This window comes from Harpegnathos saltator, unplaced genomic scaffold, assembly GCF_003227715.2.
Source record: "Harpegnathos saltator strain DR-91 unplaced genomic scaffold, Hsal_v8.6 scaffold79, whole genome shotgun sequence".
Classification (NCBI taxonomy): domain Eukaryota; kingdom Metazoa; phylum Arthropoda; class Insecta; order Hymenoptera; family Formicidae; genus Harpegnathos; species Harpegnathos saltator.
The window spans coordinates 4575-70473 of record NW_020230637.1 but is presented as its reverse complement, the minus strand read 5'-3'; the positions used below and the strand labels follow the sequence as shown (position 1 = coordinate 70473).

Here is a 65899-nt window from a genome sequence, read left to right as displayed (position 1 = left end):
ATTAGAGCGGCCGCGTCGCGCGCTGTGTGCAAAGGGAGAAAAAAGTTTCCTAAAATATGGGCGTAAGCGTCACACGCAGCTGCAGGTGCATCGGACTGCGTCGTGCCGCGTCGTGCCCCGCCGCATCGCGTCGCGCCGCGCCGCGCCGCGCCGCGCCGCGCCGCGCGCAGCGCAGCCGCGGAACCGAGCGGAGCCGGGCGGGTGCTCGTGGTGGCTCGCTGAAATTCCTTTCGATCTCGCGAGTGTACTTGCGTTATTGATAACGCTGTCGACACGCCGCCGCTGCTAACGGCGTTTCTGCATGTCTCTCTCTTCCCGCGGCTCTCTCTCCCGCTCCCCCGCCCCTCTCTCGATCTGTCTATCTCGGAGCGCTCGATAACTGTTGCGAGCGATTTCGCGCGCATCGTAGGTGCACCGAAAACATTATATTGACAAACGCGTCGCGGCGGGCGGAAATATCGCGAGGACTGTAGCGACTGCACTCGGACGCGAGAGATTTTCTAATTTGCGAGGGAGGTCGTTTCACGCGTTCCTCCCGCAGCCCTCCTTCCCTGCTCGTCCCCGGGAACAAGAGTCGTGACGGCCGGCCGGCTGTTGCCTCGTTGTCGCGTTACACGCGGAAAACGCAATCGCTCGCGGACGAGCGACGTGTTTGCTCGATTCCGCCCCAGCGATGAAAATCGGGGCGGGGGAGGGGTCGCTTTTTGCGGATGAACATCCCTCCGAGCATCCTCGCCGGTTTGTTACCGCGCCGGTCCGTGTTGAAGTTTCGCCCATCGAGACTGAGGATGAGCTTGAGGTTTTATCCTACGCCGAGCTCGGGGATAATTGAGAGCGTTACGAGGCGTACGTGATTCCGGGGTAATTGGATAACGCGTGGCGGGACACGAAACTTTTGATGCGCTTTGCGCGTCCCCCTCTCCCCCCCCCCACCCGACCGACGTGTCGTTGGCCCCTGCTCCCGCCAACTTTTCCTCCTCCTCCTGTCCATTCCTTCTCTTTCGTCTTCTTTGTCTTCCTTCTTCTTCTTCTTCTTTCATTTCCGCGGAAAGTTAATTTGCAGAAACCTCGTGAAACACATAGAATAAATATATTCTTCCGTTTTAACGGCGCGACTCGTGCAGGCACGCCATATCGGTGTCGTTTGTCATGCACGAAGCACGAAGCAACGACATTATCGCGTTCGCGATTAATATCCCTGACAAATCGAGGCGCAAAAAGGGAAAGAAACGGCGGAAGTGCAACGGACTCGGAGACATGGCGGTGAAGAGGGTGGAAACGGCAGTGAGAGAGAGAGAGAGAGAGAGAGAGACTGCGCTCGTTCCCGTTTCGCGAGAAATTATCGACGCGCGACCCGCGCCTTGAAATTACGGCGCGTTTATAGGGCGGCCGCACACTACGTGCTCCTTCTACAATTTTATCTGTACGACCGAACTCGCGCGGACGAAATTGTATGTAGGGTACGTGCGCGAGAAAGAGCGAAGAGAGCGGGCGGGGGGGGGGGAGTGGTGGAGGGAGAGGGCGCCGGCGGGTAAAACCGGACGACGGCCGCCAGCTATTTCCCGCGCCGAGCGACAGAAGCGGACGACATCTGAGAAAAATCGCGGGTGAAACGGACCGGCAGGGTGGCAGGCAAGAGGGCGGTCGGAGAGTGGAAAGAGGCAGCGAGGGAGCGAAGAAGGAGCTGACGTTCGATGAGTCCTCGGACAAGATGTTGCGCGCTCGTAATGCCGTCCTCCGGCAATTCATCGTCGTCGACGACTTTCGTCTTCCGCGAGGGCGGCGGAGACGCGTTAACCCCTCCACCTCCCTCCGCGTCCCTGTCCCTAGCTTTATCCTACTTTCACCCCCTATTGCCCGGCACGTCCCCGAAATGTCGCGTCCCTTTTCCGCAATTTTGCCCGAAACGCGCGCGCGTCGTCGCCCAGGTAAATTGTGTCGTATCACGGAAACCGGGTCACTGTTACGCGCTCGTTTATTCACAAGGAAACAAGTAGCAGGAAGAAGCCGCCCCCGCCCCCGCCCCCGCCCCGCCCCAGACGCCACTGCCGCCGTCGCTGCTGTCGTCGCCGCGAGCGCGATAAGACCGACGGAAGGACCGGCGGAAAGCGAGACGAGCGGTGCACGCATAAAGCTGCGCAGAGAGAGAGAGAGAGAGAGAGAGAGAGAGAGAGAGAGAGAGAGAGAGAGAGAGAGAGAGAGAGAGAGAGAGAGAGAGAGGACTTGACAAGGTAAATAGAAAATTTCAGAATCGAAATAAAGTAAAATATGTACGAGTCAAATACGACAAGGCAAAATTGCCTTTTGCCAAGAGAATGATTTTGCGTATACTCAACGTATCACGAATAAATAAAATGTTCAAGATTGACGAGATATACAATTGCGGGGATCGGGCAACGTCAACGGCATCCATCCGAATTACCGCGATAGGATTTCCTCCGACTTTCAGGAGCGGAGTTTAACGGACCATTTATTTCCATTTCCTTTCATCACCCCAAACACGCTCTTCTTCTTGCGTAATGGCAATTCGCCATTCCGTTCGAACTCCGCTTTCTGGTGAACATTGGGCCACTTTTCAGAAGCAGTCATGAGAAGTCATAGTTGCATAAATCAATACATGCATATGGAGACTGTGACTATTTCGAGGTGCGCTCTTCTCCAATGCCGACGATACATGCCGATAGCTTTAAAAAGTTATGTTTTTCTTCATTCTTTGCGAATGAATATTTAGAGCTTTAAATAAACGATGAGACGCCAATGTCGGAATGCAGTTCCAGAATAGATGCGTCACGGAGAAGACACACACACACACACACACATATATATATATAGAGCATTGAATATTATCAAATGATTTAATTTTCTCAATCTCTTGGCAATTTTCAAAAATACGTTCAAATCCTGCCCCAATTATTTCAGACAGGAATAAAATTACGAGTTTGCACAATTGTCAAGTAAGATATATCCCACCTTCACAAGTTTTCCAAGAGAAGCAAAGAAAACGAAGGAACGGAGAAGCGAAAGACAGGCGCGACTATCCTGCGACGAGGCTGTTATCTCATGATCGTCTTATGGAACAGAACCTCGCGCGGTCATCGGATCCTATTCTCATCGGAGTCGAGACGACGAGTCGGTAACGCCGCGATAGTAGCGTTGAAACAGGAATATGCAGCCGTCGCGAGTAGTATTATATCGGCTAAATGACCGGCGGACTCGTCGATCCATTCTCTTCTTCGTTAAGCGAGCGCGAAGTGCGCTCGCGACGCTCGCTTTTGAGACGCTCGTTCTTTTTTGCTTTTTCGCCGGCGGCCGGCCGCGCGAACGATACGATACGCTCGATAATAGGACAGTCGCGCGCGCTGTTCGCCGGGCGATAATCCTGGCGCATGAATAATTCAGGCGCAAAGTGCAGGAGTAAATTCGCCGTCTGTCTTCGTTTCGGCGCGCGAGCCGAGACAGCGACGCCGAGGCCGCGCGACCGTTCTTCTCGTCTCGCGCTCATTCGTTCCCTCGCTCGCTCGCTCGACCGCTCGGACACCGCGCGGCTCGCTGTGACCTCGCCTTACACGCGGATTCAGTTTTCCACCACCACGGTAGACCAACACCGGCGACGATGAATTATTCATTCGGGGGTCCACCGCGAAGATCCCGCCACCGTCACCGCCACCGCCGCCGCGAGTCGTTAGCCGGCCTCGGCCTGCCCGAAATCTCTGTAGCCGTTTCGCTGATAGCCGACGAGCCGTATCGATACCATGCGCAGGCCACACACGGCAAAGGCTACAAGGAAAAAGCAAAAAAAATTTACGAATGAAGAGGACGACGAGGAATAATTTTAATTGAACGCGAAAGATTAGCGCGGAAACTCGGGCGCGGTGGCTTGTTCGTTCGTTTCTCAACGCTGAATGTATCATTGCTCGTCGTTGCATTCGACCATCAGGACGGATGAGGCGGATAGTGCGGAAACGTCATACCTTTGTCAGTCTTTGTCGGATTTATTATTGGTCCAAGTCGACTTTTGCATGACGAAGACGATGAATAATTTCCCGCCTCGTAAGTTGGGAGAGTGATGAAGCGAGCATCCGGTCCGGTTGGAGGTGTATTGACTTTTGTCACCAATTTTGCGTTGTTGATCAGTGGTAACACGATCGTCCGGCCAAGTTAAAAATTCCAGTCTAATAGAATTATTGAAGAGAACGATGTGAGAGTAGTTTTTTTTCTCTCGGCTTTTCTCGCTTGTTTCATCCGTGAGAAATTGCAAAAGGTCAACGATACATTCGAGATTTCGTTTCATCTCTCGCTCTCAATTCTTGTCTAACGACAGCGTCAAGACAACATACACGCCAAATCTGCTAGTTTGCCACTGCACCGGAAAATATGATTTTCCGCGCGATACTTGTGCCCGATATTTAAACACGAGAAAATCGATATCCTTGAAAATTTGTGGATTCCACATCGCACACCCACATACTACGCACACACACACATCCTTGTCTAGATAAAAGAGGACAATCATAATTAGAAACAGATGATGCGTATATCGCGAGAAAAATTTCTAGATTTTAAATTACTAGATATCTATCTCTCCTTTGCCCTCCTCCCCTCCCTCTCTCTCTCTCCCTCCCTCCCTCCCTCTCTCTCTCTCTCTCTCTCTCTCTCTCTCTCTCTCTGTAAGAGTTATTTATTCATTATTCGTACGCGATGGAAATGTCATCGTGCTTAACATGGTCACATCGACGCGCTGTCCCTCTGACCTAAGTAATACATCCAGCACTCCATTAGAAGGATACTTAATTAGTATCCGAGAAAGATATTTTCAAGCAGGCTTCGAGGAGGGTGAACTCTCTCGCCGCTGTCCGTCTTCATTAAGTTTTCCACGTTGCGCTCTTAATCGAGTCACCAGCGTTTAATTCCTCGCCTGGTTTGACTCGTCGATCTTTCTAACCGAAAATCCGATCTGCGGCGGTTAGTTAGTTAACTCACGTGGAGTATCTCACGGAATTGATCCACAGTTAACGAATCGCTGATAAATTGACCGATCACGAAGCCACGTTTATTATTAAAGAATGCGGCACCCGATGCCACTTTCGTGAGCAGTCTCTCACGCTGGAAATCGAAATATATATCAGCGTTCTCGAGAGAGACGAATCTATTTCTAATTATGATGGACACCGCGGCTTCTGATGAAACGTGAATATACACGGACTCGTTAGGTATTACAGGAAATAGAATTTCCTGAATTAGATCCGACTTTTGCGGCGAGAAACGATGCGAGGCGTTTTAAATGTCGGTCCAACGCTGGTCGCCTATTCCAAGATAATCTATCCCATACGATGACGCCGTTCCATCTATTTCCAGTCCATTGTGTGAACGTAAACGTCGAGCATTAATTCAATTTTAATATAGTCGCTCTATAGTCAGTTATTGAACGTTGTCTTTTTTTGTGTGTAATCTGTAAATTAAAGTTATATCTCATACAGCGAGTTATATTTCATACAGCAAATGAGCAGCTCATCTCACTGCCAAACGATCATTTCAGTCGCGTGGTTACTTCTCTAAGGAATAAGATGCCTCAAACTCTTCTCAAACCCGGCGAAAGCTGCCTGTCAGTCTTTACACTCTCTCTCTCTCTCTCTCTCTCTCTCTCTCTCTCTCTCTCTCTCTCTCTCTCTCTCTCTCTCTCTTTGTTTGTCTGTCTACACTGTTTATCAAATTTCCTATTTCGACAAATGTACTGTCCGTACACGCATCATCGCCGACTGCATCATGATCATTGCGCGATCGGAAGATGCTTTCTCTTCGTTTTCGTCTTACAAACTCCTTCGGATACATTCAACGTTTTTTTTCCAGCGATCACCTAAAGATCCACATGAAGACGCACGACACGCAGAAGCCTTACCAATGCACAGCTTGCTCGAGGGGTTACAACACAGCTGCGGCACTAACATCGCACATGCAGTCCCACAAGAAGCATCATCAATCGTCCTCTCAGTCAACTGGCGGCAAGCTTCACGACGTCGACTACGGCAGACGGAGCGTCTCGTCGCACAGCACGTCGTCGCCACCGGTGCCGAGTTCGCCGTCGCCGTCCCTGAATCTGGGCCTGAATCCAAGGCCGAATGCTCTGAAAACTTCTCAGAGCACCTGCAGCGCTTCCACCACGCCCGTTCTGAGCTCCCCCTTGAAGCTGACCTGCATGTACTGCACCAAAGACTCGTTCAGTTGTATGCAGCAATTGCAGATGCACGTGCATTCGATGCATCAGGCGATACTAAGCGGCGAGAGTCTGGTTGTACCACCGTCACCCAGCGGGACGAATGAGCAGATTACCCCAGGTTCGCGCGACAAGTCGTTGGCGGACCGGCAGGTGGACGGCTTGTCGTCAAAGGACTCGCGCGATCGGAAATATCCGGAGGATCGCGAGAGACCCGGTGAAAGGGACCACTACGAGAACGCGTTCACGTGCAATCAGTGCACCATGAAGTTCTCCACGCTGGGCTGCCTGCGCGATCACTTGCTGTCGATACACCGACTCGGTGCGTTCGGCGCGGCGATGATGATGTGCCCATTGTGCGGCATCCCGTGCTCGTCCGCAGCCTCCTATGCCGAGCACTACGTTCTCCAGCACTGCGAGAATCGTCGGATCGCGCCGACAGCCGCGATCGAGTACGGCGAGCCGAAGGTGAATGGCGTCTACGACGGCGTCACGAGAGACACGAGATTGCAAAGGAGCACGGACGTGCAGCCGGAAGCAGCGGATCTTACAAACAAACACTCCGTCAGACCCACCACCACCACTACCACCATCACTACCACCACCACCACCACCACCACCACCACTACCACCACAAACGACGCCGGGGGCGGCGGCGGCTACACCGCCGGTACCCTTCTGTGCGGTCAATGCGGCGCCGCTTTGAAGGACTTCGAGTCGTTCCGGGAACATCTGGCACGACACCTGCAAGCTGATCATCGTAACGAAGTGTCCAGGCACCCATGCTCCAAGTGCGAGGCGACCTTCCCGGACCGCGAGGATATGCTGAATCATCTGATTAAGCATTACCTGGGCCAAGTCAGCAAGGAGTACGCCTGCGGCGCCTGCAAGAAGCTCTACCCGCATCCCGACCTCCTTCAGAGGCACCTGCTGGATAGTCACGCGCACCATTTGTACCGATGCGCTCTGTGCCGGGACACGTTCGACTCCCGGGTGGCGATCCAGTTGCACTTTGCTGTGAAACACAGCCAGGAATGCCGGGTCTATCGGTGCAGCGCGTGCTGCACCTTGTCCAATAATGAGAACTCGCCGGGGAACGCGCCCGGCGAGGGCAGGAGCTTCTTCAGGAGCGAGGCCGAGATGGCGGCGCACGTCCGTAACGTGCACGCGCCGCCCGCCGCCCTGATCAACAGTAGTCCAGGCTTGGCGAGGAGTCCCGCCTCGACGCCGGGTATCACCAGCGGCGGCGCCGCGGCACGTTGCGTCTTTTGCGGCGTCTGCTGCAACTCGGAGCTCGAGCTGCAACTTCACCTGGCCAGCCACTCCGCCAGTCTCTACAGGTGTCCTGTCTGCAAGGAGGGATTCGCGGTGGAGTTTCTGCTGGACAGGCACGTCGCTCAGGCGCACGCGGGGGATCATCGTCCGGCTTCATCGTCCGTCAGGAACAGGGAGAGGGAGAGGGAGAGGGAGAGGGAGAACGGCCGGGTTCATCGACCGGTCAGAAATCAGGAGGAGGTGAGTTGCTCGGGCGACGGCTGGGGGGAGGGGAGGGATGGCTGATCGAGGGTTGTGTAATTCGGGTGTAGTCGAAACGAGGGAGGACCAATTGGCACGATCGCAGCGATATGCAGCGAGAAACGAGAACGACCTGGGTCTCTCGGTCGGGTTTGCGCAAATTTTGTCGTACGAATTGCAACGGAGTTGCACACACAAGGTGAGTGACGTGAGGAATCACGTCAGTTTGACAATATCCGGAATATAAAAGAAAAGTTTGAGCTTGAGTGCAAAGCTTGGCTGCTTGGTAAGGGTCTAACTCGCTGAACACTGAAACACTGTGTCGGTGATGTTAGGTGTGTATGTATGACGAAACACCTACCAACTACTACTACTACTACTACTACTACCTTCCTTCAACTACCAACAAGTTGATTCATCTCGTGTACGAGTAATTTAAATATCTCGGATCGATGCGATTGACTCGAGTCGAACTTTTCTCATGCAAACGAGAGATTGATGCGAGAAGATACGACATGATTTGCCGAAAGAAAATCACGAGAAGACGAGAGTCACAGAGAGAGAGAGAGAGAGAGAGAGAGAGAGAGAGAGAGAGAGAGAGAGAGAGAGAGAGAGAGAGAGAGAGAGAGAGAGAGAGAGAGAGAGAGAGAGAGAGAGAGAGAGAGAGAGAGAGAGAGAGAGAGAGAGAGAGAGAGAGAGAGAGAGAGAGTTCGTCGAGTTCGTTGTGTAGGGCGGTTTCGTTTCCGCGTTTCTTTCTAGTCACAGGTGGTACATATAATGTGTGTAAATATAGTCGCTTCGCAGGTCGATTTCGCAGAATCGCGCAGTTCAAGCAAATTCAAACAATGAGAATCGAAATTACACGCGTGTAACGTGCCGTTTCTAAAGTAAAAATATTTGCACGGAGCAACCCACCTGTCCAAATCTTCCAGCCGAAATCTCTCAAGCGAGGCCGCTCGCCAGCGTCTAGCAACAACAACTCCCTGAACCAACGCGACAACAACAACAAGCGACCGAACTTTGGCACTTCCGGCGGTCAACAGTGCGAGCTCTGCGAGCGCGGTGAGTTCGCGAACGAGGCCGAGCTGCAGGCGCACAAGAAACTAGTTCACACGCCCTCCAAGTTGCCCAGCAGCAAGAGCGTATCCGCCCTGAGCATGACCTGCGCGTACTGCGGCGAGGTTTGCCGTTCCCGTAGCGAACTGGAGTCGCACACCAGGATCCAGCACGCGTCCAACGAACCGGGTGGACGTCACAAGTGCAACATCTGCGACGAGGTGTGCCCGTCCGGGGCGACCTTAGCCGAACACAAACTCCAGAAGCACTGCAAGATCCAGTTGAGCGACATCTGCGTGGTGTGTCGCGGTCGCCTCGCCTCGGAGAGCCAGTTCCTGGAACACGTGCAGAGGCACAGCCTAGAGAACGTGGATCCGCAGCAACGGCTGGACAATTCGCTGCCTCATTTGCCGGCGCCGTGCGTGATCTGCCGGCAGACGCTGATCAGCGACCTGGAGTGCCGTCTGCACGCCAGGCATCACCTGAGGACGTCGTCAGGATCGCACAGCGACGGATCCAGCCCGGCGAGTCCCGCCGCTAAGGCCGCTCAGAGCCCAGGTTGCTGCTTCTGCTTGCGGGATTTCGCGGCGGACGACTTTGTCAGCTTGCCGCCCAATCATGCCAGCGCGGGTGGACAGCCGCTCAGAGTCTGCAAATCCTGTTACGTGCGACACTCTCAAGGACTTCCTATCCTGAATTCCACGTACGAGCAGCGAGCCAAGTACGAAGCGGCATGGCTCGCTCAGAACAAGGACGCTCAGTGGGACAGTTCCCACAAGGACAAGTGGGAGAACGGAAGGGGCCTCAAGGCGGAGGATCGACCGAGGAAGGAAAGAAATGCGGATAACAACAAGCGCTGCGAAGAGTGCGGGGTCAAATTTGAGGATCCTGAGGAGGCGGAGAAGCACAGGATAGCCGAGCACCGCGAGAAGGCAAGTGGCAAATGGTGCTTAAAACTTAAGAAACTTGTCCTTCTTCCTTTTTTCTGCACGGTCAAGCTTTCGAGTTTATTCGAGTATCTTCCCGCCAGACATTTCGTGCCATTTCTTTCTTTTCCAATGATAGGAAATATCAAATGATATAACACGCTGTAAAATTCGAGGCATTGCTCGGAGGGGCGGGGGAGGGAGGCATAAGCGTTCCGATCCTTACTTTGCTCGAGTGTGAAAGAATGGACGTGGAATAATACACGACGAATTTTGTGTATCTTTCTTCTTTCTTTCTTCTTTTCCTCTTCTAATCTTCTATGTCGAGGATAACATTGAGGTTGAGAAAATTTTCGCGTTTTCGTGATAGGATATATGATAAGATGAATGAACATTCCTAGGTGCCCTTTGCGACCGAAGCCAAGGTTCAACAACATGTAAGGAAGGAGCACCTCTGCGACACTTCTGCGAAATCCTCGTTGGAAGCTTTGCGGTGTCATTTGTGTTTATTCGAGGCCGCGAGCCCTTTGCAGTTGCAAAGTCACCTGATAGAACACACGTTTGCCGGATGCCCTGCCTTTAACTGCTACATCTGCCAGGCGCTTTTTACAGCTCCTGTTGGCCTTCAGGTAACGGGGAACCATTTTAAAGCCTCACTCCATTCACTCCGCCCCCGGCCGAGTGCCATCGCCGAGTCGAGAAAGACGAGTCTTCTTTTTTTTTTTACTTTTTTTCGAAAAAAGCAAAACACACCAAAGGACAAAAGATTCGTCTCAGACAGTCGTCATTGGGAAAATTCCTTTCCCCGGATACCGGACTTGACTTGACTTGTCCGGGCGTGAGATTTGACCGACCGAAATGCGCATTTCGCATGAAAGAGTCTCGTCGCGGCATAAATTTCGATTGTTTCGATGAATGACGCGCATCTTATTGCCGAACTGTCGCGTTTTTCCTATTTGCGTCCCTGTCCCTGTGACGAACACGCTTGCTGAGCTGTCCGTAATAATTTCGCGAGCATTAACGCGAACCGTTTCGCAGAATCACATGGTGCAAGAGCACGGCCTCGGTGCGCGACCGTACGATTGTTCCAAATGCACGCTCAAATTCTTCTTCACGACGGAGCTGGACCATCACGTCCTGACCTTTCATCGTCCAGGGGAGAACCCTTCGCCGTCCGAGAACGCACGCGACACGAAGGATGCTGAGGCTGAGACGCGCAACTGCGACGGCAATGTAGCGGTGAAGGAGGAAGTGGTGCAGGTTGACGAGGAAGAGGAGGAAGAGGAAGAGGAGGAGGAAGAAGTGAACGTGGACGTGGATCGGGTAGGACAGGAGAAACGCGAAAAGGGTGCCTCCGGACAAAATGAACAGAAACTGAAGACGGAAGTCGACAGCGAGACGACCAAAACAGAGTCGTGACTTGCTTCAACGATCGAGTTATCGACAGTTATCGATATTATATTTCGTTCTGACCTAGGCTTAATACATTCTTGGGAATTTGTTGGATAAATTATTAGATTTGTTATCGCGCGCGCTTCTTCTCCGATCTCCCCTTTCTTCCCTCTCCCTCCCCCCCCCTCTCTCTCTCTCTCTCTCTCTCTCTCGCAGTACAACGCCGCGCTACGTTCACGCACACGGGGATACGGATATTGTATATAGATATTTTTCCTTTTCTTTTATTTTTTTTACGGCGGCTTACAGAGAGCACGACCACACTCTCACTCTCTCTCTCTCTCTCACTCTCTCTCTCTCTCTCACTCTCTCTCTCTCTCTCTCTCTCTCTCTCTCTCTCTCTCTCTCTCTCTCTCTCTCTCTCTCTCTCTCTCTCTCTCTTTGTGTAAAACTCCAAACTGCCGCCGGAATATAACAGTAGTAGCCAATGCACTACGGAGTGCAATAATTTACGGGGCGGCACCGGCACCGAGGTGCCGTCTTCTCCCGTAATGAAGCCGACCTCGGCGCATTGCACATCGATGCACAATCGCTGTGTTATACTGCTGTAGCATCACAATTATAATATCTCCGTTCTAATACTCTGTCGCTCTACCGCTCTACTAAACGCGGAATCGTTCGCAGAACGATAGACAATACCGAAACACAAAAAGAAAAAAGAAAACGACCGAATCGCCCTGAGTAACCTGGTCTATTACGCGCAAAGTCATTAACCGCGAATCTTATTGCACCGACTGGCATCAACTAATATCGATAATTGCGAACCTTGCGAGGTGTTACGCGAAACGGTTAGCCGAAATTCCGATGGACGTCTATATGACGTCTGAGAGATTAGGACGTCTTTTAGACGTCGGTATTATCGTTCGGATAGATGATAGCTTCGTCCCGAGAACACGTTGCTCAAGGTTCATCGACGATCTCGCCGATCGACGAACGGCGCCGACAAAGTTCGATACAGTGTTAAGTAGACGGGAAAATCAGTCGCTCATGTTACTCACTCGAGATGGTTAGTTTTTTACGCATTGATAATAGAGACTTTGATACAAGACCGCGCGACACGCGCGGCCGAAAAGGTGGGCATCTCGTTTATCGTCGACAACCTGTTGTACCGAGGTTCCGTTTTCCTTGTCTTCTTTCTTTCTTTCTTTTCTTTTATACGGCACATAGATCCATTTGCGTTAAATTTGACGAGAGTGTGCGGTATTTATTTATCGCTTCTCGAATAAATAGTTTTATGACCATACCGGATGTTTTATGATTGTATAAGAGTAAGTCAGATCCTATATCCCTTCGTTTTTGCGTTTCGTTTTCTCTTGTCTTTTTCTCTCCTTTTTTATTTCTCCAACTTCCTTTTGTGACGATGTGATTGAAAGCGAACGTCAACTAGCTACTCCACCAAAATTTGTCTGAACTCTGCCAAAATTAAAGCAATGTACGTGAGAGACGTTTTAAATGTATATGCACCTGTGCGCATACGAGTGTGTACATGTGCAATATATACGAGTCTCTTACAACGCTGTTAAATTTCTGTTATACATACATGTTAATGTCCAAGTTTCAGAAATTTGATCTGAAGAGAAATCAATTTCTTCCACTTATATACATACAACAGATGTGGCATGAAAGGAATTGCGTTTGCAATGTTGTACAATTATTGTCGTCTTCGCTGAAGGGAAAGAGATCTCTCTGAATGTCGCGATAATTCTGCTAGTTTCTTCTGAGAGAATTCTTAAAAAGAGATCTTCCCGTTGGATACGGAATGCGTTGCGAAACTCATCGAGAGCTTAAAATGTTACAGCTCTTGAACTTCTGACACACTGACTGTTACAACGGTAACAGCGGTAATTGCGCAAGAGCGCAATTTTAACAACACCGGTATTTAACATATTTCCATTATCGATTACTATCGTATTATCGAATATCGAGATATGCGTATTATGCGAATCGATCAGTTTTATAGCGCATTCATATATCTTGCATTATATCTTGCGGAAAACGTCGCAAGAAAAGAAAAATGACATCACAGAGCTCGGAATTTTACCATTTATTACGATCGTTCAGCGTTCCCTCTCCCCTTTATAGTACCGCCGGAGTAGTCCCGTTAATTGTTCACAAACGTTGACTTTGTCCGCATGATCGGCCAAATGCCGGGAGGATCGTTGCGTTATGCATGAAATTTTGCCCTTTTCAAGCGTTCCTTCGTACGAAAAAGCTTGGGGTGAAAGAGAAAGTTACACGGAGCCCCTCCAATTCCAAATGAACTGAAGAGCGACGTGTGCAACGATGGGTGAAAAAGTGGGAGTACATCTCCTTGTCGGCATATCGCCAAACGTCCAATCATATCAATTCTTCCGTTAAAATGTGAAGAAAGGGGAGTTTATTGTAAATCTCAGAGCAATCAGAAATTCATCAATTTGTCATTTGTTGTGTGGGGCGCAACATTTATTTTCACGACAATTCTGTTCCCGAGATTATAAGGGGGATTATGTGATTTTATCACCTAAAGTCTCTTGTGCGCGGCGCACAATTTTAGTTTGAACAACCTGAATTTTAACAAATCTAGATTTCAATCGTCTCTCTTTATTCGATGAGGTTTTGATTGTATTGAGATGCGCGTTAAGTTCCTCCACGTTAAGTTGTCCGCGTTTAAAATGAGAGGATTTGTAGACAAACGTCACACCGCGAGAAATCACATGGCGCGCACATCTGCACCCTCTTTCATCCGTTCCGATGTCACTTTCGGGAAAAAATTAGGGACTCCCTCCCCCCCTCCCCCCACCCTCCTTATACACTCACTTCTACATTAGACACATAGACGACTAGTGTGTGTGCAAAAAACTTGTCGAGTTAATTAAATTGTCGAGTCAGAGTTCATCTCTCTCTTTCTGCGAAAATCTTTCCATCGACACGTTCCGTGCAATTTTATGTAACCTGTCATTCGCTCGCATTAATCGCGTGTTACCATTTGTCAAATAATCTGTATCTCATAATACACACTTGTATCACGATGATACCACGTTCCAGAGCCGAAATGTATGAGTAACGAAAACGGCCTGGACGGAAAACTTCGTCCCGATTCATGTCCCGTGGCACGGGACATGAGTTAAAATTGAGAAATTTAGCGAACGAATTTGTGGATTTTAACTCCACGAGTCTCAAAGAGAATGACACACATCTGTCAAATGGAGAGATGCTTGCTGATCAAAATTTAAATTCACTTCACTGAAATTTAACTTCTTTAAAATCTGACTCGGCCTCGGGCTTCCTCGGGTGTGAAGAAATGCTTAATCTAGCTTTCAGACTGTGCTGCAGCACAGTGTGTCCCATGTCGTGGATTCGCATTCGACACTTTGTTTACGACTCTCCTTATTTCAGGTAATTTCTATTCCGGAAGAAGCAAATTGAAATGTTCATGTTCATGTCATGAAACGTTAGTGGCAAGTACACGAAACGAGGACTGCCCGTGAACCCGCAGAGAGCAGAACCGCGAGAGAGCTCTCTGAAATCAAGCATCACTTGGCACTTGACGAGTTAAAATTGCGTCGTAAAATTAATTAATTCGATAATGTCGACGTACAATAACACAGAATGCCGAACCGAGCATTACCGAGAGGTGAGACGAACGTGTATTGAGATGTATGTACACATCGCTCGATGACATCACACCGATATATTCATATAGAGATATTTTATTTCGACTTATTATACAGTAGCAGGGAATAACAAACGTTATACAGACGTTGATCCTTTTCCGTATCGGTCTTAGCCGAGTGTAGCGACCTAATGACAGAACACATCCGATATATCCACACGGCTCTTTCCGTCATTGACACACAGCATTGTCCTAGTGTGAGGAGGCTTCTCCTCAGAAAGATCGTAAATATTTTTTATCTCTTTTTCCTAAGCCCGTAATGTGTAAACAGTTTTTAGCTTGGAAGCATTTGATTGGAAGCAATTTCACGTACTCTGTTGATAAAGTACTACGACGAAGGGGAGTGATTGATTTATGATCAACCATGCAAGAAAAACTGCATATCGCGGAAGCGCAGATAAAAGGTGAAACGGACAAACGAGTGAATTCCAATTAGGACGCAAGAAAATACAAAATACTACAGACCGCCTGCATACAGATCCGCTTCCATAGTTCCGTTAACCGTTTTCGCATAACGAATGAGTGAGAGAATACACGTTGTGTATTTACGGTATTTTATCTCTTTATATATTCCGTTGTAATGGGAGAGATACAACGGGGAACGGGGCCGAAATTGTCCCGTTAATTGTTTACAGACACCAATTTATCGCGAGCGAAGTATGTAAGTACAATAGCGAGGAGTGCGTTCCATCCTCCGAGTGAATGTCCTATCGATTTACTACTAAATGACGTGTAAACGGCAAAGTTGCCGGTATCTAACGAGGAGACGCAATAACTTGTCCATTAGACCATAGCCCATAAGAAACAGATTCTGTGCGAAATAAATTATTGTTTCAAATCGAGTCGGTCGCACGTGCTGTTTATAATAACCCTGTCCATTAGGCGTATAGCCATCCACAATAAGATAATATTGTATACAAATAAATTATTGTTTTAAATCGACACATGTATGCGCGCGCGCGCACACACTGTTGCACAGTCTCGTCTGTTTGTTCTCGGATGTTGTCCCACCCCGCCAAACGTTTTCATTCATCCTATAGCGCGTACATCGCGCGCAATCGATTATCCATCCGATATAAATTACTCTTGATATTTTAGTTTACTACGAGTAATAACTGCAAGAAAAAAGAGAAGGAAATCGATGTTTTTGCATAAGTAATTTCCCACCACGTTGCGGTCAATATTGAATTTAATACTTTATGCAGTCTCTCTCTCTCTCTCTCTCTCTCTCTCTCTCTCTCTCTCTCTCTCTCTCTCTCTCTCTCTCAAGAGATTCTTGATCTAACTTCCAGATTGGTGACACTTCTTCGTGAATTCATTTTCCACGTTTCGTGAAGTTTCCGATTCATCTCTTCGGGGGAGGAAGAAGCGATTGAAACGTGTTCGCAAAACGTCGAAAGCGAATCCACGAAGGAAACGAGGAATGGCAAGTTTCTACTAGCAAGTCGTTAAAGTCTAAACTATTCTCTATGTGAAAAATTTATTCTCTGAGAGATATTTAATTATTAATAATTAAAACTCATCTCGCGATGTCGTGCACCATATTGGGTACAAGTGACACTCTCGTTCTGCTCTTTGACGTTTTTGTGAAGAAAGTCTTAGATGAAGTATTCGAGAACCGTGAGAATGAAGAAATGTGCAATTCTTATTAAGGTTGCACCTTCAATGTTAAAAAATGTCATCCTATCTCAGAAATCATACAATCTCACCGTAAATTTGTTTTGATTTTGGAATTTCAAAGATAAATACTCTTCCGTTCCGTTCCGTTCTGTATAAGCTGTACGAAAGGGTTCCAAGCACCAAAAGGACAGACCTTAGGCCTGTTCGTTTTGTCTGCACTGCTGAACTGGTGCATTAAGTTAAAGTGAGACAAACTTAGGTTTTCTCACTTCAACTTGTTGCACCAGTTCAACAGTGCAGACAAAACGAACAGACCTCTTGGTTCTGCATTAACGTTGTCGGAAACCGCCAGAGGCGCTGACTATCTTACCTTGGAGCTTCAGCTGTTGGCTCGGCGCGTCACTCCGAGTCGTTCTTATGCGAGGGTAACATCGGCAGTGTGGATATATACGGTACGGGAAAGGCAGAGAGAGAGAGAGAGAGAGAGAGAGAGAGAGAGAGAGAGAGAGAGAGAGAGAGAGAGAGAGAGAGAGAGAGAGAGAGAGAAAGAAAAGAGCACGTATAGACGTGTGGAAGACGTGTATACGAAAAGTTGGTCTTGTTCTGGCAAAGTTGTGCAAAGATCAACGGGGTGCGATGACGGGGTTCACGGAGAGCGCATTGGTGAAACGGTTGACGGATCTAAACACGTCGCAGCAGAGTATTCAGACCTTGTCGCTCTGGCTCATTCATCATAGAAAACATCACCCCACGATCGTGAAGGTGTGGTTCAGGGAGATGTGCAAAGGTATCTATGTAGCGAGTTATTCGCGTCTCGACTTGGTGTCAATTTGCCATGCTGTCGACGCGCAATGCTCTGTTGACGAGTTGATCAAATCAAGACGATTCATTCGTCTCGACTTCGATTCAGATCGAAAATCGTCCGAGCTTTTAGGTTAGTTTATACGGCTGCGCTGCGCTGCATCGGTCGTCCGTTGACGAACGTTCCTATCTCCTCTGTGTGAAATCACGTCGCGTTGACTGATCGCGTTGTCTCGTCGGCCGTGTAGCTTTCGAGAAGTTGCGGATCGCGTTGTCTCGACCAACATTCGCGTAAAAATCATATGGTTGCTTCGGCAGGCGGTGACTCGAAGACGAGTCAACGAGACTCGTCTCATCTCATCTCGTCCTGTGTTGTGTTGTGTTGTGTTGTGCTGTTAATATTGTTCAAGTCATTAATGAGACGGGGATATACTGAGAGGAAACACATTTTACAATTTACATTTTTTATCGGATTGATTTCTCAAAGATTAAACGATATATTTTTGCAAACGTTTCGCAGTGTCACTATCTTTTTCGCCGTCTAAGATGACGATAACATGGTGACATGTTGACATAACAACACTTACCATGGAAGTTGGGATAATTTTAATCGTGTATTTAAATTTATTATACAACTTATAAACAAGTGTAACATACTTAGTACACGCGTACATATGCGCGCGCGTACGCATACGCGTACATATGACTTATATCTTTAAAAGCAGAATGTGAGTTTATAACAATACAATAGCATGTAGTTGGAGGCATATATTGCAAAAAAAATTAAATGAACATGTCAAAAGTATGATTAGTTTATTTATTTATTTATCTCATTGTCTCGATATAATAATCTTGGTTGCGTTAAATTCTTGTGTGAGAATCATTGTTAGCGCATCGCTACAACTGTGTGTATTTTTACAGCAAAGGAACATCGAAAGTTGATGTTTATGTATCTGGCAAATGACGTCATCCAGAACAGTAAAAAAAAGGGACCAGAATTTGGAAAAGAATTCGGAACAGTTCTGCCAAAAGCCTTTGAGCATTTGAAAGGTTTTGATGATAAAACAAGGCGACAATTGAGTAGGTTATTGCATATCTGGGAGGACCGAGGAGTTTACGACAAGACTCAAATAGCAGAATTAAAAGCGGCTTTCACAGATTTAATAAAGGACTCAGGAACACCGCCACCACGGAAGAGAGCAAGGCTCGACACCGAGAAGATAAAGGTGCGTATATTATCTAATTACGCCTCTTTCCCTCTCTCTCTCTCTCTCTCTCTCTCTCTCTCTCTCTCTCTCTCTCTCTCTATATATATATATATATATATATATATATATATACATATATACATACATACACACACAATCATATTTCTTATCTAGGAGACAATACATACATATCCCAAGAGCATTGTCTATGCAAAAACAATAAACTTGCGTGACATTCGTAGTGCAAGATATTTCGGAAGCATTTGCAATTTTTACTTGATAATTTCAATTTTTGAATTTATAATAGCCTCGAGCAAATCGATACGATTACAATGTGTACAAAATGGTGTAACAGAGCTATAGAATGTTCTCATTGTGCTTACAGAAGGAGAGAAAAGAGAGGAAGAAGTCTGAGACTGAAGTGGAAGTAGATGGTACCAAAGAGCTTCACGTAACGTTGAGTCCCCGTACACCGGCTGGCGATCCACCGGAAACTGAGGAGCTCATAAAAGCCCTAATGGTTAATTTTCGATTATATAAACGAGCATCTTGCCGAACCTGTATCGTCGACAATAAAATACTTTATTCGTACCAAAATAAATGTTGAATCCACACATGGGGCGTGTAACGGCAAACGCTTCTAACGCGTTCACCCTCATCGATTATTTGTCTGTTTTGTTTGGCTGTATCGTCGCTTACCTTATTTCGCTCTAGAATGGAGCGTGCATTGAAACTTGTTTCCATTCGCCTTTGATTTCTGGAAAAATCTCATTCTTCGAAGCGTACTTACCGAATAAATGCCGTTAACGTTTGGTCAATGTTTTATTTCGGTATTGTGTGTGTGTATATATATATATATATAGTTATATATATATATATTATATATATTGTTATATATATATATATACATACACATACACACACACACACGCACACATATATAACACGCGCACATATACACACATACTCTTCATTCCTTCTTCGGTGATATATTTAGTTTGTGCTTGGGTTTCCTCAATTATAACAACATCATATAGAGAAGATGCGCCTCGTTATTTGTTTACAAATCGAATATGTTGTACCGAATCCGGAGATGCAGGTTCTCCGGGCACGCATAAGACACACACGACGCTGCTAAAGATGAGAACTAACGAATCCTTTCGCTTTTCAGGATCTGGAAAATACCGCGTCGTCGGACGCTGGCGTTAGGGAGCGTATCGCGTCCTTGCCACCGGAAGTATCGGAGGTTTCGTTGCTCGCAAATCTCGCCGACCGAGCGGCCGCGGATCAATTGAGCGTCGCGGTGAACGAAGCTGCCGCTCTTCTTGCAGACTACAATGGACGATTGCAGGCCGAGATGGAGGACAGGAGAAGACTGTTAACGATGCTCCGAGATTATACCTTGGCACAGAGACAGCTGCTGCAGCAGGCACAAAGCACTTTAGAGGTAAGATTCCATTTCCACTCCGTAATATCCTCAACATCCTAATCCGGTATACGCCGCGGACAAAAGAGTAATGATGAAATATTTATCCAAAATATGGGACAGGTTTTCTAAGATCACACAATAAGATAGCACTTTTTAAGTTAGACGTAAACGACTCAAGACTAAAAATTATCGGAGTCTATATCATACTCTCTGACAGTTGGAGAGGATATATGTAAGATATAAGGCCATATTTTATTAAAAAAAAAAAAAAAAAAAAAACACAACTCTAGTGATAGTTTTTTCAAGGTGATAAAATATGCGATTGTTAGGGGTGATATAGATTTAAATTTACATTAAACTAGTTACATTAAATTGCGTTACATCACATTGTTACATCTTTTTTTTTTGCAAAGTTTAATTTGCGCGTATTTTCGTTCGGTAATATCACGGGTCTATTATACGTATGTTACTAGGACTATAAGGAAAAACTAAAGAAAGTGTGTGCGGTGCGAACGGAGGTGAAGTCTCACATTTCAAATCTTCCTGACTTGACGCAGTTGCCGGACGTCACGGGCGGTCTAGCGCCTCTTCCCTCCGCTGGAGATTTGTTTTCCATGCACTAGTGTAAGCTTGCTTTCGTGCGCGACAGTTGCGTTTATAGTTTTTATCGCTTTAATGTCGCGGATAGAAAAGGACATACAAATCGTGGAAAAGTAGGCCTTCCTCTTTTCTTTTTACATCAATGAAAGGAGAGTCATCCACGATAACTTCGAAAATAAAGGTTTGATAAAAATTCGAATAGTACGAATTTGATAAATTTATTGAATTGGAGGTAATAACCGTGTAAAGTATGAGTACAGTATGAGAGAGAGAGAAATTTTGAGGGGTGAGACGAGTCATTGTGACTAAATTGACAATGATTACTGATATGCGAACGATGAATATACAATCGCGCTAATTGCTCGTGTAACGTAATTCTCGGTATTGTACTTTACATGATATCTTCAAAATACTTTCTCCGCAAGAAAGTATACCGAATAGATCAACGAGAGAATTCGCTCTTCCGAGATAAAGAGTGTGAGGATGGAATTCCAAGTGATTTGACATGAGAAGCGTCAAAAAGAAAAAGAAAAAATAATGTTCCTGCGACACGACGAATCAAGAGACTTGGAATACTGCTCGAAATATAAAACTCATTCAATCCACCCACACACATACACACACACATGCGCACACAATCACTAATTTTATAAAAATTATTTTGTACTAATCAATATAAACGGATCTAGCTCGCGGATCGGTCGGATGTTATATACAATACCCAAAACAACTTGGCTATGTATTATCGAATGATGCTTAGTTAAATAGAACTACAAGGAAGCAAAATAATATTACACTTATTTAAATACGTTATTTTAAGTATGTTTATTGAGGGCAAAAATTTGACATTGACAATATTTCAGTGATTTATGCTGAATGTTGCCTTCATTTAAAGAAATGATCATTTAATGATCGTTTTGAGCATTGTATAATATGATTACACATACACAATTAAGTCATTCCAAATATTACATATATCATTCGATCGATCCGCGAGCCAAATTCTTTTATATTGATTAGTATAAAATAATTTTAATAATTGATATAAAAAATTATGTATATATATATGGGTGTGTTAAAAAATTATATGTGTGTGTGTGTGTGTGTGTGTGTGTGTGTGTGTGTGTGTGTACATGTGTGTGTATGTGTATACATGTGTGTATGTGTGTGTGTGTGCGCGCGCGCGCGTGTGTGTGTATACATATATGTATGTATATGTATATATATATGTGTGTGTATGTATATATATGTATGTATATGTATATACACATACATGTGCGCGCGCGCGCGCGTGTACTATATACGACAGTTACGCAAGCCATAAAGTGCATACCGACGGAATGATGATGATCATAGAAATACCTCAGAATAATAAACTGCGCTTCGTAAAAATCATATAACTGACGGGTCCAGGTAACCACCTGGAGCTCTCTGCTAAGTTAACTACGAGGTATCCGTACGCATATCTCTGTAACGAAGTTTATGGTTATTTACGCACTGACTTTATACAATTGTTGTCAAAAAGTCTTACCGCGTGTTTCCCTATCGCGTCATCATTGTTCATTGGCGATTGTCAAGAGATTGCTCTTATCGATTAAATAAGCATTACTTATGTATGTGTATGTGTGTGTATATACATACATACATACATACATACATACATACACACACATACACACACACACACACACACACACACACACACACACACACACACATATACATACCAATGCAGTACGTACAGTATCGAGACTGACGACGAGAAAACAGGTCTCCGCGTAAAAATGCAACATTGTACACGTACTATTTTAAGAAAACACGCGCAAATCGTGTCGACTGCGCTGCAAATAAGATTGTAATAAGTAACAAATTACAAATAAATGTTTTGATCGTTATATATACCGTGCCTCCCTATAATTTTCCTTTTTACAAAAATTACATGAGTTTTTATGCACAGTTTCGATTGGATAAACTACATAAAACTATTTTTGCTTTACAAAAATAGCGAAGAAATTACATTCTTACGCGATAAGAACACTCATTAAAAATATCGAGAAAAAAGAGAGAGTGAGATGTGGTTTGTAAAGAAAAATTATATTATATATAACCATTCTAATAAATACAATAAATCTGCCACAGTATCGTATCATCGGCATAATATGTTTTAATGTTTTAATGTAGATATTATATTGATAGTCCTAATTGACTATTTTATTATGCCTTCCCTAATGACGGATCTATTTTTGTATACTGGAATCATTAGAACAATCTATTTCTTGAACTTCAATGGATATCACGTGTTTCCTTAACTCTATTGGAAAACAATATATTTTACATTGAGCGCTTATGAATAAGCATTTATATACAGATGGTGATGCATAATCCATTTGATTGATCTATCTTAACTATTAATTTGAACACAGGACTTACATAGATTGTAATTATTTTTGTAAACTCATTCGATTCAAGTAAGAAGACCCTTGACAAGTGGTTTGATTACAGTTTGACTACTATCTTATTGCTAAAATAAGGATTTCTTCGTAATTTCCTAAAGTAAACTGTACAAATATTGACTTGTTCTATATGTACACTGTATCAAAAAATATTAACACATCTAACATATGTCAATTTTGTTATATATACATTATATGATTTATACAGAGTGTCAAACATCAATTTCACGATTTATCCAAATAATTCTAATTCAGCACTGGTCAAATTTCTTTTCTTTTTTAATACATTAACTGATTCGTTATACTTTTAAAAAGTATTGAACATTATAAATTTTTGCGATATATACATATATATATATACACATATATGTGTATGTATTATATAAATCAATACACACACACACACACACACACACACACACACATACGTGTATGTATAAGTATTGCATTAATGAAAGATTTCAAATAATCTATAGAATTTGCACACACAATTTGACAAAATTCAAGTCTAAAACAGATAAACTTCCCATTTTTCATAGTGATCTTATAGTGAATTTCACACAATACACATAAACAGCCGGTAAAAAGACCAACATTCCATATTCACATTTAGTATAGTAACAGGCATTCCAAATTAATACTTGGATTATGTATATTACTCTTAAGTCTCATGTGGATGCGAAGGTCTTGTGGGCTTCAGAATCAACTTTCCAGTATCATCACAGCTCATATTGAAATCACCAAGAACACTTCTGGCACGTTGAGTTATAATACTGGGCGCTATTACACGTCTATGTACTCCCATCATAAACAATATCACTGTAAAACGATTCATTGGTACTTGGAAAAATATGTACGTACATATATCCATATGTATGTACGTACATACATACATATACACACACACACACACACACACACACACACACACACACATACATATCGCAATTATATAAAATACAGATTATTTTTACACTTACCTAATATTATACTAGCCATAGTAAAGAATGGATGATTGCATAGACTCTGTGTAAAAGATACTGCCGATGTATTGGGATCTGTCAGCCAGTGCCAAGCACCCACAGCGGTACAAACTGAGATAAAACCCAACAGCACTGCAAGTATATCCAAACCGGTTGACAGATGCAAAATTTTTGAAGAAAATTAAAAGTAAGAAACAAGAATATTTACTTCTCCATCTTAGTGTTGCAGGTTGCAAGCTAGCTATAACCTCAGTCAATCGTCTCTCAAAAGCCTTCAGGTCTGAAAGTGTAGAAACAGGTACTGAAGGAGGAAAAAGGTAAATTTAAAATCAATGAATCACATTTATTTATTCAAAGATAAAGTAAACATTTGAACAATATCAATTGACTATAAAGGTTTATTTCTTATGCCACAATTTCCCGATACAAACAATTATTGACAGTTATTAGAGTGATTAACCGTTCTCATACAAATTTGCTAATGATTTCATCTGCAAAACAATATCTATAATTTTTCACATATACTTTTACCTTCACATACAGTTTGGTCCAGCGACATGATTGTCTATCACATTCGCGGTTTGTATCAGAGACTATCCAGAGTGAAAATGTGTCAAGACGCACGACAGTCGAGAGGGAAAGGATGATTCAAGGAATAAATAACACGCCGTGAGAAAGAGATAGAGAGATAGATAGATAGAGAGAGAGAGAGAGAGAGAGAGAGAGAGAAGAGAGAGAGAGAGAGAGAGAGAGAAAGGTTGTGTATTGTAGAACTTGCAAAACTTTCCGATAGACTTCCGACCGACACTCGACTTCTCTAGAATTCCCTATTCAATATCTTTGTGCTGACTGATCGATTTCCTATTTCAAATGTACAATTTTAATGAAAAACTTCAGCCTCTAATTATAATTCCAACTTAATTAAAAATCGTGCATCTCTCTCTTTCTTTCTCTCAATCTTTAATTCTAAAACTTCGATGGGTAACATGATAATTTCAATAGAAAGAAAAATAGAAAGAAAAGAAAAGCATGATATTGTCTCTCAACTCGGAATGTATATTCATCGAAATTAAAATTTAAACAAAAGTGATAAACATTTTTAAAAAATTATTCGCAATTAGGAAAATTTATCGTCGACTTCTACGTATCTTTAACGTTGTATAGTCTATGCCTTTATTGACAAGATTGTGGTGCTTTCGTTATAGCGCCGCAAGATGGCAAAACAACTTGACGACCGACTCTTTTAAATCTAATATTTCAAATTAGCAATCATGAAATACGCATCAACGACAACAGTATAAAATGTAACATTATCTAATAATATGTATGTAAAGATATGACATTTTGTCGAGATAAAGAATCACTACTATTCTCTATAGCGTTATACTCACATGTACTATATACAAGATAAACATTATATATATTACTTTCGAAAAGAGGTACGCTGGAAGTGTGTGCTAGTGATGGCACAACTGAACATTGATCGCTAACGTAGAAGATATGGCAGATCTGCTCAGTGGGTGTTGTCACATGATGAAGTCGCTTCAAGTAGCTTCTTGTAATTCGACTCCCGATTTGCGCGTGCATCTTCATGGCCCTCCCCTCGTAACCTTTACGGGGGGACCCTCGGATTTGCACGCCTGCACGGTCGAGTCCTTCTCAAGTCGCTCCTCGAACCGCCGCGATTTCCAAATTGGGGGGCAAATCGAGAGTAGGTCAGACGAGTCATAATTAGTCGCTTCCATATACAGGCACTGTCTTGCAGAAAGCAGTTTGCCATTTTTTTGTCAATTCTGATTTACTTTTTTTTTCGGTTATAGAGCAGAGCTTAACAAAATCTGTACACCTCGACGATTTTCAGCTCGCCGCTCCGCCTAGCGCTATTTCTCTTATGTCTTCCTCTTGCGCGAGGCTCGGTACAACGTACAGCGCGTAAACCTGTTTCCGATAGATTTCCACGTTACCTATGAAGTACTGGGGAGGTTTTGTAACACCGTCATTCCGATACGGTAAACGTAAATCGTGAATGCTATTGGCCGTGTACATTGCGACGTTATTTTTGAGCGAATAACATTCATGATTTACGTTTACCGTACCTGAGAGACGATATTGCAAAAACTTCCTGCTATTTTCTGACATAAAAAGTTATTTCATTTATCAATAAATCAGGCCTACTGAGGATACTAGTAAATAAAAAAAAAAAAAAGAAAAAGAAACCAACAGTAGCAAATACTTCTTGGATGATGATGTGGAAGCTATTGAAAACAAGTTCACATATTATTGATATATTATTGAGCCACGCGCGAGATGTCAGAGAAATAGTATTAGGCGGAGCGAGCTGAAAATCGGCAGTGTGCAGATTTTGCCGAGCTATGCTATAGAGTAAGAAAATGCGCACGTGTATATTCAAAACTTGATTTTTGCTTCTGATATTAAATTTCATTTATTTTAATTTTATGAGAATATACATATATTGTTTCAATAACAAATTTAAGCTTTTATAATTTACCATAATATCTTTAGATACTATTAGACTTCGATTTCTTCTTATGTCTCATCTATTGGATATTATACCACTTGTATACAGGGTGCACGATTTATCTGAAGACATTGAAATATCTCGAGAACTATGCATTGGATAAAAAAAAGTGGTTAATGAAAGTTGTTAGTCTCGAAGGGGGACATCCAATGATACCAAACTCGACCTCCCACCCCACCCCCTGGGGGTGGGGGTTGGGGGCAACTTTGAAATCTTAAATGGAAATCCCCATTTTTTATTGCAGATACGGATTCTACGCCACAAAATACGTAAATTTTGTCCGAAACTTTTTTTTTGATTCGTGATAGATGGCGCTGTAATCGCAAAAAATTATATTTTCTGCAATTCTCCAGAAATGATCATTGGATTGAGAAATAAAAAATACCTGTTCAATATTTTTAAAGAACATAATAAAAGTTATTCCCCCCCCCCTCCTCTCGGGGTAGGGTGGGTGGTAACGTTCAAATCTCAAATGGGAACCCGAATCGAAGAGAGAACTGCTCGACGCGCCACTGTGGGTATATGGCGAACTACGGCTTTTTATAAAAAATTGTGTCAATGAAAAAAATTGTTTCAATAAAAATTTCACGTACAATCTAATTCTGCAATGAAAAATGTGGATCCCCATTTGAGATTTGAACGTTACCACCCATCCTACCCCGAGAGGATGGGGGGGAATAACTTTTATTATGTTCTTTAAAAATATTGAACAGGTATTTTTTATTTCTCAATCCAATGATCATTTCTGGAGAATTGCAGAAAATATAAGTCTTCAGATAAATCGTGCACCCTGTATATGTGTTAAGTACATATGAGAGTAATAATAAATTAAAATGTCAAAGAAAAGTTCTAATAAAATTGCGACGTTATTATTCATTATCGTTTGGAATTCAATACGAAATTTAAAAAATTAAGCGACATTATCTATCAGAATGCAGTCGAAATACATTTTGTCAGGCAACATGTTTCTTTTTACATTAAGAATATAAAATGCGAAAGTATACTTCGCATTAACAACGTATTTAGGCCCTTTTATCTTACAAAATGCTTCAATAGCTTCAAGTCGTGATCTTTTCCTGCGTCTCGCTATTAATTTCAGAAGAAATTTGCGTAAAGAGGAGATTCCAATTCCACACTTCATCGGGTTCCTTCGCTAAGTTTTCATTGTACAGTTTATCTGCAAGTAGCGAAAGGCTAACATCATCCAATGATGTAAATGCCGCGTTTTTCACCAGATCTGTATCCAATTCTTCATATGCAGTTACACGATTTGCGTTCACCCTGAAAATTAGATGTCTACTCAAAGGACATTCTTGCAAAGGACGTCTCCTTATAAAAAGCTCTCTCCTTTTCCTTCTTTAAAAATTTATTCTTCTTTCTTAACACTTTGCCGGCCGCTGTCACGTACGCGTGACTTTTGCTCGCCGACGGTTATCGGTCGCTGTCATGTACGCGTGACTTCGGTTCAGTGCGGCAACAATGTTTCCACTATGCTTCTGTTTTAACTATCCCGATTGTCTTTTCTTGACATTCTTTAATATCACCGTCGGCGAGCAGTAGAACCCGCGCGAAATTCGCCGGCGGCAGCGTAAAGGCGATGCGAGAAGTAAGCGGCCGGCAAAGTGTTAACATAAATTTCAGAATGAATGATACTTACGCAGGAGCACTCGCAATTTCAGGTGAAATATTATCTTCCTGAATTTCATCCAAATCTGGTATGACAGGAATATCTGCACAGAGATATAGAAGATGAGAATGTCAAAGAACAAATTATGCATATATATGTATGTGTGTGTGTGTGTGTGTGTGTGAATGTATATACATTCATACACATACACATATACACAAATACTCTATAACCACATCTAGTTAATGCAAACCGCTGTTAATATAATTGATCCCAAATCAGCTTACCATCTTCGAGTTCTTCTTTGTCCATCGTTCGGAAACGTTCCCTAAGAAATAGTCTATCAGTGATTATAGAGATGTCTGATTCTCTAATTTTACACATTATACTCACTGTTCAATGATATTTGATACTGTCTTTGACCTAGATAACGAAATAGAAATTAGTCACCAATTGCTCACTCTAATTATATTTCAAGATAATAAAGTCATTTTATTCATTTCATGTTACATTATAAATTACTTGCATCGAAATTATTTCATCCTTCAAAAAAGAGACATCTTATAAAGATAGTATAACTGCTTTTTTCTATTTGTAGCTGCTATCAAAATATCTTCTGGACCAAATAATTTCACATACTTGCCACTTTTTAATTCATCACTCCAGCCAGTTTTCCTTGAACGAGGCGGTACTATTGGCCTTTGTGTAGGAATAGATTTTCCAGAAGACAAGGAAATTGGACTCTCTAAAGGATCATCATCAGACTTTTCTTCCAGCAAATTGTTTTGACCTGCACGTCTACCTAGACGTGGTATTAGCTGAAAATTGATTGATTATGATAAATTATTAATATTATAAATAATTATTTCATTAATACTATTGAAAGACATTAAATTTAACCAATATATTATTATTTGTAGTATATATATACATATATATATATATATATTATATTATTTTACATGCAACCACAAAATATATATATATATATATTTTAGTTGCATGTACAATAGCGTAATATATAATGGTATATGAAATTATAACATATCACGTATATCAAACTTCTACATTAAAATCATATGTACATGTAGTTAAACAAAATATTTGAAATATTCAAAGGTGGCTGAAATAGAGAGAGAGAGAGAGAGAGAGAGAGAGAGAGAGAGAGAGAGAGAGAGAGAGAGAGAAAGAGAGAGAGAGAGAGAGATAGAGATAGAGAGAGAGAGAGAGAGAGAGAGAGAGAGAGAGAGAGAGAGAGAGAGAAAGGAGAGAGAGGGGGAAGGGGGGAGAGAGTACACACAAGACACTATTCTCCGAAATATTTTCAAAGTTACCTTTTTGGAAGTAATCTCGAGCTCGTTAGCCCAATCCATTTTCTTTTTCACCTAAAAGCATTATAGGAATACGGAAATAAATATAAATGAGTAAAAAAAAAAGTTCCCATGCTGTAAACCATCTTAAATTAGACTTACAAGTAATAAACTTGATCAGTTTGTAATGCTGCTATAGTGTTTGCCAAATGGTAACCATGACAACTAATGCAATCGAGTTTATATTTTCATCGGGTGCGTTCACGACATTCAACGGTTGTGCTACTGTTGAATGATTTCGTCCTGAACGTTACTGAGCGATGCGCTCATTCGCAACATGTTGAGTGAGCGTTCGCCATTTTTCTCATCATTGGTTGCGTTCAGAAAACAAAGCGCTCACTGAGCGCTTAGTAACTATTGGCAGTCATTGGCCGCGTTCAGTAGAACAAAGTGATCAGAGAGCGCTTAGTGATTATTGTCTGTGATTGGAGCATACTTTTAGATTCTTCATAGATCCAGAAGTATTTACCAATCAGGAGCGAGATTCAGTGGAAAATCTAGTAATGTTGTCCAACTGTTGAGTCTGCTGAATGCAGCCATTGGTTGCGTTCAGAAAACAAAGCGCTCACTGAGCGCTTTATTTTCTGAATTCGTCGCTACCTTTAAGCCCCTTGCACAATGCCAGGCAACAGGCAATAAGAATAAAAATAGACCAATCACAATAGATTATTCTTGTAATAGTCGATTGTGATTGTGCAAAGGGCCTTACTGATCAGTCTCCGATCCAACATGGCGCAGCCCATGAATAAAGAAAATAACAAAGAAAATGGTCATATAAATCCAAATATATATAGCGGGGAATGTCAAGGATGGTGTAGAATACATTGTGACAGACACATATGAATTATATTTATAAAAATACTTAATAATTACCGTAATATTTAGTACGTTTATCTGACATTTTTCCGCGCAACAAAATCGAGCAGAACTCTGATCTGCAGTTGCGTTCAGTGTACATTTCTACCGCTCACTCGTCGCTCACTCATCGGATGCTCAACTGTTGTGCAACTGTTGAGCTTCGTGAACGCACCCAATAATTAGCTCTTCTACGAATTCACTAGAACGTGAACTCGTTCATACAAAAAGCCACACAAATCCTATTGAAACTTTTGATATCTGATATTATATTTACGACACAAAATAGCGAACGGGATAAACTACTATTGCAGTTATATGCCTAAAATACATCCTCAAACCGCTATTCAGTCATACTATCGAAAAACAAAGAGAACAATACCTAGCTCATCATTGAGTCGTACTACTTGAAAGTAAAAGAGCATTTATTTGCTACTTCAGTATATTATTTAGAAATAAATGTCGCACTAGCAGAACACAAAAAAGATCCTCCGCTTTGCTACAGAGTCATGATACTTGAAAAATAATGAGTCCTTTAATGCGCTGTTGCTCGTGATATTTGAAAAGTGATTGCATATCGACCAGCCACTGAACCTTAAGCCCGTGTCACACTACGGATCGAAGATCAAGGATTGCGGATTGAAGATGAGATTTCGACAAATTTCGACAACGAACTTCGGTCTTGATTTGCTTTATTCCGATTGGTCAAATTTCAATCTTCAATCCGCAATCCTTGATCTTCAATTCGTAGTGTGACACGGGCTATATCACGGCTGGTTGCGCACGGACCGTAGCAAATGCGTCGCGTCCTATGTACCTGACTGCGTTTAAAAGTAACCAATGGCTGCGTTCAGAAGAACAAAATGATCAGTGAGCGCTCAGTGATTCTCGCTCCTGATTGGTAAATACTTCTGGGTCTATGAAGAATCTAAAAGAATGCTTCAGTCACAGACAATAATCACTAAGCGCTCACTGATCCCTTTGTTCTGCTGAACGCGGCCAATGATATATCGGTACAATTCTGAGAGCTACACGCATCGTGTTGGTGTCACTTTGGCGGATAGTACATCTTGAGAAGCTGTATTATAGGCACGATTTGTTTTCGTGCCTTTAAAGAATTTGTCGTCAAGTAAGAATACAACAGTCGACTTCCCGAAGAGAATATTCCAGTGCTTTTCACAGAAAAGTTCTCAAAGTTTTCAAATGGCTACGTTGGAAGATAAGTCAATCTGGGAGGACGGAGAGGTAAGATTTTTTACGTTTCTAGGTTTATAGGTTATGGTACCGAATGACAAGCACATCCAGCTGAAAACGCACGGTACTGTAATATATGTCTTGTAATCGTTTAACGCAAGTCTCTGTTAATTAAATCTTGACTCTTGGTTTTCTCTGTTTGAGTGATTTATTTTTCTTGCTTTGTCCTCTATTTTTTTTTTCACAGAATGTTAATTGTCTGCCTGTTCTTCTGAAAACTAAACGTCATTTTTGCACAAATTATAAGAAATATAATGATATGTTTTACTCATCTACCTGTACTATCATTTTTGTTATATTCGAGGAATATTAGACTACATCTACATACATACATACATACATATATATATATATGTTTTATATTCTGAAATTACAGAATATTTACAAGTTATATGTAATTTTTTTATTTCAATTGTTGAATCAATATTCTTTCAGCACAATCAAATATAAGAATTCGCTTCACTGACAATGAATGATCAACATTTTTTGTGCTATATTCAAGTCTCAAGATGGAAACAAAGAAATATATCAATTAAAGTTTCCTTACAGCATATTTTATTTCATTAATATTGTATGTAACCTCAAGATTGTAAATAAACAGGATTAAAATTGAAAATATTTTACTTTTTAACTTTTATTTTAATTTCTATGTATCTATGGATCACACATACACACATATGCACATGTACTTAGTAGTTTCTATTCTAAACACGAATATAAAATATTTTAAGATTTAATTAAAGGTTGAGCATAATAAACCGAGCAATTAAATATACTTTGTAGATAAATATTTTTATTGATTTATAAAGGATCATTTTCTTCACATATACAGTTAGGTATAAAAATCCTTACACATAGTCATGTGTCTATACTTTTGAACAAACAATTGATTATTGATTATTATATTTGTTACAAAATAGGATTTTGCGATAAAAGGATCATACCATTTCTTTCGCAGGAGACTCTAGGAGAAGATGTTCTACGAATGTCTACCGACGAGATCGTATCGCGCACACGGCTTTTGGATAATGAAATTAAAATCATGAAGAGCGAGGTGATGCGAATAACACACGAGTTACAGGCACAGAATGACAAGATCAAGGAGAATACGGAGAAAATTAAAGTAAACAAGACCCTACCGTATCTGGTATCCAATGTCATCGAGCTGCTAGATGTCGATCCACAAGATATGGGAGAGGAAGACGGTGCAGTTGTCGACTTGGACGCACAGCGTAAAGGCAAGTGCGCAGTCATAAAGACTTCTACGCGTCAGACTTACTTTCTTCCTGTGATCGGGTTGGTCGATGCCGAGGCATTGAAGCCAGGTGATCTGGTTGGCGTTAATAAAGACAGTTATCTCGTGCTGGAGACCCTACCAGCCGAATACGACGCCAGGGTCAAAGCTATGGAAGTAGACGAACGTCCAACAGAGCAATACTCCGACATCGGTGGGCTGGACAAGCAGATTCAAGAGCTGATCGAAGCAGTCGTCCTGCCCATGACGCATAAAGAGAAATTCGAAAATCTGGGAATCCAGCCGCCTAAGGGTGTCTTACTTTACGGTCCGCCTGGAACCGGAAAGACTCTGTTGGCTAGAGCCTGCGCTGCCCAAACGAAATCCACTTTCCTGAAACTTGCCGGCCCACAATTAGTGCAGATGTTCATCGGTGATGGAGCAAAACTGGTCAGAGATGCATTCTCGCTAGCTAAGGAGAAGGCACCAGCTATAATATTTATCGACGAACTCGACGCCATCGGGACAAAACGATTCGATTCGGAGAAGGCTGGCGACAGAGAGGTGCAACGTACTATGTTGGAGCTGTTGAATCAGTTGGATGGTTTCAGCTCAACCGCCGACATCAAAGTTATCGCCGCCACAAATAGAGTGGATATCTTGGATCCGGCTCTGCTAAGATCCGGACGATTGGACCGGAAAATTGAGTTTCCGCATCCCAACGAGGAGGCCAGGGCACGTATCATGCAGATTCATTCGCGCAAAATGAACATGTCGCCCGACGTAAACTTCGAAGAATTGTCAAGATCCACGGACGATTTTAACGGAGCACAATGCAAAGCTGTTTGTGTAGAAGCGGTATGATCACGCATATATAAAACCAATCAGAGTCGATAATGGCCTTGAATGAGACAATGTCACTTAACGAGATAAAAAAGTATCTTAACTCCAAAATATATTTTTTACCAATTTTATATCAATTATTGATCATACGGTCGAAGTCGTACATGGTACCACCGACCTGTATATTCGAGGCCGATCCGATTTCACCGTTTTTGATTAATTTAATTTGCCGATAATTCCATCGGAATCGATCAATCACGGTTGACACTCCATCGGTCGATCAAATTAATCGAAGATAGCGGAATTGGCGTTCGATCAATAAAATTTAATCAACTTATACATTATTTGTTGTAATAATGTCAACAATATGGTATTCACAGGGTATGATAGCGTTAAGGCGCAACGCAACGGCAGTTACTCACGAAGATCTAATGGAAGCTATCAATGAAGTTCAAGCAAAGAAAAAAGCAAACTTAAATTATTATGCTTAGTGTGCTTCGTTATGTCATTTATTTAATAAGGTACCTTTGTATGATAGAGACATATTATTCGTGTATTCTTCTCAGTTTTCCAATAAATATTATCGCTCGATACTATAATATACATCTGTATAGCTTTTTTCTCTTTTACATGTAAAGTCATGTGGGATAAGAAATTGAAGAGTAACGTCATTACTTCGTCATAAGATTTACATTTTGCGTTTCTACAAATATGCGCATCAGTGCTTTTTATAACTTCTGTAAAGAAATTTACACGTGTATCTCAAACATTACACATTACAGGGAAAGAAAGTATGGAAGATGGATGACAGAAGATCCACATAATCTTTATAGGATAAACAGGATGATTCGTTCTAAACGAGTTTGCAGAATAAAAAACAAGTTATACAAAAAGAAATATACTGGATGGATAATAAGTAATAATGTGACATGAAAAGAATCAAATTATATTCACACAGATTCACACAGTAATTACAATATGAATTAATTATGAATATATATTATGAATATTTTACGAATGTACTTTATTTGATTCTCATCGTCTTCTGTGACTCCTTTTTCTGATCCTGTATGGAGAAATAGATACATCAGATATTAATATAAACATCATAATGGGTATAAACATATACTTGTGTGTGTGTGTGTGTGTGTATATAATATTAATAAAATAATAAATAAAAAAAAAATGAATAAAATACAGGGATTTAAGATAACCAAAACAGCTACAGCGTGCTGCAGCATTGCTTACTTCTTTGGTCCTTTTACAAAGCACCAATCAACAGAGATAGCCTGTCCTAAGATCTCTGTACCATTCAAAGCTTCTTTTGCAGCTTGCGCTTCCTTAAATGTTTCGTACTCTACTAACGCATAGCCTTTTAAGAATCCTGTTCTTCTGTCCAAATTCAAGTGCAAATTTTTTATCTGACCAAACTCTGAAAATTTGTCCTGAATATCATCTTCTTGCGCTTCTTCATGTACAGAATTTATAAACAAAATCCATCCTTCTACAGCTATAAATATGAAGAATAAATTAAAACAGGTTGATTATATAAAAAAATTAAATAGAAAGAATTATTATGTTGTACATGAAAATCAACTGACGTGATTAGAAACAACACAATCTTACATCTCTGAGGCCCTGGCTCATTATCATCTTCTTCAACTATATTCATGGATTCATAATGACCCACATCATCTCTCGTTGATATCAGTTCTGCACCGTGGCCTCTACCTTTCCTTCTCTTTGCTTTTTCTTTAAGGCGAGCAATACCCTCTAAAAGAGGAAAATTAATTAAACTTGTGTTTGTTTAGTTGTGTTTATTAAATAAAATGCTAACAAATCGAATGTGTCAAGTTAAAATTTATGTCTAACCGAGAGAGAGAGAGAGAGAGAGAGAGAGAGAGAGAGAGAGAGAGAGGGAGAGAGAGAGAGAGAGAGAGAGAGAGAGAGAGAAAGATGAGGTTATACAGTTTCAAAATTGACCGAATTCGATGAAATTGAGACTTACGATCGCCTTCATCATCAACTTCGAACTCTTCGGCGTTATCAATGTCCAAAACATCCGCCATGACTACGGTTTGTGATTATTTAAACAATATCAAATAATAAAAAAAGTAAATATCCTATGATATCTGATGCGTGCCGTGTAACGATGTGTTGTAACAGCTACATGAAACATAGAGCCGATTGCACACAGGACGCGGTAACGTTTACTGTGCGACGGAAGTTGGTTAAGGCCTGGTCTACAATATGTATTGTAAGCTGTAAGCCATAAGAATTGACCAATTACAGCTGATTATTTTTGTAATAATCGACTGTGATTCGCCAATTCTTATGACTTATAACTTACGACACGTATTGTAGACCAGGCCTAAAAGTGAGATATCCGACATACGATGTCCGATAACCAATGAGAGAACAGCTTTCCCCGATGGAGGATAAATTTTTCGTCCGCAAGGAGAATAATCAACTGCAATTGGTCAATTTTCTTGAGGTCTTATAATTTGAAACATTACAATTTTTATTGCAGACCACGTTGTAGATAGTGAAGCGTGGGATTACAGTGACAGCAAGTAATAGATGAAAAGAGTAGTCTTTAGATTCTCACTGGCTGAGAGTAAGGGAGTAGACCGTAGGAAATGGAATTCAATCATTTCGGGTACGGTCTTAAGGTCATTCTACAATACGTGTCGTAAGTTGTAAGCCGTAGGAACTGACCAATTATGGCCGATTATTTTTATAATAATTGATTGTGATTCGCCAATTCTTACGGCTTACAACTTACGACACGTACTGTAGAATGATCTTTAAGCGTCGTCTACAATGGCAGTAAGCAGTAAGCGTAAGCGGTAAGAAATAAACCAATCACAGTCGATTATGACAAAAATAATCAACTGTGGTTGGTCCATTTCTTACTGTTCACGCTTACTGCTATTGTAGACGACGCTTTAGGCCTGGTCTACAATAGGTGTTGTAAGCTGTAAGACGTAAGAACTGACCAATTATAGCCGATTATTTTTGTAATAATCGACTGTGATTCGCCAATTCTTACGGCTTACAACTTACGACACGTATTGTAGATCAGGCCTTAGACTCCATGTATGCGGTAGAGCTCCGGCAAATGCTGCGGTGATCAATCAGGAGAGAGGCGCAGGTCCGATTGCGGCAAGCTCCGGACATGCGCTTGTCTCCTGATTGGTCACCGCAGCATTTGCCGGAGCTCTACCGCATACATGGAGTCTAAGCTTAATTTTGCGCCATATATTTATGGAAAAACAGTTTACTGCGACGTTTTACAGCTTTAATCTATTATTCCTGCTGCCATTATAGACGATGCTTAAGAATACATTTGTACATTAGATTATATTAAAGCATTTATAAAGCCAGCGGCACACGGTGCTTGTTTTCGCACTGGATGAAAATACTGCGTTCTGATTGGTGCATTTCCATCCATCTTCGGAAATGTACCAAGTATCTTCAGAACGCAGTATCTTCACCAGCAAGCAATCAATCCAGCACGAAAACAAGCACCGTGTGCCGCTGGCTTTAGATAGAGAAGTAGATATTTTATTACTTATCTTAATAATTGATCAATTGATCAACTATATAGATATGGAACATATCTAAATTAGTTAGTTAAGGACTATCAGTCTTACAACTAAAATCAAAATTGTGAAATCCGATTTCGGAATAGACCTATGCTCTCTTCCATGATTATCACAAAATATTATTTCTATAATCTTCATAAAGTTTGATCAGTGAGACAGGTGTTCTAGGAGTGACAAGTGCCAATGCAGCCTTGAAATGTTGCTTCGTAATTGTTTCAGCGTTAATATTTTCCTCTAATGCTTTCATGGCAGCTTCGTGGCATATCGCGTGAATCTCCGCGCCGGTGTAACCTTCCGTCAGGCAAACCAAATCTGCAACGTTTATCTCTTTCGCGATTGGCATCTTTTGCAATTTTATGTCAAATATTTCTTGTCTGGTTTCTTCGTCTGGCAATCCAACGTATATTATACGATCTAATCGTCCAGGTCGCAGAAGTGCCTAATAGCATTAAAATGATAAAATATTTTCTGCACTACCAAATTGGTTTTGGTTCAGTTAAGATTGATAAAGTTACCTTGTCAATTTTATCTGGTCGGTTAGTAGCCGCTACCAATGTAACGCTTCCTAGGGCAGTAATGCCGTCGAGTTCGATCAGTAATTGAGCCAGTACTCGTTCTTGAACATTGCTGCCATTACCATCGGAAGATGAGCTTCTCTCGCCTCCTAATGCGTCTATCTCATCGATAAACACGATAGACGGTGCTACCTGCCTTGCTCTTCGAAAAACTTCCCTTACAGCCTTTTCGGATTCGCCGACCCATTTTGAGAACAATTCCGGACCCTGCGAGTAATTCCGTGACATACTTGACGCAAATGCAATAAATATATATCTCTTAGATGTATTACCTTAATATTCAGAAAGTTCACTTTGCTTTCGGTGGCGAGAGCTTTCGCGATCATGGTTTTCGAGCATCCTGGTGGTCCGTACATCAAGATACCTTTCGGAGGTGCAATGCCCATTTTCCTGAAAGCGCCGGGAAACTTTAGCGGCCATTCGACAGCTTGTTTTAGTTTTAGTTTCAAGTCCTTCTGCCCACCAATATCCGACCATCTTACATTCGGTACTTCCACCAGGATTTCCTTCATAGCTGAAGGCTTTGTTGTAGTCAAAGCGCAATTAAAATCTTGTATCGTCACTATTGGTTCTGTATCAAAGGATACATGTTCTCCTTTCTCAGCATGTTTCAAAAGAGCATTTCTCTCTTGGCGTTTCACCGCACTGAATATCGCTTTGGAGCATAAACCGTGTAAATCCGCACCAACAAAGCCATGAGTATTTAACGAAAGACCCTCCAAATTCTGGTCCGACAGCGTATTGGGAATTTTCGAAGTTAATTTCGTCAAAATTTCCAAACGCATGTTCGGAGTTGGTACGTAAACTTCAAATTCTACATCTATTCTGCCGGGCCTTCTAAGAGAACAGTCTATGGAATATAGTTTCGAGGTTGTAGCCATCACTATTACGTCGCTCTTTGTGCTATGTAGATTGTCGAACAGTGTCGTTAACTGCGCAAGAATTCTTGTCCCGTGATCTGTAGTGCTGCTGTTTTTCATAGGACATAAGCTGTCCAAGTCTTCCAACAGTATTATGCTGGGAGTGACTGACATCGCTTTGTTGAAAATATCTTTGAGTCTATTTTCCGTCTCGCCGATAGATTTACAGTAAATATCCGAACTGTGAGCGAAGAACGCTTTCGCATTGCATTCTGAGATTATAGCATTAGCTATCAGAGACTTGCCGACACCAACAGGGCCGTGTAACAATACTCCTTTATTAGCACCGAAATTTTTAACACTTTTATACTTACCGATACCTATCTGAACTACATCTCTTATATCAGCTATGAGAGCATCGTATCCTCCTATATCTTTAATCTCATATGTTTTCTTCAAAATACTTTCCTCATCTCTATCCTTCTCTCTAGGAAGTATTGTCCATTTGGTAGAATATAGCGCTTTAAAATAATCCACTTCTAGGGGCTTACTTTCCAGATTCATTCTCTCTAAAGCTATCGGCAAATCATCTTCAGTCGTTGCTCTGATTCGTGTCCCCTTTTCACCCTCAGTTTTAATGCGAACAATTTCGTACATCAACTTCTTTCCATAAAATGGTATTATTATTTTACTATCAGGAGTAAAAATTTTGTGTTCATTGAAACACTTTAAGATAATATCAACTTCTGCAGCTGCGCTCTCGCATATCAAACATTTGCTCAATTGTTTAAGTACAATCTCCTTAGCGATATGGATATTATCTTCCAATAAATATATTTTCATCGGTCCATTTAGATTATCCAGCTCAATGGCTAGAAACAGTAAAAATCAATAGTACAAGTTGATAAATAGATAGGTAACTAAATTAGTCATGTATGTAAAATTATACAAAAGTATAAAAGAGAAACAGAAATGTAAATGGATACAGAAGAATAACATGGTGTAAAAATGTACTGAAGAAAAATATAGAGAACCAAGTTAACACATGCTAGATATATTTACCTTGCTTCGTTAAAGAGGCACTTATTAAACTTGTGTCATTCGTCGGGAATGCTGTCTTAACAACTTTGACACTGTTAGTCTCAACTACAACTGCATCACCAATTGCAATATTGCACAATTGCATAGCAGACGACGATATAAACACCATAAAATTAGATGCCTTCTCAGAGACATGTTTTGGTAATTCTGTGAAATATACGATCGATTAAAGTAATATGCAAACAAGAATTATACAAATCAAATCTCATAAACACCTTGGGACTGATAAAGCTCTACAGTGCTGTACAAAATTCCATCAAGAATATAAGAATATTCTCTCTCAATGTTTCCCACGCAAGGTGGACAATCCTTTCCGTGTAATGATAAATCTTTCTGTGTCAGGACAATTTGACATTTGTCACATTGGGACCATGTTGATAAACTTTTTCTTGATTTAGCAGACATCCTGCAAAAATATATCTATATTTTATATACAAGTATGTACAATATAAATTCTTTTCTTCGTCCTACAATTGTTTGTGTTTATAATTCTAAAAGTTTTGTTCTTTATTCAACAATTGCTTGTTATATTTTTCTCTCTTTTGTTATTGTTATAAAACCTATAAATATGCAGTGGTATTCCACATTATCGAAGAAAGTTGAACTTAAATTTTACCTCGTAATGTAATTTTCAACTAATTCTTTTTTATGATTTTAAATGCCTGCAGCTCGTCACGCTATTTTGCTTTGTTTTGCTATTTAGCACAATTCTTCTTAACAGCCGGCGACACACTGCGGTGCTCTTATTTCCGTTCAGAGTCTAGTGAGATTTGGTAATATATTAAGAAATTCTAACACGTTACTACATCTTTTCACTAAATCCATCACAAAACAAGCACCGTGTGCCGCCCGCCGGCTTTAAGGGCCCGGAAATAGAATTCAATTCCATTCAATTCAATTCAATAAATGGCTCTGAGCAAAATAGGATACTGCTCCAACGCCACTCTCACGGTGTAGATAGATTAAATTCTGTAAGGCTATTTTCCAGCAGAGGTAAAAGAAAACAGGGACAACGCGTACGCAGTCCCAACGATCAAAAAATATGCGTAGTTACAGGAACCACATCCAACCGCCACGGAGGCGAACAAAAGACTACCCGGAAATAGAGAAAAATTCGAGCAGTAAGACGTAAGCAGCAAGAAGATTGATTAAGGTCATTCTACAATACGTGTCGTAAGTTGTAAGCCGTAAGAATTGGCGAATCATCTATTATTGTAAAAATAATCGGCCATAATTGGTCAGTTCTTACGGCTTACAACTCGTTCGTACGGCTTACGACACGTATTGTAGAATGACCTTTAAAGCCATTACATACACTTTTTGAATAATTGTGAAGAATACGGGCCTTCTCACCAATTTCGCTGAAACTTTGCACAATCGTGTATTTTGGTGCGTAGAACACGATTTTTAAACAAAAAAGTATCGCTCTCAAACGGACCGAAAGTTATGAAATAATAAAAAAAAAAATGACACGCGAGGTTAGGAAATCTGTTATGCCGGTAATACAGAGACTTATGGTCTGTACTTTTTAGTCGGAAAGTGTAAGATAGTACATGTTAAGCCCGTATCAGACTACGGATTGGGATTGAGTATTGGATTGAAATTTAACCAATCAGGAGTAAGTTTACTATATTTGAGATTATTTTCTCTTTTTCAATTGGTCAAATTTCAATCTAATCTCAATCCCAATCCATAATCTGATACGGGCTTAAGAGGGAGAGGAGCCTCCGCCCCTCCTCCATTATTCCCACCCCAAACTTAACCTAACCTTGCAACTGCGTGTATATGCAACAGCACGCAGTTGCAACCTAACCCAACTTATTGAATCTTTATACGTTGTTTGGCATCGTTGAAAAGATTAAAATATTTAAAATCGACGCTCAACAATATATAAAGATGCAATAATCTTTTTATTTTATAGTTTGTTTTTTTGTTGTTGCCTATTTATACACGCGTTCAATTCTTATTTCGGAAGACTTAATCCATGATTACAGTAAATGCGTTTTCCCTCTTTCCTCCTCCTTCTCTTTTTCTTTTCCTCGCTGTCATCCGGTAGGGCTGCGTTCGAAACGTCACTCGGATACTCTCTTTCTTTCTTTATCTCATTTTTATGTCTCTCTCACACCAACGCAGCAGATGCACCCGAGTGACGTTTTCGCAGCCTAGGACTGTCCGTTTCGCGTTCCCCTTAGTACGCTGCTAAGCGTTTTGTCAAATAATGTTTCTGCAGTGCGGAGGTTGCTGTGCGGAGCATCAGGCGAAATTGAGATTTGCGCGCGGTAATTTATGAATAATGATAATGACCTCTTGCGGGCCTCAACGATCTTGGCAGTAGCAATGGAGTGTGTTAACGAGCGCGGAAAGTAGGCAGGAACAGGAGAGGGAGAGGGAGAGGGAAAAGGAAAGAGGGGGGGAGAGAGAGAGAGAGAGAGAGAGAGAGAGAGAGAGAGAGACCTCCCGGTGTAATCAGAAGCGATGATACAGATGGATGAACACCCCGCTGCGTATATCCTCCCATAATAGTGTGGTAAAAGGATGTGGGAAGTATACAGGAGGAATAATCAGCTTCTTTTCTTCTCTGGCCTCCGGATTCCATGATGCGCGCAAATATGTCAGTGCGCGGAAGGTGCTCTTACGGATGAACGCGTTTGATGTGAAATAGGATTTTTCGCGTCAAACAAACGATGATATATTGCATACAATGAGGAGGGAAGGGGGTAGTTTTTCGTATCCTTACGGACATACCGACACCAGAACATTTTCGTACGTTATTACTTTATTCTAAAATACTTAATGTAATTGTCAATAGCGGATAAACAAAGATGCAAATGGCATATTTCGCAAACCGTGCAATTTTTCCTCGTTATTTTCCTTTTCTTCATTTTCATCCGATATGTACTAGTTCTCTACTCTTGCATCATTCGTACAATATAAAAACCAAAAACCGGCCTACAGAGTTGGAATGTCGAGGATGAGGGTTGATTCGAGCGCGATGCATACGACGTCTAACTACTTGGTAAACACACCGGCTCGTTTAGGAAACAAAACATTTCCGAGAAACGATGGGGTCTACCGCCGCATTGACAAATATTGACAAGCTCGCTCGTTCATGTGGACATCCATCTCGTCTGTTCGTACTGTATGCCTGGGATGAGAGCTAAAAAGTCTCGCGGAGTAGCCAATCGGAACAGGATTTATCGAATGTAAAGTTGAGCGATACTACCGGCCGGCTCGGCATACCGGCGAGTGATGGACGATCCGTTCGTCACGAGGCGAACCGGACTCCGACGTTCTCGTACCAAACGAGATTAATAGAGATCCGCTTGTCAGCCGGACGTCTCTTCGACGAGATCGAGCGGCTACGGCAGACGGCCAGTCTTCTCGCAGATCGCAAGCCGCGTGGGCAGAGTACCGGAACCAATCGTCGATCGATTTCCTTGCGACCTCGCCCTTGCACCTACTACAAGCTGTGCCTGCGAGTTCAACGCATGTGCGATTAATTAGTACCGAGCGCGAATAATTATCCTCTGGACGTGGCCGCGGGTGCGAGATGATACCGTGAGATAGAGATAGAGAGACAAAAGAGAAAAGAAGATCGGTGTTGGTCGTCGTAGATACAGTAGATACTCGACGCGGACATCATTCGATCATTTGTCATTTATTATACGTCATTCACGTAGCAGAAGACCGTCCTTTCTCTGGTAGCGACGCACGACGCAATCCCTTGGCGTTTCCGCTACTACACACGCTAATTACGCGAGAGACGCGAGATATACGTTTACATCTGTTTGCTTCGCCGCTCGTTCGGTATCAGCTTCGGTGTCAAATGCGTCTTATACAAAGTATAAGGGGATGGCGAGCCGTCTTCATCGGCTTCGTTGTAATTTGCGTGGCTAATTTACGATTAGGTAACTTGGCAGTGTCCTCCTCCTTTTCTCGCTCTCTTTTCCTTTATTCCATCTTTCGTCTTAACGGCCGTCCAAACGGTGTAGATAGACAATGATAAGTGCTATGTTCTTTATGAGAGAAACAATAGAACAGTCGTTTCTCTGTGTATATACCGCTTCTTTGGGATATATACTATTCACATCTTTTTTTAACCAATTATCTCTGATCATTTTAACGAAGAATGCGATAACAAGCGAGTAAACAAAGCGAGCGATATACACACTTGTGCGTTCAGAATTGTTTTCTCTTCTTGGTGTGTGTAGCAGGAAGGTTGTAATTTGGGATAACAGAGATGCATTGGTCTCAGAATATAAAAGATAAAGTTATTGTATTATAAATTTGCACGATATTTATTTCCTTCCCTTTTGTATCTAAGAAATGAAAAAAGTTCACTAAAATTATTTCGATTTCAATTCTCATTTCGCAAAGAGCTCTCCGCGAGACGGTACAACTCATTTCTCATTGCATCTTGCCACTTTATTTGTTGCTCAGTTTTCTGTGACAAGGAATCGGGCAACGAGGGAAAAGTGTACTCGGAAGAACCGCGACAACACACGTGCTGTGCCCGACACGAGAAGATGATCGATGTTGGATACGGTGAGTGCGTAGAACGTTGATTATATTTGTTGCTATCTTTAACTTTTGTAAGTACTAAAAAGGAGAAATATATAGAGATATATTTCTTGCCCTGAAATCTTCATCGCTATTAAAATTCAACTATTGTCTACTTTGAAGAAACCTGGAAACCTTTTAAAATCAATTTTGTGCAAATTTCATTCGAAGGGAAATTGCTTAAGATAAAATAAAAGAATCTCCCACTTGAGTTCTGATAAAAAGTACGAGACAATATTCTGTTTCTTGATACGGTCCGGCTAAAGTCCGAAACGAAGAGGTTCCCGTAACGTTCACGAAACAAATTTTTAAGAACGGTCGTGCGTCCATTAATCGTTAGGACTTTATTTCTTTCTGTATCGCGTACGTTGTATCGCGAATTGATACTCTGTGCTTAATTAATGGACTTTAATGTGATCTGACGGAGGGGACGGAACATCCGGTTACGGTGTATCAGCGCGTATCACAGACAGGTTCGTGCGATATACTATTCAGCAACGTACGTATGCAATGCATCGTATACAATGCGCGACGTGCGCGTCTCTTGCTGAAAAAAATTCTCCATCTAATAGTGTCTCTCATGTATATATGTATATACCCGTATACATATATAAAACGTATTTTATACATTTTTCCATATATATATTTTTTACATCAATTTATATCAAGATCCTTTCGGATGGACGCATCATTTTTTAAAGAATTATAACGATCATATTGCTTATATTTATACAGATATTCATATAGTTTTAAAATTCGACATATGCCATATAACAATGGTTTCTTCCTATACCTTCCATCGAATAGAGAGATACGACATGCGTCGATCCTACCGTTCGCAGCGCGTCCACGTTACTTAGCGAAAAGTAAAGGAAGGATGACGAAGCCGCGTATGCGCGAGGACACGAGGAAACGTGAATCACAACGACGTGCTCCCGCATTCCGAGTCCCACGCCTTCGCGCCGAAAATAGCAGTTGTACACTCGGATTTGTTCACCCTCCAGCAGCATCCCTTCTTACTCGCTGGCGCCTTCTCTAATATTCTATATGATTCATAAATCTAGGGGCAGCTTGTTTTTTTTTTTTTCTTTTTTTTTTTCCGGTAAAATGATGTCCTCCGTTCTCCAGGATTTATCCTTCTCCTTTCGTTCCAGTCAAATCTCGAGTGAGTTTCGAGACCGGGCTCTCGAAGGATATTTTGTATTTAAAATGTTGGCAGCGCATGCCCTTTCTCGATATCGAATGCATCATTTATACGCAATAGTAATTTTACCTCTCTACGTTTCGTATATCACTTATTTATAAATTTTCGTTTCCTTCCTCCCTCTTGTGCGGTTTTGGAGATACACATCTCTCGTCGTCTGTCAATGCTTTACATCACAATGGATGGAATGTATGAGAGAATGTATGTGAGAGGGCTAATTTGGTTTTCAGGAATATCCGGAGAAGTTATTCAAATCGACGCCGGACATTGTCGGAAATTGTGCCCGCGACATGTGTCCGATGATCCCGGAGACGCAAGTCGGCCAGCGGTGCAGGTAAATTCTTGCATCGAATTTCTTCCTTGTTTCAATTGTATACGCGGTATATTATCACCTCGATAATGTTTATCAGCAAGAATATCGGATGAAAAAGGACATGAATTAAAAAAATTATCTTTCACTGCTGGATTATTTATATCACCCTGTAAACACAAAAATACTCTAGCCATCGAATGATCATAATCGACGAGACATTCTCTATTCGATTTTGATTTCCCACGAATAAGAAGCTCGCGTATCTTAAGTGAACAAATACGATGTAGCCTATAAATATATGTATGTCCATGTAACAAGATGACTCCTAACATCAGCTTCTAGTAGCAGCAGCAGCAGCAGCAGCAGCAGCAGCAATAATAACAGCGGTAGTTATAACAATCAAACGTAGAACTCTGAACGCGAGCGTTCTTTGGATTGTTCAGCAGGAATGCGATACAGAATCTGTATTACGATGCGTAATCTGTGACTCATGCTCGCAGAATCCACCTGGTGTGGAAAAACATCGCGGTCTTCGTCCTTGCGCAACGGTATATGATAGGAAGCGTGTCACTGTATCCGTTGTTGCTGCTGCTCGACCGCGCGAGCTTTGTCGAATCTCAAACTAGGGGTACGTCTCGTCGAACATCGAGGCATAAGTTAAAGAATTGCGTGAACGTCCGCAATTTCTTGGCTCATTTGATGGATCGACTTGATATGTTTGGATATATAGAGAGCAATTTATATATTATAAATATCCAAAGTCAAACAGCCATCCGCGATAAATATCGTGCTCTCCTGTGTCTCGTATATGAAATATCTCGATTAAAGTACGATACAATTTCATAACATCGAATATCGTTTCTCAGTAGATGGGGATGTTCGAAGTATATACTGATATCGCACGGAGGGCTCAGCCAAGCGAAACGGACGCGGACAAGTTGCTCGAAGAAGAGGAAGATTAGAAGTGAAACATCTATTTTTTACGGTGCCTGGTTGCTCGCATAAACGTTTCGTCGAAACGACGCGATATCGTTAAAACTCGTCAGAGGACCTGGGGTAAGCGTGTGCAACCGAGGGCTACGCGAAGGAAAAGGTTAGAACGTCGTGCAGACTTATGAGACGCAGAATCAATCAATTGCGAGTTGGAATGCGACCACGCCAGACATCGTACGATCGCACGATCTGCGCGACTTTTACATGCGCGAATAATACATGGCGCTTACTGAATATCCCCCATCTTTTCGCTGGTAATTTGTAACTTTTATGGATACACACGCAGTTTTCGCGTTATAGAAATGCGGAATGCGAAGCAACTCGACGATGATCACATCGCTTGAGCCTAGATTCGAAACTAAGGGATTAATCGTATCCTGAATTCCCATACGTAAGCAAACGAGCACCTACTCTGTCGTGATAACAATTTGTTTCGATCATTTTAATGATCACTAACAATTCGGAGGGGCTTGGAGGGGCCATTCAGATAATCGGACGCAAACAAACGGTAGGTAGGTAGGTAGGTAGGTAGGTAGGTAGGTAGGTAGGTAGATAATATGTGCGGAGCACGTAGACACCTCAAGAACGTATCTCGAGCATTCTGCGATCTGTTTCTCCCCGATGCAAAAATGACATTCGACTAATGGCGCAACTCTGTTGCGCGTCTGGGGTCGTTTCAAGTATCGCAAAGCTACAAAACGCTGTTTGTGTTCGCCGTGTATGCTCACGGTATAAATAGTCCGACGTTACAAACAACTTTGTCGTCGAACTTCGTTTTCAGCAGAAAGTCGACCGATGCGGCTTTCTCTCTCTCTCTCTCTCTCTCTCTCTCTCTCTCTCTCTCTCTCTCTTCTCAGCTGAGAAGTGATTTCGGGCCTCGTAAGGAAGATTTCTCCGAGACAAACGCTCGTTCTTCCCGTATATCATCCCGAATCTTTGGTCGAAAGAGTGCTATTTTCGTCACGTGACGCAATCTGATCGGTAGTGTACGAGTTTTACAGCAGCCGGCACGAGGCGAACCTTCTCCTCCTCTCAACCCCCAGGTAGCACCGTAGGAGGCGTTGCACGCGAAAGAGTCGAGTATGCGGCGTATGTTTTGCGTCCTTCGAAGGTCGAATCGTCGAGGTCGGCGCACCACGGCGCCGGAGTGTCCAGCCACTAAATCCGGAATTATGCGCGAATGGATAAGCCACGGTGGAGGCGAGGGGGGGAGGTATTTATTGAAACGCGCCGCGCTCGAGTCTTTTGGGAACGACGTGGAAATGCACTTGCGAGACTGGTCGCAGAACAGATTCAAGAAGCAAATGCTTGAAGAACTTGAAAGAAGAAAACTTTTCAAATAATTCCTCTTGATTGACACAGCGACACGGCGACGCGAAGTCAGATGTAATTTCTAGAAGAACGAAATAATCGTTCCCGCGTGTCCGACAGCTCGATCTTCCACGATATGGCATTATTTTCTTTACAGTAACCATTCACAGATACTTGTTCCGATTGACTTTTCCAGAAATGTTCAACGGAGTCCCATTGTCGAGCGAGGGCCGCGAAATTGGAGAGAGTATCGACGTTGCAGGGTGTCCGTGTCATCGAGACTATCGAGACGTGCGAATGTTCGCCAGAGGCGTCTTGCAAAAGAGAATCCTACGTTCATCTTGTACATTCCGGCACGCCGCATCAGGCTGTCATGGATGTCGGGGTTTGCATCGGACATTGCGGTAAAGGTATGAGATTTGTAAAGAAATCATCGGAGTCTCTTTCTTATCCGAGAGATAGCAAACACGAGCAATGCGCCGCGACTTTATCAGCAAGTTGTCTATGACTAGACTAGTAAATTGGGCTTTGATATTTGTATTTCCATCGCGAAACGCGCGTTGGCAGCGTATTTTGCCACCAAGTGTAGTTGCAGATTCTTTGAGGATTGTTCGCAGGTGATTTCATCGTCTGAGACCTATAAATTAACAGTGTGTTCGTCCTCTTTAAGATCTAGGTTGCAAGCCAGTTCGGAATAGCACAATTAGCATCAAAGGACCAAATGGTACGTAAGCACTGAAACATCGTTCGCACAATGTGAGATTAAAATTTTAAATTCCGCAAACTCGAAATTGCTCGAAACTGCTCGACAGCCGTTCGAATAGAGATTTGCGATGTGCTTTTCAAGGGGACGAAGTCTATCAAGTGATTGAGAAATGCGGCTGCGCCGGTAACTGCCACAGGATGGATCACATGGAGACCGTGTTGGATTACAGCGAAGTGGCGATTAAAGAGGGCATAAACACAACCGACGTCAGACCCGTGGTCCGAGTAAGAAATATTTTATTCAGGAGTACTTATCGCTATCAATTTCTCGCGCTACGACTTTATTCCTGATTTTTGTTGTGGTCGACAGCAAATAAACGTCGGCCAATGCGTCGGTACGTGTCCGGGAAATGAGACGGAAACGTGTCTCTTGCGCGACAAAAAAGAGCCAACCAGATGTCTAGCAGGTCTATATTCGAAGCAGCACTCTTGCACGCCAGCCAGATTTAAGGTGCACGAGTATAGGTATGGTCCTTTCGATTTTGACACTCATTAGTCCGACTCATTAGTCCCGCTATCCTGTGCTCGAATCTCGCATGTATGTCCAAATATAGTTATACAAACGAAAGGCCCGCTGCTTTCCGAGATCTCTCTCGTGTTGCGCGAAAATTTATTTAAATATGGGAATTGACAAAGAGTTTAAAGATAGCGAAAGATGAAGAGTGTTAAAAATAGAAATTTTAGAGCAAAATAAAAATAAATCAAGCTAACCGGAACAACAGGATTAACCGAAATATCGGTCTCTGAGATTCCACGACAATTTATAATTAGAACTCCGCGCGATGGGTGCGCCTTCATTTATCTTTGTCGGGCTATAAATCGCCCGACAAAATTATTTTTCGCGTTATACGTTTTCGAAGAGAACCAGGAGAATGCACCGAGGAGAACAGAGAGATATCTCGGAGGAGGACACATCTCCGATCGGGTACTCGACGGATAACCGGTATCCAGTGATTCGGAGGATCACAAGTACGATAAAATTGACGTTTTCAGAACCCGAAGAGGTGCGAAGAGAGAAATTATTCAAATTACTCAGTGCGCCTGCGTCTAGACTGAAATTGCCGCTTCATTGCTGAGAGTCACGTCGTTTCCTCGGATCGAAGGCAAAGGGTGGAATACGACAGTGTGTTTAGATAATATACTCGGTACGCATGCCGACGTTCCTAGGTATACAATGTACTGATTCATGCGGCTAATAAATCAACGACGTGTTTCCTACAGAGTGTGCAAGGAGAGCGAGACCCCGAAACCCGTCCGCGCTTCGCGCGTGTTCCCAATCCCGACTTACTTACCGCGATGATGAAACCACTTTGCGGAAGAAACGAGACCAACGAGCCGCATTCCGTAATTCGTCATGCAGTTTCCTGTATTATACCTTTATTATTAACGTGGCGAATCAAGCGCTTGATTACCCTAATTCAGCGGGTCGCGGGTCGACGGAGGAAGATTGTTAGCCAAATGTGTTACGACGGAAGATCGATTATGCGCTAAAATTAGTAGCAGGGATCCCTCGCGGGATGAGCGACACACTCACAATGTGTCTAACAATCGGTGAATTTCTTGTTATATTCTGCGGTAACGCGATTATTTATCATTAACGCGCTGCTAAAAGGACCGAAGTTGCTAGACGAAAGTTTGCCGAAAATAAACCGGCGATACTCGCGTGGCGTTTCTTGTTAGAAAACAATAGGCGTCATCAACATCGTACGTCAAATCCGTCTAAATATCGCTGCGTGACAAGTCACATAACTCGGCACTTACGAACACGCAAGATTTAGGAAGCGCTGTTTTTTTAATAGCGGCGCACTGTCATCGTCGAAGCGCGAGCGTATTTCAAATTTTTGTCGGTCGTTCTCGCGTACCGCTTTTTTCATCGGTCCCAAATAATCGACTTGTTTATCGTAAAAAGCTTTCAAATCATCCTACTTTTGAATGAGCCGAAGAAATAAATTATTCTTCTCCTCACGCACAAAGAAGGAAGCATTTTGTGTTAAATACGAAAATATTCAAGCTGTACTTGATTTATACGGTAACTCAAAGCGAAAGCTTATGTGCAATAAAAAGATAATCATACAGGAGCCTCCTTTCAGTTTCCAAAAATATTCCCGTCTTTTGGAACGAAACGATTTTGATTTCATTCAGTTTCAGGCTCTCTGTAGTAATATTCGAAAGGATCTACCTAAGCGTTTAAAGTCCGGTTAATCGAGGTAGTAAATTGAATCGGATGTCATAGGCAGCAGGTTGCTCGTAAAACATGCAATAAAATTTTTACAGTATACCGTACGAACATAACTTTGTTGCATAATTTATTTTGGAATAAATAAATTGAACATAAGCACGTGGATTCATTTCGCGCACGAGCGGTTTGTCACTGGGTTAAACGGTCAAGGAATGTTAATGAAGGTGAAAAGTTGCTACAAAAAGATGAATTTGCAGTCGGTCGGGTTTGTGTCCAACGACAGAGGGAAAGAGAGAGAGCGAGAGAGATAGATAGATAGATAGATAGATAGATAGAGAGAGAGAGAGAGAGAGAGAGAGAGAGAGAGAGAGAGAGAGAGAGAGAGAGAGAGAGAGAGAGAGAGAGGAGCGAAAAGAGCCAATGTTGCGGAGTGGCAATGCGGGGGAGGTAACTCTCGGCATAGCATAAAGGTGACTCCTCACAGTTAAGATCTCCCATATGCCACTTAGTATCCCGTTCGACAAAGTCTTCGTGCGACTTTCTCATTTCTTTCACTTTCTTTCTCTTTCTTTCTCTCTCTCTCTCTCTCTCTCTCTCTCTCTCTCTCTGTGTCTCTCTCTGTCTCTCTCTGTCTCTCTCTCTCTCTCTTTCTCTTTCTCTCTTACCTCCCCTTCCGCGTTGATAAGGTGCGCGACGAGTTCAGGGAAAGACGCTCTTATCCCTCGATCGCGATGAAGGCATAGTCGATGCGCGACTGCCACAGTGACGACGACAGTGACGACGACGACAGTATCGCTACATTTTCCACGCATATCTCTCATGATTGAGACGAGAAGGAAAACGTGAAACAGTCGAATATATTTGTTGTCACGAGTGGAAGAGGTTCTTTCCGGCGCGAGAACGAAATCGACGACTTGACCGCGTAGAATTTACTCCAGCGTAGATCTTACCTCACGATCAACGCAGATCTCAGCCGATTGTGATGACGAGAAGCGCCTTATTCTGTTTACTGGTGCTATTATTCTCATTGGCGTCATTGAGAGACGTTACCCCGTATCTGTCGGAGATTCTCGAGGACGAGGATGGTCTTGAACAACAACTTAAAAGTTCGTGGCCGTTTTTCGGTCAGCTAAATACGGAGGAGAATGATCTCGCATCTCGACGGGAAGAAGCTCTGCAAAAGATACAAGAGGTTTGTGTGACGACTATTTACGGGTTAAGTTACGGATTAAGTCATCATATGGTGGTTGGATGTGTTTGGGATACGGTAAACGCTGACGGTCGGCTTGAAATGAGTCGAATCTCTCGAAAAGTGAAAATGCGCATTACGGCATCTACCTGTATTTATTCGTAATTCCTCTTTACGGTAAACATGGAGTCACGAAGTTTGTTGTGTTCAAAGTACAATACAGTGAAGATCGTTTTGAATAATTTGTCGAAATTTGCGTGCAAAATGCCGCGTGACCGCGCACTTTGTGCATAACAAGGCACTCGAATTCGCTCGTTTCGATTTATTCTAACGTTCTTTGCAATGACAAGAGAATACCGGATCGAGCACAGCTTTTAATGGAAACGGTAACGTTGCAGATCCTCGGCATTCGGAGTCAAAGCGAGAATCTGGTTCATCGCAAAGTGCCGCCGCAATTCATGATAGAGCTTTACAACACCATCGTCGATTCCAGCGGTGTCGCGCAAGGTCGGAATCCCTACAATGCCAAGGTCGTTCGCAGTTTCATCGAGCGGGGTAACTTGCTTTCAATCACTTTAAAGAGTTCGTTTGCAAATGGCAGGATTAAGGTTTAACCCAACAACATATTTCTTCCTTCGCGTTTAGAATCCAGCTCTTTGTCATATTTTTACTTCTTCAACATCTCGGGTCTGGAGGTGAACGAATCAGTGTTGGAGGCCGAGCTACACTTGTATCGGAAGAAAATGCCTCTGAAGAATCTGCGTCCGTCGACACTTACGTCACCCTGTTATCTGGTAAGTGGCTGGCACGGTCAGTGTCGATTTATCTTTCGTGACGTACGCTGGAACGATTCGAGCATTTGACGCGCTCGTTTGATCTTTGCGCAGATAAGAGTGTACCAAGTCTTGAAGGATCGCAGTCTTGACGTCCCGGATTTTCATCGATTGCTAAACGTTCGTTGCGTTGGTGCGCACGATTCAGGCTGGCAGGTGAGTGATCGTGATAATACGATCGACGTATCGTTGAAGACGAGAAATTTGCAATTTTGATGATAATTAAACGTTAAGAGAATGCTGAGAATATGAAAATAGCTAAAAAAATGTCAATCTTTTATCAATTGTATGCAGAAATTGTTTCAAAATTTCCGATCTCTAAGAAGCTTCTACCTCGTGTAATCAGTTCTTGGTTAATGAGCAATCAACGGATCGTTTTGCACAGGTATTCAATGTGAAACACGCTGTTCTCGAATGGATAAACGGAGCGCCGAATTTGGGTCTTTTGGTGACGGCGTCGACCTTGCTCGAAGACCAGGTAGCGGTGGAGTTTTCGCGTCGAAAGGATTATCATCACAGCAAACAGCCGATACTGGTGCTTTTTAACGATGACAAGGGTGATCGCAAACAATCCGGAATAACGAACGTCGCGCCTCGCTACTATGCTTACGCCAACCAAGAATACCAGTTAGAAAATGCCCAACAGGCGGAAGAGACGAGCCACGTAAGGACGAAAGCGAGAAACGAGAAAATGGATCCGGAAAACAAATACGACAGCGTGGAGCATTACAGAAGACACAAGCAACGTGGTCAATCGGAGGAGGCACGACCGGAAAACAGACCGGGCGAGTCGGAGCTTTTTCAGAGGCGCAAGAGGAGACGCGACAAGGGAGAAGAGCCGGCGGACGGTAGTCTTCCTCGCTACGACGGACCGTCGGAACGGGAAGCCGGAGCTCTGAGGCTGGAGGTAACGAGCGGACGCCGTCGTCGTGACGTCGCGTCGACGAAGAAACACTCGTCCAAGATCGTATCGTCGAGGGACACGAGAATCGCGAGGATTCTCACGTCTATGGACATCTACGAGAGAGCGGTGTTTCGAGAGGGCCTCGGGCAAACGGTGCGCGGCAGGTCGACGAGACGATCGATCGCGCGAAAATATCGATCGATGCGATCGACGATGAGCGGTCACAACGCGACGATTTCTGTGCAGAACAGCACAGCGAACGGCGAGTGCGCCAGACACGAGCTCTACGTGGATTTTCGCGATATTGGCCTGTCCTCTTCTATCATCGCACCGCCCGGCTACTCCGCTTATCAGTGTAAAGGTGTCTGCGAACCGCCGCTCCGGCAAGACCAACAGCCGACGAATCATGCGACGATACAGGCGATCGTGCACAAAATGGGCTTGGTAAAGGACGTCGGGAGACCCTGCTGCGTGCCGACGAAGCTGCTCAGCACCAGCATTCTTTTCTACGACGACAACGAGAACGTTGTACTGAAGATGCACGAAGACATGATCGCGGATCGCTGCGGATGTCGTTGAAGGGAATCTGCCTCAGACCTGTTGCTGCTCTCCAACGATCATTCGCGCGCGGGAAGATGAGGAAGGAAATGCTTCGTACCATCGCGCCTGTTAGCAAATTTACGAAGAATAGAACGCCGATAGTCGCGCTCGTATTCAATCAACTGTCTCAATGGTCTCAATGTTTCGTATCTTGGATCAAAAGACTATGTTCGCGAGTTAATTCCAGCAGTACTCGATTGTTTATTTTCTCTTCTGAACTTCTCTCTCCTCGGAGAAAAGTCGGATCTTTCGAAATTTGTAATGAAATTGTTGAATGTAAAAGTGACGAAAAAGATTTCTCCAAGATTCTTCAGATAATGTTACAATCGCAGTCATTAGTGGATTGATGAAAAGTGCTTGTTAGTATTCAGTCATTCTCGAAGACTTAGCCGACGATGATCTTTAATCGTTATACCGTGCGTAACTACCTTTTGTATAAGAACATTCCCAACTGTGCGTAGTATGAGATGTATCAATGAATATGTGTCTATATTAGTACACAGTTAAGTCATAGCGCCGTTAAATTATTGTTATAATTATAAACAAGGGATTTGGTTGATTTATTCAATTGCGTGTACACACACACACACACACAAGCGCGCGCGCACGCGCCCATACGCACATATGCACATACACACATGATTTGTGCGGTTAATGTTATACCATTGCTTTATTTATATCTAATGTAAAACGTAATGGAAATAAATAATGTTAAAATAATGGGGAGTATGCAATCGTGATTGACGTTATTAATCCGTTACCTCTTTGTAACAGCAGAAAAAGTTATTCTGGCAGGGATAAAGAAAGAGTTAATTTAAGGACGGGTTTTGGAGCGATTCTGATTTAATATTTGGATATTCGGTGATACGCGGTGTATTGTTGCGCTCCTTTGATGTCTCATCGTTATACGATGTATTTTTCCTCAGCAATTACGCGGAAAATAGTGACAACAATGTAGACAACTTCAATGTACAACAGTGTAGATTTTTTATTTTGCTTCCTTCTTTCTATTTTTTGTTTCCCTCCTTTTTTTTCTTCTTTCTTTCTTTCCCTCCTGCCTTTTCTTCTTCTTCCATTCTTTCTTTCTCTCTTTCTTATTTTATCTTTCTTTTTTTCTTTCTTCGGACAATGATGACGAAGTAAATGTGTTCACAGGTGTCGTTAATGGCGGGAACGTGTCGAGCGCAGTAAGTGGTTACGAAGTGTACTCCATAGTTGTAGCTAGCGTTATTACTGTCTATGGAGGAGCTAAATTCGTCTCGGACATATTTCTGCTCTCAGCATCGGAAGTAATTAAGTTTCGGATTCTTCAATTTTTATTCGAGACGAAAACCATTTAACTGGCAGCCTATCAATACCTTGTATCCTCAGCCGTTCAGGAGATACCGAAGGTTACATTTTTAAATTGTACTGTTAATATCTCCGTTTCTACTGGGAATAGAAAGATGAGCTTTATGGTGAGAATAGGGTTGATGTTGTGGCAAAAGCGTGTCCCTGTATCTTGAGCCGTTTAGGAGACAAAGGCCCGTTCCTTCATTTTTAACCGTTTAGCAAATATCGAAGGTTAAACTTTTTACCTTGTACTGTTAATATCTCCATTTCCACTGCGAATTCAGAGTCGAGATTCATGGTGAGGATAGGGTTGATGTAAGACTATATTGTGGCAAAAGCGCGTCCCTGTAACTTGAGCCGTTTAGGAGATATTGAAGGTTAAAGTTTCTCAACTTGTACCGTTAATATCTCCGCTTCTACTGGGAATCGAGAGTCGAAATTTATGGTGAGAATAGGGTTTCTACAAAACTATATTCTGGCAAAAAAACAGGCCTGTATCTCTTTTTTTTTTGGTAACGCAGGGGAAATCCATTATGGATATCCCCGACCATTTGGGGGGGTCGAGGGTTATGTCAGACTCTTACAGACTAAAACCCCTGCCGGATGTCTACCATTCGGACCATGGTGGGGGGAGTAAGGGGAACTACTCCCGTATTCCCTCCCCGACAGGCTTGTATCTCTAGCCGTTTAGAAGATATCGAAGATTAAAGTTTTCCAACTTGTAAAGTTGATATCTCCGCTTCTAATGGGAGTAGAGAGACGCCATTTACGGCAAAATGTAGGGTTTTGAGACGACTTTAATTTGGTGACAGAACCAGGCCTGTATCTCTAACCGTTTAGGAGATATCGAAGTTTAAAGTTTTCCAGCCTTTCTCCGTCGATATCCAGCCTTCCTCCGTCGATATCTCCGCTTCTGCTGGTAGTAGAGAGTCGTCCATGTAGTCGAAAATGTAGGGTTTTGAAATGTAGGGTTTTGAAAGGACTTTAATTTGGTGCCAGAACCAGGCCTGTATCTCTAACCGTTTAGGAGATATCGAAGTTTAAAGTTTTCCAACCTTTCTGCGTTGATATCTCCGTTTCTACTGGGAGTAGAGAGTCGCCACTTACGGCAAAATGTAGGGTTTTGAGAGGACTTTAATTTGGTGCCAGAACCAGGCCTGTATCTCTAACCGTTTAGGAGATATCGAAGTTTAAAGTTTTCCAGCCTTTCTTCGTTGATATCCAGCTTTCCTCCGTCGATATCTCCGCTTCTGCTGGGAGTAGAGAGTCGTCCATGTAGTCGAAAATGTAGGGTTTTCAAATGTAGGGTTTTCAAAGGACTTTAATTTGGTGCCAGAACCAGGCCTGTATCTCTAACCGTTTAGGAGATATCGAAGGTTAAAGTTTTCCAACCTCTCTGCGTTGATATCTCCGCTTCTACTGGGAGCAGAGAGTCGCCACTTACGGCAAAATGTAGGATTTTGAGAGGACTTTAATTTGGTGCCAGAACCAGGCCTGTATCTCTAACCGTTTAGGAGATATCGAAGGTTAAAGTTTTCCAACCTTTCTGCTTTGATATCTCCGCTTCTACTGGGAGTAGAGAGTCGCCACTTACGGCAAAATGTAGGGTTTTGAGAGGACTTTAACTTGGTGCCAGAACCAGGCCTGCATCTCTAACCGTTTAGGAGATATCGAAGTTTAAAGTTTTCCAGCCTTTCTCCGTTGATATCCAGCCTTCCTCCGTCGATATCTCCGCTTCTGCTGGGAGTAGAGAGTCGTCCATGTAGTCGAAAATGTAGGGTTTTGAAATGTAGGGTTTTGAAAGGACTTTAATTTGGTGCCAGAACCAGGCCTGTATCTCTAACCGTTTAGGAGGTATCGAAGTTTAAAGTTTTCCAGCGTTTCTCCGTCGATATCCAGCCTTCCTCCGTCGATATCTCCGCTTCTGCTGGGAGTAGAGAGTCGTCCATGTAGTCGAAAATGTAGGGTTTTGAAATGTAGGGTTTTGAAAGGACTTTAATTTGGTGCCAGAACCAGGCCTGTATCTCTAACCGTTTAGGAGATATCGAAGGTTAAAGTTTTCCAACCTTTCTGCGTTGATATCTCCGCTTCTACTGGGAGTAGAGAGTCGTCACTTACGGCAAAATGTAGGGTTTTGAGAGGACTTTAATTTGGTGCCAGAACCAGGCCTGTATCTCTAACCGTTTAGGAGATATCGAAGTTTAAAGTTTTCCAGCCTTTCTCCGTCGATATCCAGCTTTCCTCCGTCGATATCTCCGCTTCTGCTGGGAGTAGAGAGTCGTCCATGTAGTCGAAAATGTAGGGTTTTGAAATGTAGGGTTTTCAAAGGACTTTAATTTGGTGCCAGAACCAGGCCTGTATCTCTAACCGTTTAGGAGATATCGAAGGTTAAAGTTTTCCAAACTCTCTGCGTTGATATCTCCGCTTCTACTGGGAGTAGAGAGTCGCCACTTACGGCAAAATATAGGATTTTGATTGGACTTTAATTTGGTGCCAGAACCAGGCCTGTATCTCTAACCGTTTAGGAGATATCGAAGGTTAAAGTTTTCCAACCTTTCTGCGTTGATATCTCCGCTTCTACTGGGAGTAGAGAGTCGCCACTTACGGCAAAATGTAGGGTTTTGAGAGGACTTTAATTTGGTGCCAGAACCAGGCCTGCAACTCTAACCGTTTAGGAGATATCGAAGTTTAAAGTTTTCCAGCCTTTCTCCGTTGATATCCAGCCTTCCTCCGTCGATATCTCCGCTTCTGCTGGGAGTAGAGAGTCGTCCATGTAGTCGAAAATGTAGGGTTTTGAAATGTAGGGTTTTGAAAGGACTTTAATTTGGTGCTAGAACCAGGCCTGTATCTCTAACCGTTTAGGAGGTATCGAAGTTTAAAGTTTTCCAGCCTTTCTCCGTCGATATCCAGCCTTCCTCCGTCGATATCTCCGCTTCTGCTGGGAGTAGAGAGTCGTCCATGTAGTCGAAAATGTAGGGTTTTGTAATGTAGGGTTTTGAAAAGACTTCAATTTGGTGCCAGAACCAGGCCTGTATCTCTAACCGTTTAGGAGATATCGAAGGTTAAAGTTTTCCAACCTTTCTGCGTTGATATCTCCGCTTCTACTGGGAGTAGAGAGTCGCCACTTACGGCAAAATGTAGGGTTTTGAGAGGACTTTAATTTGGTGCCAGAACCAGGCCTGTATCTCTAACCGTTTAGGAGATATCGAAGTTTAAAGTTTTCCAGCCTTTGTCCGTTGATATCCAGCCTTCCTCCGTCGATATCTCCGCTTCTGCTGGGAGTAGAGAGTCGTCCATGTAGTCGAAAATGTAGGGTTTTGAAATGTAGGGTTTTGAAAGGACTTTAATTTGGTGCCAGAACCAGGCCTGTATCTCTAACCGTTTAGGAGATATCGAAGGTTAAAGTTTTCCAACCTTTCTGCGTTGATATATCCGCTTCTACTGGGAGTAGAGAGTCGCCACTTACGGCAAAATGTAGGGTTTTGAGAGGACTTTAATTTGGTGCCAGGACCAGGCCTGTATCTCTAACCGTTTAGGAGATATCGAAGTTTAAAGTTTTCCAGATTTTCTCCGTTGATATCCAGCCTTCCTCCGTCGATATCTCCGCTTCTGCTGGTAGTAGAGAGTCGTCCATGTAGTCGAAAATGTAGGGTTTTGAAATGTAGGGTTTTGAAAGGACTTTAATTTGATGCCAGAACCAGGCCTGTATCTCTAACCGTTTAGGAGATATCGAAGGTTAAAATTTTCCAACCTTTCTGCGTTGATATTTCCGCTTCTACTGGGAGTAGAGAGTCGTCACTTACGGCAAAATGTAGGGTTTTGAGAGGACTTTAATTTGGTGCCAGAACCAGGCCTATATCTCTAACCGTTTAGGAGATATCGAAGTTTAAAATTTTCCAGCCTTTCTCCGTCGATATCCAGGCTTCCTCCGTCGATATCTCCGCTTCTGCTGGGAGTAGAGAGTCGTCCATGTAGTCCAAAATGTAGGGTTTTCAAATGTAGGGTTTTCAAAGGACTTTAATTTGGTGCCAGAACCAGGCCTGTATCTCTAACCGTTTAGGAGATATCGAAGGTTAAAGTTTTCCAACCTCTCTGCGTTGATATCTCCGCTTCTACTGGGAGTAGAGAGTCGCCACTTACGGCAAAATGTAGGATTTTGAGAGGACTTTAATTTGGTGCCAGAACCAGGCCTGCATCTCTAACCGTTTAGGAGATATCGAAGTTTAAAGTTTTCCAGCCTTTCTCCGTTGATATCCAGCCTTCCTCCGTCGATATCTCCGCTTCTGCTGGGAGTAGAGAGTCGTCCATGTAGTCGAAAATGTAGGGTTTTGAAATTTAGGGTTTTGAAAGGACTTTAATTTGATGCCAGAACCAGGCCTGTATCTCTAACCGTTTAGGAGATATCGAAGGTTAAAGTTTTCCAACCTTTCTGCGTTGATATCTCCGCTTCTACTGGGAGTAGAGAGTCGCCACTTACGGCAAAATGTAGGGTTTTGAGAGGACTTTAATTTGGTGCCAGAACCAGGCCTGTATCTCTAACCGTTTAGGAGATATCGAAGTTTAAAGTTTTCCAGCTTTCTCCGTCGATATCCAGCTTCCTCCGTCGATATCTCCGCTTCTGCTGGGAGTAGAGAGTCATCCATGTAGTCGAAAATGTAGGGTTTTGAAATGTAGGTTTTGAAAGGACTTTAATTTGGTGCCAGAACCAGGCCTGTATCTCTAACCGTTTAGGAGATATCGAAGGTTAAAGTTTTCCAACCTTTCTGCGTTGATATCTCCGCTTCTACTGGGAGTAGAGAGTCGCCACTTACGGCAAAATGTAGGGTTTTGAGAGGACTTTAATTTGGTGCCAGAACCAGGCCTGTATCTCTAACCGTTTAGGAGATATCGAAGTTTAAAGTTTTCCAGCCTTCTCCGTCGATATCAGCCTTCCTCCGTCGATATCTCCGCTTCTGCTGGGAGTAGAGAGTCGTCCATGTAGTCGAAAATGTAGGGTTTGAATGTAGGGTTTTGAAAGGACTTTAATTTGGTGCCAGAACCAGGCCTGTATCTCTAACCGTTTAGGAGATATCGAAGGTTAAAGTTTTCCAACCTTTCTGCGTTGATATCTCCGCTTCTACTGGGAGTAGAGAGTCGCCACTTACGGCAAAATGTAGGGTTTTGAGAGGACTTTAATTTGGTGCCAGAACCAGGCCTGTATCTCTAACCGTTTAGGAGATATCGAAGTTTAAAGTTTTCCAGCCTTTCTCCGTCGATATCAGCCTTCCTCCGTCGATATCTCCGCTTCTACTGGGAGTAGAGAGTCGTCCATGTAGTCGAAAATGTAGGGTTTTGAAAGGACTTTAATTTGGTGCCAGAACCAGGCCTGTATCTCTAACCGTTTAGGAGATATCGAAGGTTAAAGTTTTCCAACCTTTCTGCGTTGATATCTCCGCTTCTACTGGGAGTAGAGAGTCGCCACTTACGGCAAAATGTAGGGTTTTGAGAGGACTTTAATTTGGTGCCAGAACCAGGCCTGTATCTCTAACCGTTTAGGAGATATCGAAGTTTAAAGTTTTCCAGCCTTTCTCCGTCGATATCCAGCCTTCCTCCGTCGATATCTCCGCTTCTGCTGGGAGTAGAGAGTCGTCCATGTAGCGAAAATGTAGGGTTTGAGAGGTTTTGAAAGGACTTTAATTTGGTGCCAGAACCAGGCCTGTATCTCTAACCGTTTAGGAGATATCGAAGGTTAAAGTTTTCCAACCTTTCTGCGTTGATATCTCCGCTTCTACTGGAGTAGAGAGTCGCACTTACGGCAAAATGTAGGGTTTTGAGAGGACTTTAATTTGGTGCCAGAACCAGGCCTGTATCTCTAACCGTTTAGGAGATATCGAAGTTTAAAGTTTTCCAGCCTTTCTCCGTCGATATCAGCTTCCGCGATATCTCCGCTTCTACTGGGAGTAGAGAGTCGTCCATGTAGTCGAAAATGTAGGGTTTTGAGAGGACTTTAATTTGGTGCCAGAACCAGGCCTGTATCTCTAACCGTTTAGGAGATATCGAAGTTTAAAGTTTTCCAGCCTTTCTCCGTTGATATCTTCTCCGTCGATATCTCCGCTTCTGCTGGGAGTAGAGAGTCGTCCATTAGTCAAAATGTAGGGTTTGTGTTTTGAAGGACTTTAATTTGGTGCCAGAACCAGGCCTGTATCTCTAACCGTTTAGGAGATATCGAAGGTTAAAGTTTTCCAACCTTTCTCCGTTGATATCTCCGCTTCTACTGGGAGTAGAGAGTCGTCACTTACGGCAAAATGTAGGGTTTTGAGAGGACTTTAATTTGGTGCCAGAACCAGGCCTGTATCTCTAACCGTTTAGGAGATATCGAAGGTTAAAGTTTTCCAACCTTTCTCCGTTGATATCTCCGCTTCTACTGGGAGTAGAGAGTCGTCACTTACGGCAAAATGTAGGGTTTTGAGAGGACTTTAATTTGGTGCCAGAACCAGGCCTGTATCTCTAACCGTTTAGGAGATATCGAAGTTAAAGTTTTCCAATTTCTCCGTTATAGCTTCCTCCGTCGATATCTCCGCTTCTACTGGGAGTAGAGAGTCGTCCATGTAGTCGAAAATGTAGGGTTTTTGAGAGTACTTTAATTTGGTGCCAGAACCAGGCCTGTATCTCTAACCGTTTAGGAGATATCGAAGGTTAAAGTTTTCCAACCTTTCTGCGTTGATATCTCCGCTTCTACTGGGAGTAGAGAGTCGCACTTACGGCAAAATGTAGGGTTTTGAGAGGACTTTAATTTGGTGCCAGAACCAGGCCTGTATCTCTAACCGTTTAGGAGATATCGAAGTTTAAAGTTTTCCAGCCTTTCTCCGTCGATATCCAGCCTTCCTCCGTCGATATCTCCGCTTCTACTGGGAGTAGAGAGTCGTCCATTAGTCGAAAATGTAGGGTTTTGATGAGAGGACTTTAATTTGGTGCCAGAACCAGGCCTGTATCTCTAACCGTTTAGGAGATATCGAAGTTTAAAGTTTTCCTGCCTTTCTCCGTTGATATCCAGCCTTCCTCCGTCGATATCTCCGCTTCTGCTGGGAGTAGAGAGTCGTCCATTAGTCAAATGTAGGTGAAATGTAGGGTTTTGAAAGGACTTTAATTTGGTGCCAGAACCAGGCCTGTATCTCTAACCGTTAGGAGATATCGAAGGTTAAAGTTTTCCAACCTTTCTGCGTTGATATCTCCGCTTCTACTGGGAGTAGAGAGTCGCCACTTACGGCAAAATGTAGGGTTTGAGAGGACTTTAATTTGGTGCCAGAACCAGGCCTGTATCTCTAACCGTTTAGGAGATATCGAAGTTTAAAGTTTTCCAGTTTCTCCGTTGATATCCAGCCTTCCTCCGTCGATATCTCCGCTTCTGCTGGTAGTAGAGAGTCGTCCATGTAGTCGAAAATGTAGGGTTTTGAAATGTAGGGTTTTGAAAGGACTTTAATTTGGTGCCAGAACCAGGCCTGTATCTCTAACCGTTTAGGAGATATCGAAGGTTAAAGTTTTCCAACCTTTCTGCGTTGATATCTCCGCTTCTACTGGGAGTAGAGAGTCGCCACTTACGGCAAAATGTAGGGTTTTGAGAGGACTTTAATTTGGTGCCAGAACCAGGCCTGTATCTCTAACCGTTTAGGAGATATCGAAGTTTAAAGTTTTCCAGCCTTTCTCCGTCGATATCCAGCCTTCCTCCGTCGATATCTCCGCTTCTGCTGGGAGTAGAGAGTCGTCATGTAGCGAAAATGTAGGGTTTTGAAATGTAGGGTTTTGAAGGACTTTAATTTGGTGCCAGAACCAGGCCTGTATCTCTAACCGTTTAGGAGATATCGAAGGTTAAAGTTTTCCAACCTTTCTGCGTTGATATCTCCGCTTCTACTGGGAGTAGAGAGTCGCCACTTACGGCAAAATGTAGGGTTTTGAGAGGACTTTAATTTGGTGCCAGAACCAGGCCTGTATCTCTAACCGTTTAGGAGATATCGAAGTTTAAAGTTTTCCAAGCTTTCTCCGTCGATATCCAGCCTTCCTCCGTCGATATCTCCGCTTCTGCTGGGAGCAGAGAGTCGTCCATGTAGTCGAAATGTAGGGTTGAATGTAGGGTTTTGAAAGGACTTTAATTTGGTGCCAGAACCAGGCCTGTATCTCTAACCGTTTAGGAGATATCGAAGTTTAAAGTTTTCCAGCCTTTCTCCGTTGATATCCAGCCTTCCTCCGTCGATATCTCCGCTTCTACTGGGAGTAGAGAGTCGTCCATGTAGTCGAAAATGTAGGGTTTGAATGTAGGGTTTGAAAGGACTTTAATTTGGTGCCAGAACCAGGCCTGTATCTCTAACCGTTTAGGAGATATCGAAGGTTAAAGTTTTCCAACATTTCTCCGTTGATATCTCCGCTTCTACTGGGAGTGGAGTCGCGATTTCGGCAAAATGTAGGGTTTTGAGAGGACTTTAATTTGGTGCCAGAACCAGGCCTGTATCTCTAACTGTTTAGGAGATATCGAAGGTTAAAGTTTTCCAGCCATTTCCGTCGATATCCAGCCTTCCTCCGTCGATATCACCGCTTCTACTGGGAGTAGAGAGTCGTCACTTACGGCAAAATGTAAGGTTTTGAGAGGAATTTAATTTTGTGCCAGAACCAGGCCTGAATCTCTAACCGTTTAGGAGATATCGGAGATTAAAATTTTTCAGCTTGTACCGTTAATATCTCCGCTTCTATTGTGAATTGAGTGTCGAGATTTAGGGCAAAAGCGTGTACCTGTTTTTTGAGTCGTTTATCAGATACCGAAGATTACATGTTTTAAATTTAAATATAATTTTAGTTTAATTCTTTAATTTTAATGTTGATATCTTCGCTTTTACTTGGAGTTGGAAGTCGATGTTTATTGTGTGAATAGGGTTAATATAGGACTATATTGTGGCGAAAGCGCGTTCCTAGGTTTTGAGCCGTTTCCGCGAAGAAACTGATCGGAGGACGTTCGCAGCCGTGGTGGAATTTGACGTTCGCGTTCGCAAGGGCTTAGTATTTTACTCGCGAAGGGACGTCATCGTCCTTCTTTTCACAACGGTGTCGGATGTTTAGCTCCTTTCTTCCTAATTTTCTGCGACAACAAGACCGCGTCGGGGCCCTAACGGGGCATGTTCGCTTATAACTAGCGTTTATCTGAGGAGCGCTTCTCGGGAATATTCTGCTCGAAGGATTAGTCCGCGATAGAAAGTTTCCTGCGATCGGAGACCTCTTTAGTTTAAAGTTAAATTGTAGCAAGAGTATTGTTATCGGGCAGCTCTGATGCGGGCTGCTGGCATCAATCTGTGACGTCTACCGCCGCTTTTGCGATTACCGGTAAATTCAGTGTTCTCGATTGCTCGCGCGATTTCAGGTGGCCATAATATGGGAATAATACGTGGCAATGTGTGGCAATAATATATAGCAGTAATATACGGCAACAATATATGGCAACAATATATCGCAACAATATATGGCAATAATATATAGCTATAATATATGGCAATAATTCATGGAATATATTTTTCGTTATAAATGTCAATGCAAATTTGCGGCATGCACAATATAATAATAAAAGAGCTCTCTGTAAGTATTGAGTCAAACGCTCACCAATGATGATGTTGGTAATGTCCCGTTGCCAATGTCCAACCAGGTCTACCAATGTTCTTCCATGTCCGCTACCGCTCTCCATGTCGCGCAGCATTCATCTTGCAGCGCGTCCCACGGTGATTGCTACACTTTCGCGACGCGGTCGATATTTGTATTAGAGCGGCGATATTTGCGTCAAATAACGAACGTTTTAAGTCGACATCGGTGGAAACTTTTTACGCGCTGCGAAATGGACTTTATAAACTCGATCGGCAAGGAGCAAAAACTGTGTGAAAATTTATCGACTCGTCCAACGGACTTTTACGGCGCTTTTCGCGATTGCATCG

At 42.7% G+C, this 65899-nt stretch overlaps 9 protein-coding genes across 16 annotated transcripts; 5 read left to right on the top strand and 4 right to left on the bottom strand.

The window, feature by feature from the left end:
- The first annotated feature begins 5711 nt into the window (after positions 1–5711).
- LOC105188728 (zinc finger protein Lobe) lies at positions 5712–11432 on the top strand. The gene is made up of 4 exons (XM_025306593.1): positions 5712–7726; positions 8659–9714; positions 10110–10337; positions 10747–11432. The coding sequence occupies exons 1-4, from the start codon at positions 5786–5788 to the stop codon at positions 11125–11127; spliced, it is 3606 nt and encodes a 1201-aa protein (XP_025162378.1). The 5' UTR covers positions 5712–5785; the 3' UTR covers positions 11128–11432.
- Positions 11433–16819: 5387 nt separating this feature from the next.
- On the top strand, positions 16820–21448 carry LOC105188691 (regulation of nuclear pre-mRNA domain-containing protein 1B). Of its 2 annotated transcripts, XM_011150280.3 has the most exons (5): positions 16821–17219; positions 18155–18459; positions 18827–18961; positions 19613–19888; positions 20344–21446. In XM_011150280.3, the coding sequence occupies exons 1-5, from the start codon at positions 17069–17071 to the stop codon at positions 20491–20493; spliced, it is 1017 nt and encodes a 338-aa protein (XP_011148582.1). In that variant the 5' UTR covers positions 16821–17068; the 3' UTR covers positions 20494–21446. The 2 variants fall into 2 exon arrangements, with proteins under 2 accessions (XP_011148583.1, XP_011148582.1); XM_011150281.3 differs by lacking the exon at positions 18827–18961 and having other exon boundaries at positions 16820–17219; positions 20344–21448.
- Positions 19730–24608, bottom strand: Cnep1r2 (CTD nuclear envelope phosphatase 1 regulatory subunit 2). Of its 3 annotated transcripts, none has more exons than XM_011150283.3 (5): positions 24438–24608; positions 24115–24207; positions 23904–24038; positions 23583–23742; positions 19730–19861 (listed from the first exon to the last, which is right to left on the bottom strand). In XM_011150283.3, the coding sequence occupies exons 1-4, from the start codon at positions 24463–24465 to the stop codon at positions 23585–23587; spliced, it is 414 nt and encodes a 137-aa protein (XP_011148585.1). In that variant the 5' UTR covers positions 24466–24608; the 3' UTR covers positions 19730–19861; positions 23583–23584. The 3 variants fall into 3 exon arrangements, with proteins under 3 accessions (XP_011148585.1, XP_011148587.1, XP_025162376.1); XM_011150285.3 differs by having other exon boundaries at positions 24115–24186; positions 24438–24607; XM_025306591.1 differs by lacking the exon at positions 19730–19861 and adding an exon at positions 22538–22991.
- A 2684-nt stretch (positions 24609–27292) lies between these two features.
- Positions 27293–29770, bottom strand: IFT43 (intraflagellar transport 43). Of its 2 annotated transcripts, none has more exons than XM_011150278.3 (7): positions 29545–29770; positions 29407–29457; positions 28712–28890; positions 28466–28495; positions 28360–28412; positions 28103–28175; positions 27293–27726 (listed from the first exon to the last, which is right to left on the bottom strand). In XM_011150278.3, the coding sequence occupies exons 2-7, from the start codon at positions 29443–29445 to the stop codon at positions 27504–27506; spliced, it is 597 nt and encodes a 198-aa protein (XP_011148580.1). In that variant the 5' UTR covers positions 29446–29457; positions 29545–29770; the 3' UTR covers positions 27293–27503. The 2 variants fall into 2 exon arrangements, with proteins under 2 accessions (XP_011148580.1, XP_011148581.1); XM_011150279.3 differs by having other exon boundaries at positions 28360–28400; positions 29545–29769.
- Positions 29771–31274: 1504 nt separating this feature from the next.
- Positions 31275–34231, top strand: Rpt5 (26S proteasome regulatory subunit Rpt5). The gene is made up of 3 exons (XM_011150276.3): positions 31275–31542; positions 32510–33643; positions 34009–34231. Exons 1-3 carry the CDS (start codon positions 31501–31503, stop codon positions 34117–34119), a joined length of 1287 nt encoding a protein of 428 aa, XP_011148578.1. The 5' UTR covers positions 31275–31500; the 3' UTR covers positions 34120–34231.
- A 322-nt stretch (positions 34232–34553) lies between these two features.
- LOC105188688 (RNA-binding protein 8A) lies at positions 34554–35871 on the bottom strand. Its single transcript, XM_011150275.3, has 4 exons — positions 35637–35871; positions 35255–35401; positions 34877–35138; positions 34554–34694 (listed from the first exon to the last, which is right to left on the bottom strand). Exons 1-4 carry the CDS (start codon positions 35695–35697, stop codon positions 34664–34666), a joined length of 501 nt encoding a protein of 166 aa, XP_011148577.1. The 5' UTR covers positions 35698–35871; the 3' UTR covers positions 34554–34663.
- A 1461-nt stretch (positions 35872–37332) lies between these two features.
- Positions 37333–41278, bottom strand: LOC105188687 (spermatogenesis-associated protein 5). Of its 4 annotated transcripts, XM_011150274.2 has the most exons (7): positions 40389–40942; positions 39988–40178; positions 39734–39919; positions 39046–39543; positions 38084–38943; positions 37752–38018; positions 37333–37675 (listed from the first exon to the last, which is right to left on the bottom strand). In XM_011150274.2, the coding sequence occupies exons 2-7, from the start codon at positions 40175–40177 to the stop codon at positions 37346–37348; spliced, it is 2331 nt and encodes a 776-aa protein (XP_011148576.1). In that variant the 5' UTR covers position 40178; positions 40389–40942; the 3' UTR covers positions 37333–37345. The 4 variants fall into 4 exon arrangements, with proteins under 4 accessions (XP_011148576.1, XP_011148574.1, XP_011148573.1 ...); XM_011150272.3 differs by lacking the exon at positions 40389–40942 and adding an exon at positions 41126–41278 and having other exon boundaries at positions 38084–39543; XM_011150271.3 differs by lacking the exon at positions 40389–40942 and adding an exon at positions 41088–41258 and having other exon boundaries at positions 38084–39543.
- Positions 41279–43293: 2015 nt separating this feature from the next.
- LOC105188685 (uncharacterized) lies at positions 43294–50046 on the top strand. Its single transcript, XM_011150269.3, has 8 exons — positions 43294–43680; positions 44213–44317; positions 45767–45870; positions 48350–48563; positions 48824–48877; positions 49001–49143; positions 49229–49383; positions 49912–50046. The coding sequence occupies exons 1-8, from the start codon at positions 43599–43601 to the stop codon at positions 49967–49969; spliced, it is 915 nt and encodes a 304-aa protein (XP_011148571.1). The 5' UTR covers positions 43294–43598; the 3' UTR covers positions 49970–50046.
- A 1701-nt stretch (positions 50047–51747) lies between these two features.
- Positions 51748–55347, top strand: LOC105188684 (bone morphogenetic protein 10). The gene is made up of 5 exons (XM_011150268.3): positions 51748–52289; positions 52685–52841; positions 52932–53080; positions 53174–53275; positions 53505–55347. Exons 1-5 carry the CDS (start codon positions 52080–52082, stop codon positions 54600–54602), a joined length of 1716 nt encoding a protein of 571 aa, XP_011148570.1. The 5' UTR covers positions 51748–52079; the 3' UTR covers positions 54603–55347.
- The last annotated feature ends 10552 nt before the right edge of the window (positions 55348–65899 follow it).

What these genes read in the sequence shown, in the direction of transcription:
- LOC105188691 (XM_011150280.3), top strand. Translation starts at nt 17,069, where the DNA reads ATGACGGGGTTCACGGAGAGCGCATTGGTGAAACGGTTGACGGATCTA. An exon ending in AGCTCATAAAAGCCCTAATG is followed by an intron (nt 18,962 to 19,612) that starts GTTAATTTTCGA and finishes TTCGCTTTTCAG; the next exon opens with GATCTGGAAAATACCGCGTC. An exon ending in AGGCACAAAGCACTTTAGAG is followed by an intron (nt 19,889 to 20,343) that starts GTAAGATTCCAT and finishes GTATGTTACTAG; the next exon opens with GACTATAAGGAAAAACTAAA.
- LOC105188728 (XM_025306593.1), top strand. Translation starts at nt 5,786, where the DNA reads ATGCTTTCTCTTCGTTTTCGTCTTACAAACTCCTTCGGATACATTCAA. An exon ending in TAGCCGAGCACCGCGAGAAG is followed by an intron (nt 9,715 to 10,109) that starts GCAAGTGGCAAA and finishes GAACATTCCTAG; the next exon opens with GTGCCCTTTGCGACCGAAGC. An exon ending in CAGCTCCTGTTGGCCTTCAG is followed by an intron (nt 10,338 to 10,746) that starts GTAACGGGGAAC and finishes ACCGTTTCGCAG; the next exon opens with AATCACATGGTGCAAGAGCA.
- Cnep1r2 (XM_011150283.3), bottom strand. Translation starts at nt 24,465, where the DNA reads ATGTCGCTGGACCAAACTGTATGTGAAG. An exon ending in TGCAACACTAAGATGGAGAA is followed by an intron (nt 24,039 to 24,114) that starts GTAAATATTCTT and finishes ATATACTTGCAG; the next exon opens with TGCTGTTGGGTTTTATCTCA. An exon ending in TATGGCTAGTATAATATTAG is followed by an intron (nt 23,743 to 23,903) that starts GTAAGTGTAAAA and finishes ATCGTTTTACAG; the next exon opens with TGATATTGTTTATGATGGGA.
- Rpt5 (XM_011150276.3), top strand. Translation starts at nt 31,501, where the DNA reads ATGGCTACGTTGGAAGATAAGTCAATCTGGGAGGACGGAGAG. An exon ending in CAATCTGGGAGGACGGAGAG is followed by an intron (nt 31,543 to 32,509) that starts GTAAGATTTTTT and finishes TTTCTTTCGCAG; the next exon opens with GAGACTCTAGGAGAAGATGT. An exon ending in AAGCTGTTTGTGTAGAAGCG is followed by an intron (nt 33,644 to 34,008) that starts GTATGATCACGC and finishes TGGTATTCACAG; the next exon opens with GGTATGATAGCGTTAAGGCG.
- LOC105188684 (XM_011150268.3), top strand. Translation starts at nt 52,080, where the DNA reads ATGACGAGAAGCGCCTTATTCTGTTTACTGGTGCTATTATTCTCATTG. An exon ending in CTCTGCAAAAGATACAAGAG is followed by an intron (nt 52,290 to 52,684) that starts GTTTGTGTGACG and finishes GTAACGTTGCAG; the next exon opens with ATCCTCGGCATTCGGAGTCA. An exon ending in TTACGTCACCCTGTTATCTG is followed by an intron (nt 53,081 to 53,173) that starts GTAAGTGGCTGG and finishes ATCTTTGCGCAG; the next exon opens with ATAAGAGTGTACCAAGTCTT.
- LOC105188687 (XM_011150272.3), bottom strand. Translation starts at nt 40,177, where the DNA reads ATGTCTGCTAAATCAAGAAAAAGTTTATCAACATGGTCCCAATGTGAC. An exon ending in AGAGCTTTATCAGTCCCAAG is followed by an intron (nt 39,920 to 39,987) that starts GTGTTTATGAGA and finishes TATATTTCACAG; the next exon opens with AATTACCAAAACATGTCTCT. An exon ending in TGCCTCTTTAACGAAGCAAG is followed by an intron (nt 39,544 to 39,733) that starts GTAAATATATCT and finishes TACTGTTTCTAG; the next exon opens with CCATTGAGCTGGATAATCTA.
- LOC105188688 (XM_011150275.3), bottom strand. Translation starts at nt 35,697, where the DNA reads ATGGCGGATGTTTTGGACATTGATAACGCCGAAGAGTTCGAAGTTGAT. An exon ending in AGTTGATGATGAAGGCGATC is followed by an intron (nt 35,402 to 35,636) that starts GTAAGTCTCAAT and finishes TTCCTCTTTTAG; the next exon opens with AGGGTATTGCTCGCCTTAAA. An exon ending in TTTGTAAAAGGACCAAAGAA is followed by an intron (nt 34,695 to 34,876) that starts GTAAGCAATGCT and finishes TTCTCCATACAG; the next exon opens with GATCAGAAAAAGGAGTCACA.
- LOC105188685 (XM_011150269.3), top strand. Translation starts at nt 43,599, where the DNA reads ATGCGTCTTATACAAAGTATAAGGGGATGGCGAGCCGTCTTCATCGGC. An exon ending in CATCGGACATTGCGGTAAAG is followed by an intron (nt 48,564 to 48,823) that starts GTATGAGATTTG and finishes GTCCTCTTTAAG; the next exon opens with ATCTAGGTTGCAAGCCAGTT. An exon ending in ACGTCAGACCCGTGGTCCGA is followed by an intron (nt 49,144 to 49,228) that starts GTAAGAAATATT and finishes TGTGGTCGACAG; the next exon opens with CAAATAAACGTCGGCCAATG.
- IFT43 (XM_011150278.3), bottom strand. Translation starts at nt 29,445, where the DNA reads ATGGATTGGGCTAACGAGCTCGAGATTACTTCCAAAAAG. An exon ending in GATGAATTAAAAAGTGGCAA is followed by an intron (nt 28,496 to 28,711) that starts GTATGTGAAATT and finishes TTCGTTATCTAG; the next exon opens with GTCAAAGACAGTATCAAATA. An exon ending in GTATCAAATATCATTGAACA is followed by an intron (nt 28,413 to 28,465) that starts GTGAGTATAATG and finishes AATCACTGATAG; the next exon opens with ACTATTTCTTAGGGAACGTT.